Source organism: Mastigoproctus giganteus, chromosome 3, assembly GCF_048544385.1.
Source record: "Mastigoproctus giganteus isolate SK-2022 chromosome 3, ASM4854438v1, whole genome shotgun sequence".
NCBI lineage: Eukaryota > Metazoa > Arthropoda > Arachnida > Uropygi > Thelyphonidae > Mastigoproctus > Mastigoproctus giganteus.
The window spans coordinates 255795009-255867097 of NC_143577.1; the positions used below are offsets into that span (position 1 = coordinate 255795009).

General features: G+C 38.0%; 1 protein-coding gene across 1 annotated transcript; it reads right to left on the bottom strand.

Moving 5' to 3' along the window:
- Positions 1-7982: 7982 nt before the first annotated feature.
- LOC150089082 (mRNA export factor GLE1-like) lies at positions 7983-22182 on the bottom strand. Its single transcript, XM_090370401.1, has 6 exons — positions 22152-22182; positions 17140-17226; positions 14372-14475; positions 11787-11999; positions 10238-10428; positions 7983-8430 (listed from the first exon to the last, which is right to left on the bottom strand). The coding sequence occupies exons 1-6, from the start codon at positions 22180-22182 to the stop codon at positions 7983-7985; spliced, it is 1074 nt and encodes a 357-aa protein (XP_090226527.1).
- Between the last annotated feature and the right edge of the window lie 49907 nt (positions 22183-72089).

Genomic DNA, 72089 nt, shown 5'->3' on the forward strand with positions numbered 1-72089 from the left:
TCCAGTGCTGCGGTCTCCTGCCCCGATTAAGACCATAATGAATTCGGATCGACCGAATGAGTCTTTGGATACTTTTCCTACGTTGTCTTCTTCCTCTCAAGTTGATGAGGATAGAGACTCTATTAATAGAATAAGTGCTATAAGTAAAGAAACCAGGATACAAATTTCTAGGCTTGATCCGTCATCTAAGGAGAAGATTCCTCCACTTCCTCCTGTGGATCAGGACGCTGTTTCTATGGAGGCTTTGTCTGAAGTTACAGACCAATCTTTGACAAATCCTGTTATTAGTGTCCACATGCATCAAGTTTTTACTCTCAGGTCTGCTCTATCTGGCATTATATCCGATGGTGGTAGACTCACCAAGCAAGTAACCATAGAAATCCAAAACGTCTGGTCTGCCATGGAACAGATTCTATCTAATGTAATTATGGAGAATGAACGCCTCAAGGCAAAACTGGAAGAAAAAGATTCTCAAATGGACAAACTTTTACAAAATTCTGGTAAATCAGAAGACGTTCAACCCATGCCAGCTGTGCCTACATTATCTTATGCTCAGGCTACTCAGCTATATACTACGGCGCATAAAATGAATACCAAAGGTATTTCAGGTAAATCTATACCACAACCAACTCAAAAGAACCCCAACGAGGAAAGACCACAGGATCAACCTTTGGACCCCACCCTACCAGAAGGTACGCTACAGGCAAAAACGGTGTACCTCAAAACGGCACTAGAAACTATATTTAAAGACTACCCCAATAGAGTATCGAGTGGAGTTCGGTCCCATATCGTTACCATATTTAATAAATTAGAAGCGTTACTGACAGAAACCTATCTCAACAGCGACGGCTAAACTGCAAGCCTACATGGAGTGTGGGGCAAACAAAATGCTACAGCGTGCGCCCACATACGCGGAAACAACCAAATACAACGGAAAATCCACAAATAAAATGCCAATCAGCCTCAAGGAAAACCCTGCTACCTACCCCCAACATTGTTGTCCTGAGACCGCTTACCACAGATGATGATACCTCCAGCGAAAGTATCAAGACACAATTCATTCAGGAACTAGCTAATGATTTAAAGACAACAAGAATTAAAACAATAAGGAAAACCAGGAACCCGGGCATAGTCGTGGAGACCGAAACCAAAGAGGAAGCTACCGAAATAATAACCAATCCCAAGATAACTAACATAGGGTTAAAAGCGGAGGAACCAAAAAGGAAAGGACCCTCCATAAAAATCTATGGCCTGGATGCCAGTATGACACAAGAAAACCTAGCCTCAGAAATATACGCCAGGAACCTACAGAGATCCCTACCGGAAACCGACATCAAAGAGCAAATAATGCCTAGATTCGCCATAAAACCCAAGGAACTGGGTTGTCGAGCTCAGTCCCGTAGCATGGCAGATCCTAGCAAAACAAACGCGGATCTTCATCAGCTGGAGCAGCCACAGATTCCACGAACATATAGTAGTTCCAAAATGTTACAGATGCTGCAAGTTTGGCCACACTACCCACACTTGCAGCCAAAACATCCCAACCTGTGGTTACTGCGCCGACAAAGGCCATGACTACAAGGACTGCCCAAAGAAAGATGAGGAACCAACATGTGCCAACTGTAAGAGTCAGAAGTTGGATGCTTCACACTCAGTTCGTGACAACAAATGTCCTATTTACGTCAAAAACAAGAGTTTAAACCAAGCCAGAATCAATTATGGCAGCACACCATAACCACTATAATACCCAAAAATAAAATTCATCCAACTGAATGCACAACGGGCAAGGGCCGTAGCCGACCAAGTCAGGCTCAAGGCCGATGAAATTAATGCAGATGTAATCATATTACAAGAACCGTATACCCACTCTAAACTAGTCAGAGGGTGTCCCCTCAACTACAAACTAATACAAGCAGATGATACTACCCCTTGGGCTGCAATCCTAATTAGAAATCCCGACATCCTGCAACCAAAGTCTCCCACCTGTGCACGGACTGGGCGGCCTGCACCCAAATTATCACCGCGCTAGGTGCCCTATACATAATCTCGCTATATTGCAGACCTGGTGAAGACATAACCACAGCCACTAGATACCTCCAACATGCTACCAACTTACTAAGAGGGGAAAGAATTATCATCGGAATGGATGCAAATTGTAGATCACCAGCCTGGCACAGCCATACCACCGACAGGCAAGGTACTAGGAATGGCCAGAGACTGGAGGAATTTATTACGAATTCATCTATCGTAGTCCTCAATAAACCAAACCAGCTGCCAACTTTTTGCAACCTCCATTGGGAGGCTACAGTAGATGTCTCTCTTGCCACTCGAAACATAGCAGGAAACATCACAGACTGGATGGTCCAGGATGCCTGGCCACTTCAGATCATAGGGCCCTGACATTCCAACTCAACAGGAACCTAAATCGACAACCGCCAACAGAAAGAATGCCCCAACGCTATGCATTGCAAACTGCAAACTGGGACCTGTTCCAGAAAACCCTCACAGACAACAAAAACAGAAAGATGCAAGAAATCAACACAGCTGAGAACTCCAGAAGACCATCACCGAAATTATAACAGTGGCTGCAAACACCTCAATCAAACGGAGACGGCCCAAACCTGTTGCTGTACCTTGGTGGAACCAAGAATTTCAACAGCTTCGCAAGGACGTCCAGACCAAAAGGACAAACTTCCAAAAGGCAAGAAGAACTTGACCTGAGCAGGAGGTGGATGCGCTCAGAAATCTGTATAGAGAAGCACGAAATGCTTATACCGCCCTCATAAGAAAAAATAAAAAGGAAACCTGGGAGAGACTAGTAGCAAACTCACGGAACACTGACCCCTGGGGTGTTGTGTACAAGGTTGTCACAAAAAAGCTCCCCAGAGGTGAAGTGCTTACAACCACTGTCATGCCCCAAGGAGAAGAAACCTGTTCCTGGGAGGCATCAATAAACAATATATTAGATGTCACCTTTCATCCCCACAAACGGAGGAGCAGATCCAAACCTGTAGGGAAAATGATAAGTACAGAACAGATAATGCAGAACCGCGATTCACTACGGATGAGCTCATCCTGGCGGCTTCACGTATAGCCCAGGTCCAGACCTCCTGGAGCCGGAAATAATCAAAAAAGTCGTAGAAATAGAACCGGAACTCTTGCTCCAGCTCTTTAACCTATGCCTCACAGTGGGAGCATACCCGCAAGATTGGAAAATGTCCAATGTTAAACTAATAATTAAGAATCCAAACAAACCACCAGAACAGCCATCTTCCTACAGACCGATCACACTACTCACAGTACTAAGTAAACTTTTTGAAAGGCTACTGTTATCCAGAATAAATCACCACTACCAACAGGCAAACCTATCTTCACCAAACCAGTACGGATTAAAACCAGGTCGATCCACAGAAGGATCCATTAGCCCAACAAGCCTAATTGCCCAAGCACAAGAATCTGAGAAAAAATACGTGCTAGCTATCTCAATTGATTTTGCCGGGGCGTTCGACACCCTATGGTGGCCGAGCGTTCTGGGTCGGCTCCGGGAAGCAGGGGTTCCTGGCAACCTCTTCAATGTGCTTAAAAGCTATCTCACCGACAGAGCAATCAAGATAAAAGCTCCCTACAAAGAAATAGAAAGAAAAATATATAGAGGGTGCCCACAGGGGTCAGTACTTGGACCAACAATGTGGAACCTCCTGATGGACCAGTTTCTAAACAAGGATCTGGAAGGGGTCCGCTCACAAGCCTTCGCGGACGACCTCATCTTAACAATAGAAGCTAATTCCAGGGCACAACTGGAAATACTGGCAAACCGCGCTGTGCAAATTCTCCAAGACTGGGCCACACACCATTTACTACAAATCTCACCGAAGAAGACCAACTCCATACTCTTAAAGGGAACACTGAACATCCAAAGACCACCCCAAATTAAAATTGGCACTAGAACAACAAGGCTCAGCACAGAGCTCAAATACTTGGGCGTCATCTTGGATACCCGCTTACCCTTCAAACCGCACCTAAACTACGTAAGAAGAAAAATAAGAAATTGCACTGCCTTAATAAACAGAATTGCCCGAAGAGACTGGGGATTGAAACAGAGAACGATGATATTTTATTATAAAGCAGCCTTCTTACCAATCGCAACATATGCAGCTGGTGCCTGGTACAAAAAGGCCAGCACAGCTGCAAACCTAAGAATACTTGATTCCATACATAGAATCATGCTACTCGTGCCTGCAGCACAGTGAGCACACACGCTCTGCAAGTCACCGCAGGGACCCTCCCCTTAGACCCAGAGGTGGTGAGAAGAGGCATCCTCCATGAGCTCGCTAAAGGCAATGCTTGTACACACCTTGACTTCAACGGAGATCCAGGAAATAACTGCATTGCGGAAAAAAGAAGACTCCAGACCCACTTGCTGCAGGCCACGATGGGATGTCTCCATTAAAGGTCGGATAACAAATAAATTCTTTCCAAATATACATAGATTCCAACCTGGTACGCACCTGGTCTGTTTGTGACGTACCTACTCACAGGACATGGTGCCTTAAACGCCAAACTAACAACTCTGGGAATAATTGAAAATCCAAATTGCACTTGTGGCATTCCAGAAATTGGTCGCATCTAATGTATGACTGCCACCAATACGACGACATCCGCTGCCAGCTGGTGACAAGACTACAACATTCACCCAAGGATCAGGAGCAATTCATTCTGGACGATAAAGGACCATACACGGCATTCACCGAATTTGCACAGAAACTGTTTAACAGACGCCGAGCCACACTAGCCCAACAAGCAAATAACAACACAACTGGAAACTAAATGGGACAAGCTACTATTCCCACAACAAATTCCATACCTCCAATGAGAATAAAAGGACATGGCCTACAACTCCGCGACTGACTGAACCCTGAATCTGCGAAAGGGCCACATGGACCTGAACCATGCAGCTTCACTGCCATCAAGACTCGTTGGGGACCAGAATCGAGCACCTGACTCGATTCCTTTCCAACCCTACCACGGCGGGGCAGAGACTCCTTGTCTCCCCTCGCCGAACCCCCTTCCCCCTTTCCTCTCTGGTGAAGCATGGGCATGCCTCACTGACCATCTTCTTCTTCTTCTCTATCGCTCCCATATTTCTATCTTTATCCCCCAGTCTTCTGTTTCCCCTCCTACTCTATCTATATACAATGCGAACGCCCCACACACTAAATTTAACAACACTCAAAATAATCTTCGCCCAGTCTCGGCCTATCCATCTATGTAATATCAAACCCCCCAGCGGTGTGTATAGGCATACAACATATGGTGTATGCAGACAAGTGAAATGAGTATATACATGTGCATATACATACATATTATGATATTTTTTTTAAGGTCCTAGCCGCCGAAATCTCAGGAAACTAAGCGGCAGGACCTGCCAGAGTAACTAAGTCTACTTGGTTCTTGGTCTGCCTCCACGGGGCGAAGGTGGGGCAACGTTGGGCTCCAACAGGGGCCCAGCGGCTAAATGACCAGATGAACAACGGTACACGACATTACACATGTACAATACCCACACACTTTTAAATCTCTGGCATTCCCAGCAAACTGGTACACCCACAATGAAAGCAACGCGGAGATGGGGGAAACCCCTGGTGCCGCATGACAACAATACCTTACACCATACGACTTGATAAACGTCTGTTTATATCCATCCTAGTTATTATTTGAATTTGATTTCGTTTTTTTTTTTTTTTTTTTTTTAATTTGGAGTCTTGGACTTTATCAGATAATCTGATTCCGGTTTGAATTTCATATAATGTGCGGCTTTCTGCGCTAAAATATTATTAGTCTAAGACGCTCACTTTTTTAGCAACTCTCATACAGTGCAAATAAGTCACAATGGCTTGTCATTCCTTTTACTCTGGGTATCTACCTGCTCACTGATGAGAAGGCAGCGATGTCTGCTTGGAGACACTCAATTGAAAATAAATTAAAGTAGTCTGCAAAATAAGCAACAGTAATCACTACAGATCTGTAATGGAGACGTTTTACTTATTTTAAGTATAAGTAGAGCAACTTGTGAAAGATTTCACCATATGAGACCTAACAATAATGATGCCAATCTACAAACTCTGGTTTGTCTAAAAAAATCCATCTAATACGTAAAGATGAAAATATACTGACCAATATCATAGTTTGAATTTTAAATTGTCTGCCCTAAAATGTTATGAACAAAACACATGCATGTTATAAGGGGGTAGTCCAAAATTAGTGAGCGTTTTTAGTATAGCATTTTTGTATTTGCCAACTTGCTAAATATTAATTGCAATATAAGTAACACCAGCCGAGTATCTTCTACTTTATTAGGTCTGTCATAGTCAGCTGCTTACCAGTGTTATTCTTAACAAAACTACCAAATCCCGACTAATTTTATGCTGCAAAATACGAAAATCATTAAATTTTGTCGATTAGCTTTTGTTTTCGAATTACAGTTGGGGTCTCATATTAGCAAGTTATTCTAAATTATCAACTATGGCTCTCAGCCCGCACTGTTCTGCATCATGTGGTAATTTGTCGCCTAAAATACGTCTTCAACTCTGTAGCAGATGCATTCATATTCTCGAATATGTCAAGGTCGAGTCGATTTTTTATCAGTTTACGGATCTTAAGTTCCTACTTTTGCCCAGTATGTTTCCTGAATTATGGCCCATAATTGTGTGAATAGTTCGGATGGCTTCTCTTACATATTTGGAAAAGTAATGTTATCTTCAAGAAAACATCACTTAACTGAAGCCTTATAAAAGGCATACTTGTACTTTGAGTGTAAAGTAGGCGACCAGACAACAGCTGGGCTCCACACATATGCTGCAGTACCTGTTCATCAAAACTCAATGAGTGGGTGAATCGAAAGGGATGTTTTATGCTTTTCACAGTACCCATGATATGGAGGAAGCTAAGAAATGACATCACAGACCGTTGCTTCTGTTAAAGGTTACCCCCCCCCCCAAAAAAAAAAAGAAACATACACAAACACGGAGAACATCCTCTTAGATTTACCATATCAGTGGCAGATATGTCGTTATTGCCATTTCATTATTACTACAAAAGGGTTACAATAAGTTTTGTTGCTTTCTCTGCAAGTGGGGTAGTCGTGCCAAGGATATGCACTATGAGAGAACACCACAATGAAGAACGTAAAATATGTACCTCTGGTTGATGCCAATAAAGGTTTGTTTCCACTACTCCATATCAAACTGGGTCCTTGAAAAATTCCACGAAGCATTGGAAAATGAATGTTCCTGCATGTTAATATTTGACTATTAACATACAGGAACATTCCATGCAAGAGAAATTCCAAAAAGACTTATTACAGAGTAGATTAAAGCAGACATTTTTATTGGTCCACAAATACGGACACTGTTTCAATGTGACCTTAATAATAGCTATAAACCAGCCTAGAAAGTCTTTCCAAAGTTTTGACTGGTTTTCTAGGAAATGCTAAAACATTTTATAAGAAATATTTATGAAAAACTGTGAGTGAAACGTGTCATTGAAGATGCATTTTTTTCCGCTCACACCTGGATTTTTTATCATAAAATTGTGGTGCCGTTAGCAACGAAGATGGCAAGCACTTCCATGAAGTCATTGCAGCTATGGAACAAAAATACAAAAGCAAATGGTGTGTTGTCATGTTAGTCGATTAAGAGGAATATTCTGCAGAATAGTCCTCTTTTTATTGTGAAGGTAAGAGTTAAAACTACATGATTAAAAAGTGCTGAATATCAATAAGAAAAACTTCTAAAGAAGCTGTTCCTCAAATGAAATTCTGTATCATTGATAAAAGTTATGCAGTGATAAAAGCTACAATATATTAAGAAGATTTCAGCACATACAGTATTTATTTACACATTTTACATATTTCTCAAAGGGAAGTCGCAGCTCTCCCTTTGAAAGAACACAAACAAATTTTTCAATTTGACTTTTTAAAAATGTCATACAAATGCGTGCCAAAATTGTGGCCCTAAAACTCCATGGGGTTCTGAAATTCTTCCATTTTGCAAAGTCTCTTGCAGGAAATTTTTCAGCCTGAATATCGGTCCACCAGTAGTAGTAGTTTGTATTATTTTCGGCAAAAATTCTTTACGTAATGCATGTAGGAGTTTTACAAATTGATTTCTATACGTTTTATGCATTTTATATCCGGCTACATAAAGGAAATCATATAATAATGTAGCCGTGATATCAGGTCTTGGCTCCAGGTTTAAAATTCTTGCTAGCCATCTCCAGCCATACGACAATCCATGCGGATGGGGAAATTTAAATCCTGGTGGGAGATCACTTTGAATCACTGCAGCATATAGCCTCATGATACCACTCATTCTCCTAAGGAATTTGTCCTGGTTTTCAATTACACCATCAGAATACTGATATCCTAGAGATCTGGAAAAAAGAAAAAAAAAAAGAAAAATTGTTTTAATGTAAAAGTAATGTGAGACTAAAATTAAATGGTTGAATTAATATTGCAACAAATTATTAATATTCATTTTTAAGCGCCCAGTAATGCACAAAGTCTATAGAAACTTTGATCTGAAATTAAAGTTTTATAAATAAGTCTTTATCCATGGAAACGTACTTTAATAAGACTCCATGGGTAACATTGGTGTATCCAGATATCATCATAGGGGAGGCATGGCAACAGAGCTTTTGAGTTTTTAGAATGCCTCTTTCAATCATTTTCTTCAACTTTGTGGTCAAGTAGCTAGTATTACTACCTTGCTCGCCACGCCTGATGGGCAGGAATACAAAAAAAAAGCAATGACTAGTAATATTTCTTTATAGTCATTTGCTATTCTAGGATGAGGTTTTAACTGTGTTAATCAAATGAAAAATAGTATGGTCACTTGCTATATCAGTTTCCATCTGATTGGCAAAGTTAAGGCAGAATTAGGTCTGATTAGTACTTGGGAGAAGTTACGACATGGGAATACCAATTTTAGTTGTTTTTTTTTGCTGATGCCATATACGCTTTGCTTCCATGCATATTTTGCAAAGACTAATACTGTATTAAGATACTAAGCCACACTAAGAATATTATTTCTTTCCTTAAAAAGAATATCTACTCCTAGAGTGAAATGAATTTTGCCACTTTCCCAGTATTCTATGGGTCAAACACAGTGAGACTGCATTTTAAAAAAATAAACTGCTTTTCTAAGTTGTTGATCCTTATATTCAAACACTGTAAGATTACAGAGAAGTAGCCAAAAAAAAAAAAAATCCTCATTTCACCGTGATCCAAATCCACAGCAAAATTGGAAGTTGTTCCAACGGTCAGTGACCTGTTGCTTGAAGAAAAACTTCCATAAATCTATTTTGCAATCATTCTTCTTCATTTTTGAATTTACTTCCCCACATGTTCATAGTCTTTAAACGACGAAGCCTCCAGATTTGTAAGCAGAACTTGATTTGTGGCCACTGCCATACACAAAGATTCTGCTAATAAAATCTTTGTATATCACTGATAAAACCCCATCAGCTATCGTGGCAGTCTGCATGTTCATCTGGGATTATCACTATCCATATGAAATTTAACAGAGGGGCTTACAATTTGTCAGTTCGTATGCTTAATTTTTCTAGCTTTCTTTGCAGCAGCATATATCATTAATAAATATAGAACAAAAACGTAGGCCCAGCACTGAACCAAGAGGAATTCTACTAATAATATTAGTCCTAGAAGAGCAAAAGCAGTGCCACTGATAGCCATTCTCTGCCTTCTTCCACTCAAACATCTTTCTCCACAGCAGTAAGCTTCCTCCGAATGCCACATTGCACCGTTTTCTTTATCATTTTTTTATGTGCAAGATTATCAAAAGCTTTTCAGAAATCTAAGTAAAGGATGTCAAATTAATTTTTTGCGTTCCATTCCTTTGTCACTGCATCACAGTATCAAATCAAATTGGTTAGACAAAAACCCCAATCAACGAACCCACGGACTGATTGCAATAAGGTAACAAGTTTGCAATTGCTCATGTCGCCATTTCCTCTCTCTTTGTGAATTGGGGATACATTCACAGAGCTGCAGTCCACAGGGGTTGTTGATGTGCAAATTAAGTTTTTTTTTTTTAAGAAACAGCTGCATTAACCCTTACAAATAATGTTTAAATGCTTACTATTTTAATTTGTTGCAAAATTATTTTAACAGAAAACTACACATTTAACTGAATTTTTAGATAATAATAGTTTCACTCACTTGTAATAATCCTCTTGTGACTGATTAGGCAGTTTCGGAGGGTACAATGATAATAAATATGGGCATTTTGCATAAAAATTTCCTAGGATCAAGATCCCGATATCTGGAAATCTTGCCCACATTCCAACGATCAGTGCAGCTATGGGAAAAGCAGTTTCAAATTTTGGAGAAACCTGCTTGTCACCTTGTGCCTATAATAAAATAAAAAGGTCAGCATTAAACAGCGTAATGATTTTTATTACAAATATTTAATATATTTTAAATTGACAAAAAAATAACTACTTTTTGGTTTGTTATACAGGTTGCGTGCTGTGTATATTCCTTTAGTTTTTGAGTGTTAGAAACATTGTAGGTAAAATTATTTGGATTAATCTATCAGTATTTGCTCTATTTTACAGATTGTAAGTAGAATGGATTGTTGACTTTAGAGAGTCAACAGTTAGAAATGTTGATTATCTAAAAAGTTTATCTAACAACACTTAATTAAAATTATTCATTTCAAATGTTTTCTCAGATTTTTATTTTCTGCAATTTGACTTCTACTTTTTGCTTTCTCTTGAACTGCTTTTGCTATTTCTTTTTCCTATAAATTTCATATAATATAATATTATACAATCATCCCCATCCCCATCTTCTTGAAGTCGAGTTCTTACATCCCAAAATTAAGACCTGCATAACTGAGTGCAGTAGCCAACCCACACTGGACGGCGTCACTGATGATGGTCCATTTCGCTCAAAATCAATCATTGATTGATTTTGAGGCTTCCATCCTGCAGTGGATTGATAACTGATAATTACTTAAGTTTTTTTAAGGGCTTGAAAGATTTTTTTCCCTATGTTATGTGACTACGTATAAAAAAAAAAAGGATTCTTTATACTTAGTCATGTGACATATGCAAGGGACCATGAATTCGAATTCAGTGGGAATAACTATAAAGTGGACACCTGAACATTTTCCTTTAATAAGAGTAAGTGACCAACCTTTTGGTATAAATTATCACTTCTTGCGGAAGATGGCAGTTTACCTAATTTTCCACTTTCAGTGAAGTTTACGGGGAGCTTGGATAAATATTTATTCACTTCTGCCTCCAACTTGATTCCTAACCCTTACATCCTTTTGCTGATACTGATGATTAAAAATTTTTCTGAATCAGAATTGAATAATATTAACATACACAATTTTGGGTTCATGAACTTGAAGCCATCTGCAACACATTTAATTTCTCTTGAAACACACGATTTGTGTCTTTTTATATGTATGCAAGTCGAACATTTGACTTTAGAATTTTATAGCAATATATTGGAAAGTGCTTGCCTTGCCCATTGCACATCACAAATCTTTGGCTAATATCCTCCTAAAGTAAATATATTTTTTATTACTGTTTGCGGTGAACATATTGAAGACATCTTGAAAATTTGTTTCTAATAATACATTTTTCTGAATCTCCGGATGAACAAACATAGCTTTTAAATAAACATAATTATTTATTATTTATAAAATAATAAAATTAAAAAAAAAAAAACTTTGCAAATTTATATAAATACATACCACAAGTTTTTCAGCCAAAAGATGCTTGCAGAACTTTACTGCAAGAGGATGGTTTTTGGTGCTTATCATCTTGCCTGAAACTTCAATTTCTTCCCCAGCGAGCAGTGCTTCCAGTTGTTGAAACTTCTCTTTGAAGTGAGTTCCAGATAATGACGATAGTGCATTAATTGGAGTGTTGACTGCTTTGTAGAGGTGAAATTTGTATTGTTTCAGCTAAAAATGAAACAATTAAAAATAAATAAATATTTATCTATATGATATGCATAAAAAACAAAAAATACTTAGAAAATTATTAATCACTGTATAAGTTTACAAAGAAAACACTGCAAATTTTAAATCAGTTGCAATTATAAAATAACTTTTTGGTTACTCAGGATTTACACAATTGTATAGTTTTCTTGTTTCTCCGTGTACAGGATGACATGAATAAACAAACAAACTAATATCGGCAAGGAATAAATTAATCAATACAATAACTCCTTCTGTGCTGGTGAGGCATTTGTAGTGTGTTGCTCTGCTATTAGAATACTGATTCATGTATAGCGTTTGTATCGCGAAAGTGTTGAAGGGGGTTCATGCTAAAAATTCTGTAATGGTGTCTGTTTAAATTTATAGAGATTTTTGTAAACTAGAAAATAGTGTAATATTAATCCATATAACTTGGTTCAAAATTTGTATTTAGTTATGGTTTGGATCATGTATCCTTACATACGAGCATGCACGACAATATTAATTGTTTTTTTTTCTTTTCATTTCGGTATGTACAGGTATTTAATAGTAATTTTATATTATTACAAAAATTCGGGACTATTATACGATTGCTGACAAAATAGAGTTAGTGTTGACAATAAAAATAATGTCGAAAGAGGTTTGAAAATCAAAATTGGGAACTGCTAGTCTACAGTGTCGTGCAATGTGACAGATTGTGTGTAAAGGAAAATGTTTACCATTAGAGAAACTGTTGCTAAAGCCTTCAGCATTAGAATTTGAACAGGTACTGCCAGCACATGTTCTGTTTCTTGTTAATTAAAGATGACTGTATCTATGGTATAGAAGACACTTCATAAAATAACTCATCTTTTCGCATCAGATCTTCCAAATTCAATCCTCACATGTACAGCTCGATTTTGCATTATATGTTTTTCCAAGCAGGATGACAAATGGCTCAACAACATCCTAGAGATGAAATAAGTCTCACTCTCTCAATTGGTATAAACACTGAAAAGTGCCCTTTGATCAGAATCAAACTCACCTTCACATTTTCTGTTCAATGCTCATTCTTGTTCCACTCTTTTCAGAAAGTAATGGAGCAAGGTTGAAAAATGTGAACAATCATGACTTCCAGATTGACTGGACTTATCAGAAGCAAATTGAAGTTTGACATATACATGCATGAATTTACTGTTCTCTTCTGACTCAATGATTGCTTACAGAAGGATTATGGGTTTTCTTAGATGTAATAGGTATGTACTATAGTCGTTATAGAATAGAAGTGATTTTACTACCAGTGAAAACTTGATTTTTAAAAGCTCTAACAATTTGAATTTTATTATATATATTTTAACACTTTTTAATCAGTATATTTTTTCAGTAACTTATTTTGTATATTTTAATTTGTTTTTATGTGATTTTTATTTGTTTGTTGGACATAAAGAAAAAGTAGAATGGATCATGTATCTTCTGGGGTTGAAAACTCCCTCCAGAATATTGAGTTTATCAACAAGATGTTTGAACTGGCGTTTTGTAAGCACTGCCAAACTATTCTGTGAAATAGTCGATAAAATATTAGCGCTTATCTACAGTTTGATATTTTCAAGCAATGTTGAATAAATATTAAGCACAAATAACTTATTTATGTATCTGTAAAATTTAGCATTAGCATGTGCTGTAACAAAAGGTGATATTGTACATTTTCAGCTGACGTCATTAAGAATGGGAGAGTGGCGGAGCTACCATGTAGGCTGGCAAGTCAAGGCAATCTTCTCTTTTTGCAATTTTCATTAATTAAGCAGGAGCGCGAAAAAGGGTAGCTAGGCGACTGGAGTGAGAGGCCAGCAAAATTACTTAACAAGTTCAGGTGAATGTTGGAAAAAATTCGCAAGTTTAGGTTTAATTTGAAAGTGTCTGCAATTCTGCTCAGACATGATAGGAGGGAATATATGATGTGCAAAACTCATGGAGTAGAATTTTTCACAGCATGGTCTCTGCTTGTTAACAGGCAGAGATCTGAAAACTGCTATCTTGGGAGAGGGGATAATTAAGTGTAAGTGTAAGAAGAACTGCATGTATACTAGTATGTAATCCAATACTAGAGTTATAGTAAATAATTTTTGAAATGCTGGTCAAGACATCAAAGACCTGGTGTCACACAGAGATATATGGAATGTTGAATTGGAATTTGGAGAGTACAATGTGTACAGAAAGGATACTAAGGAAGGAGGGGGGGGGGGGTTATGCTGTTAGTTAAGAAACACAAAATCTAAGGAAGTGCATCCGTAAAATTTAACAATCGTATAATTAAATGAAAAATTAACGATTACTTCAATGAATAAATTGCTTATTATAAAAATTAATATGAATCCTACCTTTGGATCTGAAACAAAAGGCTGGCACGATTCTGTCCACTCCTTCATATACTCCATAACATGACGATATTCCTGTAGTGATTTTGATATTTGGGAAATGTACTCTACAAAGGTAAACAATAAAATACATTAATAATCAGATCAAAATAATAATTACATTTTACTAGTGAAAACTATATAATAATATCATTTTAATCATTTATATTTTCTTTAATGTTTTATGTATTGCTATTATATTATTTCCATTTTCAGATAAAGGATAAATATAGAATAAAACTGACGAAATATGAGCAGTTCAAATGACTTGTATATAAAAGTGATTAATTACTTATCTGCAATAGATGATTACAGTGGCATAATAAGGCACGGGCTAGCTGGGCCTTTGCCTGGGGTGCCAAAGTTACAAATCATGAAAGTAATATATATATCCTTAATAAAAGGGGAGCCCAAAAACCTTTCTGCCTGGGCCGCAAATATACCTTGGTCCAGCACTGGATAAATAGTAATATTTCGTAACATGACCATATCCAAGACATCGAAAACATATGGAAACTATGATAAGAGACTATGATAAGAAACTATGCCTATGAAAAATTACATCCAAATATAGTTGATCCAGTGCGGTTATTAATTTATAAAAATCTTGGAGAAACTTTGATTTTAATCATAAACCTAAAGCTTATTTTATTATTATTAGCCATATGGTGAAAGAAAGCCTGAGGCTTATGCTGCACTAGCCAAAAATAATTTCCGAGTTACCTGAGAGAGAAAGGAATCACCAAGAAAGAGAAGAATGATGATATCCAGCTCAGGATCCTGGGTGTGCCAATCACATACTCTCCAGATGTGATACCCTAACTTCCACTAATGAGAGACCATATTATTACAACACAACTCTGAAATGATATGTTCCTGGCTCATTATGAACATCGTGTATTATCACAGATGGGTTAATATTTTTAGAAACCACTTTGATATTCTAACAGACTCCAGGGAATCGAATCCGAGCAGCAATATTCACCAAATTCGTTTTTGTAACTGTTTTTAATAACACTCATTTATTTCGCACCAACCGATATTTTCATTCACTTAAATTGATTTTTGTTATGCATTGCAACAACAGTTTACACCTCAGAACTAGATTTAAGCCCACATATCTGAAGTGATATCAACTGAACAAACAGTAGAAATATCGTACAGTGTTTGTGAAATGGGGGAACCCAAATTTTTTTAGGGTTTGTTTTCCCCCTATTCGCGAATGTTATCCTTCCAAAAACATTCTCTCCTTTTGGTTAGTGAAAAAGGTTTTCTCTAGCCAAAAGTGAAAGACGAAGGACATTCATACTAACTTGCAACCAGACCAATCTTCAGTCACAGCGTTTTTCCCCACACATTCCAACCCATACAAAACCAATTTTAAGCCGACAACAATCAATCAAATTAAAACTGATCTATTACTATTGCAGTATCACGCTAAACGCCAATATTTAAAAAAAAAAAAAAGAGTATAAAAAGCGAACAAGAAACATAAAATTCTACGTACAGGCATTTGGTTGTTTTGGATTTTTCGGAGCATTATCTCCGGGATATGCGGTGGTCATTTCTTGACCTTTCCGTATCCTCCGTATTTGGTTGTGACGGGCTCGAATCCGGGTCTAATCAAGAAGCGTGTGCTACGTACACGCTGCTCTTTCCCACCTGGCTACGGAGGCGCCACAGGCATATGATGCAAGACACACGCAATCCCATTTCACCCAAACAATTGTTAAGTTCACCCACAGGGCTGAACTTAAATCTCCTTTATTAAATATACATACACACACACACATATATATATATATATATATATATTACACACACACACGTGTTATATATAAATATAACATAGACGATTACTTTTATATTTTTAATAATAATTCTATTAATAATAAACCATTCTTAAACTTAACAAGTTAAGTTAAGAATGGTTGATTACTCGTTTCTTTGGTTTATTATTATACTGATGTTCAAATCTTAAGGACCAACACTATATCCAAAGGTTACAACCACAAAATCTTTACTTAAATACTCCTTACTGATGAGAGTAGATTCAGTCTCAGCAGCGATTCTGTACGTCAGCTAATCTTGCTCCCCCCCCCCCCCGAAACTTGGGTTTTTCTTCCAGCAAAACAGACAAAATTCATCTGCACGGCAGATGAATTTTATTATTCGGGTGTCCTAAAAATAACAGTTTGGTTTTTGGACCAACTAGCCAGTGCCTTCATACTGTACTGCTGGCTAAAGGCAAATTTCTACACATCTATTCTTGTCTTCCCTCAATTTGAATTCATTCCCTCTCAGATTCGTAGTCTGAGGAAGAATCCCATAAGCATTTTAGTCTGCTCAAACCATTCAAATTCAATCAGATCACATCGCAAAAGTCTAGTCTCCAGACGCTGTAATTTGCAGAATTTAAGCATTTCTAAGTAAATGCACACTTCGGCTCCCTCACCAATCTTTGTACTCGTTCTATCCAATCATTCATAAGGATCGTAGTAAATAGGAGAGTTCCATTATTACTTTGAGTATGCATGACCAAATCGGAGGGTAGCTAACTTGTTGATAAATATGCTTTTGGTAAAAATTTTTTACAGTTTAATCTAAATTAAATCTTTATAATCATAAGACCCAAAATCCTTTATTACTAAATTAAAAATATGAATCAAAATTAAAATTTATCCTGTGAATTTACCGGGTTATGTTCACTACTTATTAATAGTTTTAATTACCTTCAGTTTCCTGATCAAGATCCATGACTTCTGAAGTTTTGTTTTCTGAAGTGAATATATCTTTCAATTTCTTCCGGTAGCTCTTTTCTATTAAAAAAATAGATTAAATGTTAATTGAAATATAATATATAATTATATATTTTTGTTGAAATTTTAATTGCACATCCACATAATATTTGCTCAGAATTAAATTTTAGCTTTTGTCGAACTAGGAAGTGTACTATATATACGTACACTACGCTACGATTAATATCCGGACACCCTTCCATGGATGGGGAAACAGTTCCTATGCCCGCAACACAGCTTCTAATCGGCATGAAAAGGGCGCATGCAAGATGACACGTTCAACAGAATTAACAGACTTCCAACGTGGAATAATAGTAGGATGCCACAAAAGCAAGCTTTCTGTTTGTTATTTGGTTTTTAGGGGGATCAGCAACTAAGGCCATATTGCTCCGGGATATGCGATGGTCATTCTCTGACCTTTCTGCATCCTCCGTATTTGGTGGAGAGGTTTTCTATACGAGACACCAGTCACTCTGCGGATCTCTAGGTCAATTGGTGACGTCATATGCAAATAAGGGAGAATTGGGACAGATTCAGCAAAAGAAAAACCCGCCTGGTAAATCCCAAACACTAGTAGAATGGGACAAGAGAAGGCTGCGAAGAACTGTGCGCCAAATCGCAATTTGCCATTGTCTCAATTCACACAAACCCTCTGAGAGTATTGAGAAATATTAGCACATACTTGTATCAGCAAGACAGAGTGGTTTGGGCATAAAGTTGTGGAACAGTTCGATTTTCCGGTCCAAAGACCTGACCTGAATCCTATGGAGCATCTTTGGGATGTATGGTATTGTCGAGTACGTGCACGTGAAGATTAACCGAAAAAATATGGCGAAACTGCTGGCTGCGTTAAAGGCCGAGGGGAAGAACATATCACTTGACATTTATGAAAAGCTGAGAGTAAACCAAGAAGATTGAATGCAGTCATAAAAGCAAACGTTCTGAGCACAAAATATTAAATGACCCGATGAAAGCTCTCTCTTTTTAGTCTAAAGGAATGTGTCCTGTTATGAATGGTAGGGCAGTGCATAGAAAATATAGCATTAGAGTTAAAGGCAAATTTTCAATTAATTACAAAGAGGTCACTCACGTTTGTCTTGAAGACTATGTCAGTAAAACGAACACTGACACCATATGCAAAATGTGTCACTCAATCAAAGGCACCAAATCGCCACCTCTGTCCCAAGCTCCACTAAGAAATTAAAAATTCGAGTAGATTAATCAAGGAAAAATTAACATTCAGCTGACAAACACATCCAGTTGTGCGACTCTGTGCTGAAGGAGAGTTTGTTAAGGGTACATCCTTAACAACAATCAAAGCAGAATATCACCATTTACAACGAACTAAAATAGTCACAGGGCTTCAAGGGACAGTGCTTTTTTTTTTCATGTAGCCGAAGCAGAAATCCTGATTAAGTGTTGAAAACCACGCTAATTATAAAGTAAACTTGTAATATTGAGCATAATAAGTTTTACTATAAGATCTTTATAGACCAAAATACATTCAACTGAAAAATATTGTTGGTATGAACTTGATGTGCAGTTTCCCTCCACGTCTACCTAAAAGCATTTTGTTAAATATTTTTTTAGGGAATAATGGTCAACAGTATATGTTTCCCATGTGCATTTGTATGCAACCTATACCATCATTCTTCTGAATAAAAAAACTCAAAGAAGAATAAATATTTATTAATCCGGATGAAAACCTGAAAGTAAATCAGTTCTTCCATTTAGCTCTTACCAAAATAAAAATACCATGAAGTTCTACAATTGAAGATCATGCAATCATTATCGCCGCATGCAAAACTGGATATATTAACGTTATTACTATATTTAATAACACTGATATACCACATGAAATTAATAATATAGATGATTAAAAAATCACCTAGAACCACTGTACATTAATGTGACGTTTTGAGCATATTGCAGAACAAGACAAACATGAGTGACCCATCACACCACACTGATTGAGATTGAACATTAGAAAAAAAGACAATAGAGTTACAAATTAGACGATATTACAATAAAAAACTTATTAATTAATTGTGAATTTTAATTCTAAGCTTTTGTATTGCAACAGTTGCTGTTACAATACGAAATATATTAATTTTATAAACGCAAATATATAAAGATTGAAATCCTTACCTGTTGACAGACTGCTACTTGCTATGAATTAACTGCTGCTATAATTTCGTTTAATTTATACATATGGGATTAAGACCATTATCCAATAGAATGCTGAGAAGTTGCATATCCGGGAACCGGTGGTTCTTGTATTGTGGCAACCTGGGTTGACCTTTGCTCCCATACTCTGGACATCAGTGTGCAGGCTAATTGGGGTTTTGGAGGGGGGGGGGATTTGCTGTGGGGCAGTTAGGGCCGCTCTTCCGGGTGTCTGTATTATTTTTCTTTTCCTAGTTTTTCATTTTCTCTTTTATTTTGCGGGTTCAATTCGTTTCCCCGTTTTAGGTTGATTGCTCTGGTTTCGAAATATTTTTTATGAACTAGGCTTCTTTAAATTTAATTCTTCTATTTTATTGGTTAGCTATAGAAAGGATTCTGGATTTGAAATCCCATGTGTCTTCACATTGAAATGCATATAGGGCTGTGTCCGACTTGGACTCATCCATATTGTTCATCATTTTTTTGTTCTTTGATTCTACAGTTTAAGAAAATTTATTAATGAAATATTTCTTTGAAAAATTTACAAATTTCCTTTGTCACGTCATTTTTTTACAAAAATAAGACCAAAAAATATTTGGTAGATTTCTTTGGTTTATTTTCTATTTTTCCAGATATTATTTAAAAATACCGATAAAAAGATAACTAATACCAGAGGCTATGCTACTGCTCGGCTCGTACCAGAGTGGTTTGAACATAAAGGTGTGGAATAGTTCGATTTGCTGGCTCTGAGACCTGATTTGAATCCTATCGAGCATGTTTGGGATTGTCGGGTACGTGCACGTGAAGACCACCAGAAAAACATGGCGGAACTGCTGGCTGTGTTAAAGACAGAGGGGAGGAACCTATCACTTCACATTTATGAAAAGCTGGTTGAGATTAAGCCAAGAAGATCGAAGGCAGTCATAAAAGCAATAGGTCTGAGCACAAAATATTAAATGACACAATGAAAGCTGTCTTTTTTTTGTCTAAAGGAATGTGTCCTAATATGAATGGTAGGGCAATGCATATAAAATTTAGCATTAGGGTTAAAGGCAAATTTTAAATTAATTACAAAGGGGTCACTCATGTTTGTCTTGAAGACTATGTCAGTAAAACGAATACTGACAACATATGCAAAATAGTGTCTCTAAATCAAAGGCACAAAATCGTTACCTCTGTCCCACCCTCCACTAAGAAATTAAAAATTCGAGCAGATTAATCAAGGAAAAATTAACATTCAGCTGACATCCACATCCAGTTGTGCGACTCTGTGCTGAAGGATAGAGATACATCCTTAACAACAATCAAAGAAGAATATCACCATTTGCAACGAACTAAAATAAAGTCACAAGGGCTTCAAGGGACAGGGCTTTCTTTTTCATATGTCCAGGCGATCTTGTCGTTTTAATAAACAGATTATTTTCCCACGTCTTTTAAAAAATCTTTAAAAATCGCTTCAACGTCCATATAAAGTATGAATATAATAACCTGTAATTATCACATTTGAACATTTTTCTTTTATGAATTGGAGAAAATTGAGACAATAAGGAAAAACTGCACATTTAACGTGGACCTTCAAAAAGAATTCAAATTTATTTAACTAGAATATTGGTAGTGATAAAAAAAGTGGTTTGTCAGCATTGTAATATTAAATTTTCCTGTTGCTCATCTATGTAGCCAGAAACATAAGGATGCTGAGAAAACTTTGAATTCTTTTCAAAGCATCAGCTCGTTCAACGTATGACGTGATGATGGAGAAAGGCTGAAACTATTTCCGATCTTTGGGTGGTACTTTTTGCCTAAGTAAAGTGTTAAAATTATAGAATTTGCTTTTTTACCGGGTGAAACATCCGAACTACAAAGTACTCTGATGAAGAAAATAACAGATGAATTCTCTTTACAAAAAAAATTCATTGCTCTATGTGCTGAAAACACCAACCCAAATTTTGGAGGTTGTAAAAGGGTCTGTAATAATAATGTACGGAGAAAAATTGAAAATGAATTGAAGCGAGAGATTATTGGTAACCATAATATTCACAATTGTATCTAGTGTGCTGTTGACTGTCTAGCAGTTAAAATATACAAATACTTTTTCTGTCCATCAATTGACAGAATTCATTCATATTTTCTTTCTCAAGAGAAAATTATTTCAAGGTCCCTGTTTGAAATTATGGTTGTCATTCCCAAGATATCAGATTTCAGCATTCCAAACAAGTATTCGAAAAAGATATTTCTGCTACATTTTAATTATGTTATGAATATTTAAAAATCTTACGAAGATATTAGAAGCCATATTTTGTTAGAATGATGTTAAAAATAAACTAAAAAGATGTTAATAGATGGTGGTGATATTAGTGTGGTCCAAGTTTTTTGAAGTAGTTAACTTTTATGAAACCAGCTTAGACCATGTAAACTAGTGGAAATGCAGAAAATTTTAAATAGGTATTACTTGGGAATGGTTCCTGATTGGAAAGAAATACAGGACAGTTTCAACGATGAGCTTGTTATATGAAAAGGAGCAGAGAAAACTGGATATATTAACGTTATTACTGTATTTAATGCCAATGATATACCACGTGAAATTAATAATATAGATGATTAAAAAGTAGTCTAAACCACTGTCTGTACTCGAAAATCTTTGGGTATATTAACTAAATCACTATATTTAAGCCAACTTTATTACTATATTTAATACTATGGGAAATTAATTATATAGTGTACTAAGAAATCGCCTAACTGCACTAAATATTAATGTGATGTTTTAGGCATAGTGCCGATACCTATCACATCACACTGAGGGGGATTAAACATTATTACAAGTTATTGATTAAGTGTGAATTTTAATTCTAAGCTTTTAAATTTGAGTTGTTTTTACAATACAAAAGATGTAAATTTAAGAAATGCAAATATATAAAGATTGAAATCCTTACCTGTTGACAGACTGCTGCTTGTTATCAATTAACTGCTGTTATAATTCAATTTAATTTATACATATGGGATTAAGTCCAATAGCCAATAGAATGCTGCTTAGTTAACTATCCCGGATCCGGTGGTTCTTGTATGGTGGCAACTCAGGGTGACCTTTGCTCCCATACTCTGGGCATCAGTGTGCAGGCTAGTTCTGGGGTTTTGGAGGGGAGGGTTGCATATAGGGCCGCTCTTTTCTTATTTTTCTTTTCTTAGTTTTTCGTTTCTTAGTTTGATTATTTTTCTTTTCTTAGTTTTTCATTTTCTCTTTTATTATCTTATCGAAAAGGTGTAAAATACTGCGGGTTGAATTCGTTTCCCCATTTTACGTTGATTGCTCAGGTTCCGACATATTTTTTATGAAGTAGGCTTCTTTAATTTCCTTCTTCTATTTTATTGCTTAGCTGTCGAAAGGATTCTGGATTTTAAATCCCGTGTGTCTCACAATGTATATATGGCTGAGTCGAAGTTTTGGACTCTTCCATATTGTACATCATTTTTAATGTTCCTTGATTCTGCAGTTAAGAAGCTTTATTAAAGAAATATTTCTTTAAAAAAATTACAAATTTCCTCTGGCACGTCAGCATTTTTCACAAAATAAGACCAAAACAATCCCGGAAATTATTTGGTAGAATGCTTTGGTTTATTTTGTATTTTTCCAGATATTATATGAAAATACCGATAAAAAGATGAGTAATACCAGAGGCTATGTCCTTTTGCCAAGCAAATATGGCTGCAAACTGAATTTCTTATATAAGAGACTTGGTTAATCTTGCACATTTTGAGTTCTCAGGCAACAATATTCCGTATTTTTTTTTAGCACCCAGGAAGTATTCAACGTTCATGTTAACATTTCATTTTCCTTGGTACGTTTTTTCTTCTTTTGTATCCTGATTGGTTTCAGTCAGGTAATAAAGTATTCTCGTTATTATATAAAAGAACCTTCCTATTGTAGATGTTCCTTGGTAATTCCCTCCCCTTCCTTTTATATCCTGGTTAATTTTTCTCCTCCACTTCACTTCAACTACCTAAATTAGTAATTAGTAATGGCTATATGACACAAGGAAGCCTAAGGCTAATCTGTACCAGCCAAACAAAAAAAATAATAAGAATTCAAAAGAGGAAAATTATAATAATAAAAAATTTAAATAAAATAAATAATTGTTTCGCCTTTCTTTTATTTCCTGATAAATTTACCTTCAACCCTTCATTTCGATTACCTAAATTAAAACTTTATTATTAATAACGGCCATGTGGTACAAGAAGCTTTAGGCTAATGCCGCATTAGCCAAAAGAAAAAAAAATAATAAAAAGAGATTAAGGTAATAAGTTTTAAAAAAAAATTAAACAATAAAAGAAAAGGAAATAGATAATATATTCCCATCCTCTCGTAGGTAACTTCCCAGTTGACCTTCGAATTACTTACTGTTTGCAAAAAGCTGTACGTGATTGGTAAAAATGGTTTGGAATAAAGACTAATAATGCACCAAGAAAAGCCAGGAATATCGAAAACAAAACTCTATGCAGACCACTTTAATCGAATGCGCATGAAACGTCAGACAACACTGGGCTTAACCAGTCAAAGGTCCACCCTATATAACATGTTATGTCGTCACTGTCTGAAGATGGAACCATACAAGTTACAGCTCCCCAACATTACCACAAAGAAGATTGGGCACACCTGAACACTGTTTCCTGGGAAGCGGATTAGAAGAGAAGAACCGATTTTTAGTCCCAAATGAACTGATCAGACTTCAGATTTTACTCTCTAGGGAAGTGGTTATAAACCGGGGTGACTCGGCACATCAGGGTGCAACAACAACATTTTAGGGGTTCCATGGAATTTGGGTTTAAGTTACTTAAACTTATTATTTTTTAATTTACATATTATTTATATATTTATTTCTTTATAAAAAGGTGTACGCCATCTTTTTAATTTTATGGTAATCTATAATTGATGCTTTTTAGTAGCTCTATACGGGGTGTCCCAAAAGTACACGGCATAACTTCAGGAATGAGTTCCTTATATGTAGACAATAAAAATATTTCATATCAACATAATTCCGGAAATGCTTTGTTTTCGAGTTAATAACCGGAATGTCTTATATCCTGTAGTGATTTCCTTCATCACAAGGTACTTACAGAATCTGGTGGTTTTCTATTGCGACCAGGTACTCAAATGAGGAGCAAGCGGATATGCACTTTAAGTAGGGTTTGGCGGACGGCAGTGCTCTGCAGCCTCGTCATTTATACCACGAAATTTTTTTATTTATTTTTTATTTTTGTGGTTTTGTATGGGCGGCTCCTAGAACAGAAGTTCATCTCCGCCTCGTTGCTCTGTTCAGTTTTTATAGACTCTATTTATTTAAACACCGGCCTTACCTTTATTTAAAGGTAGTGCCGGTGTGTGTCTTATAAAAATAAATAATATTTTTTTTTATTATTTTTTTTTTCCCAAACCAAATCCACACAGGAATATCCCAGATTGGATGAAGATAGATGAAAAGGAAGGAGAGAGAAAAAAAAAAAAAGAAAATAAAAAGCTTTTCATCCCGCACGGGAGAAAGTGATAGGAAAGAAAAACTGTGTTTGTGATCTTATGTGTGTGTTCTGTGGCGTGATGTTGTGTTTTGGCCTGTTGGCTACCTGGAAGGAGTGATCACCTGGACGATTCCTCCAGGTACTCGTCCCTAGCAGAAGAAGGGCAAGGCCTCCCCTACTATCTGCACGCCCTCCTCCCTGGGGAAGAGTTCCCAGGGAAGAAAGAAAAACTTGTATAAGATGAAGAGAGGGAAGGAGTAAAGAGGAGAAGGACTGTTCCGGCCCAGGAAAGTCCCAATCCAGGATGGATAGCTAGAACACCAACGCAAACAAATAAATAAATAAATAATAATAAAAAAAAAAAAAAATTGTGTGAGAGAGGAGCTTTCCTGGTCTGGGGAGCCCCAGCCCAGGTCAGAACGCGAAAAAAAAAAAAAAAGATTTAAATCCCACAACCTGGTCAAGGAAAGGAATAGAGCCAGGATGTCAGCAAGCAGAATGATGTTAAAGGGAAAAAATAACAAATAAAGAAAGAAAAGAAAGAGGGAATTTTTTTTTTTTTTTAAATAATTATCCCACACGGGGTGGATAGGAAAAGGCTATCAGGAGAGTGTTAGGGCTACTAGCGCTAGCAGATTATGAGAAGAAGAGAGAGAGTAAAAAATAATAAAAATAAATAACTAGTTATTGAATTGCAGAAGCTTCTAGGATGATCCTCCTTCTACGCTTGAATACGTCTGCCGCAAAGTGCTGTAGTGCACCTAAGTTCCTTTTGGAATGGACAAGGAGTTCTACTTGGTCAGGAGAAAATCCCAAAATTGCTGCCTGGAGTTGTTGTCTATGGTCCTCGTAGATAGTACATTCAAAGAGTAGATGTTCCCAACTCTCGACAGACCCACAGAAACAGAGGTCAGTATTTAGTAGACCTAGTTGGTGAAGTTTCTGGTGGAGAGATCCATGTCCAGTGACCAGAAAGGATGTTTCCATGCTGATTGAGAACCACTTGTTGACCGCTTTGCTGGTTGCGAATGTGACATCCGGTATAAATGTTTTCGTAACAACGCATTTTGTGGTCGTGTCCCATCTTGTCTACCAGAAATTGATTAGCTCGTTATAGCAACGAGCTCTTTCCTGTTTGGTATCACTGTCCAGGTTGAGTTCAATATCCAGTATTTCACTTGGGATTCTTTTCTTCAGACGGTAGGCAAGTCCTCTATAGATAAGGAATAGATCCAGGGGGATGTTTCCAGATATTACTTGCAATGCTGCAGTTGACACAGTTCTACAAGCACGATGGGTAGCAAGAATAATGCTTCTCTGGATGGAGTTAAGCTTCTGTTTGGTATTGGTATTGGTATGGTTATTTCTGGCGCAAGGGCTACTTAGGCCATGTTGCGCCTGCTTCTGTTTGATTTTGCAATTGGTCGCTCTGTGAAACCATGCTCCTGCAGCATACGTGGCGATAGGTAAGAAAACAGCTTTATAGTATGACTGTAAGGTACGCTTAGAGAGACCCCAGTCGCTTCGGGAGATTCTGATAATTGAGGCAGAGAATTTTCTGATTTTGGCATATAAATGTTGCAAGTGTGGTAAAGGATAGCCGGTGATCAATAACGACCCCAAGGACCCTGGCCTGTGTCACCAGGGGGAGCCGTATTCCATCTATCTTGACCTGAGGGGGCCGCCGAAGATCCAGTTTAGTTTTAAAAATCATCATATTTGTCTTGTGAGGATTGATATGCAGTTTGTTAATCTTAGCCCAGTTGGTAAGGTTAGTTAGTACTAGATTAGCAGTACCTTCCAGAGCAAGTCTTGTGTGTCCGGAGACAACAATGGTAAGGTCATCAGCAAATGCAATGACCTTGGTGCGTTCAAATGATCTGCTTAGCCAATATTGTAAAACTACATTCCAGATCAGGGGGCAGATCCTTGGGGGTAGCCCCTAAAGACTGGTCTAGTGACGTGCTGATGTTTTGTTTTCACCATAACTGACCTTTCAGAAAAGTAGTTTCTAGTTAGCCAGTAGAGTTGTGAGGAGCAGTTGGCTAACCGGAGACGCTCCAGTGCACTCTCCCACCAAACTTTGTCAAATGCACCCTCAAAGTGACGAAATGTTCCCAGAACGATGTCGAACACGAAAACGTTTCAAGGTATCCATCGCTGTCTTTGTGTACATGGGACCTTTACATCTCGTGCCGCCTACAGAAGACGACTAAGATCTACGACTCCGGAAGTAGAGGAGGAGATGTCGGATGTTGTGCGTGCCACTCCTGGAATTAACACACGCAGAATAGCAATGCAACTGGCTGTTCAACGGTTGAATATTTGGAGAGTTTTCTGAGAACACCAACTGTATCCTTACCATCTGGAACGGGCCTTGTCACCAGCAGATTACCTTGCGCGAGTAATGTTCTGCCAATGGTTCTTGCAGCAGAGTGGCACGACTGCTCACTTTCCTGCATTAGTGATATTCACAGATGAAGCACAGTTCACACGAGACGGAATCCGAAACTTTCATAATCAGCGGAGGAATTGTGGCAGGTTTTGAGACAATACGAAACATGCCAGGAATTTGGCATAGTCTTCGCGAGTCCATGAGACGTCGATGTGAGGCCTGTATTCAGGCAGCAGGTGGACATTTTAAACACTTACTATAAGGTGATGTGAACAGTTGAGTGTCATAGACAGACCTTCAAAACTCGGAAACCAAACATTTCCGGAACTATGTTGATATAAAATATTTTTATTGTCTACATATGAGGAACTCGTTCCTGAAGTTATGCCGTGTAATTTTGAGACACCCTGTATAAAGAATAAAATTATTATACACCTAGTGATCACCTAATATTTCATAGGTCTTCCTTTTGACCTCAGTAGAGCAACTATATGACGTGGCATTAATTCTACAAGATGTCGGAAGCGTTCGGGAAGTATGGCCAACCAAGCTCTGTGTAAGGCACTTAGGTATGAAGGTGAAAGGTGTATCCTGATATGCGTTTCCATAGTGTCGTCCAAGTGCGCTATGGGAATGATATCGGTGGAAAATCGATATGTATGTATGTATATATATATATAAAATTATATTTAAATAATGTTGGAAAAAGAAGAATTTTTAATAAAAATAAAAAGGAGGGTACAGCACACATCAGGGGCAGCAAAAAGCATATTCCTCTACATGATGCTTGAAAGGGCCGACAGGGCTAGCTGGGTGGGTAAAGTGCCTGCCTGGCAACCCAAAGGTCGCGGGTTCGATTCCCGCCTCGGGCTTGGATCAAAGTACTGCAAAAACCTTGGGAGGTGCATTATGGCCCCAGAAGCCTATGCGCCAACAACTACAAAAAAAAAAAAAAAAAAAATACTTGAAATATAATTATATAAATTAGAAGGTTTAAAATAAAATAATGCCAGCAGTACGACAAGACAAGAGCGAAAAAAAAAAAACAAAATTAAACCTAAATTCAAATCAAACAGGGAAGGGGAAGAAAGGTAACAAGAGTAAAAATAATGAAGCAGAAACTCTAAATTAATTTAGAAAATCTAAATATACTAATTCTTTGAAATTTAAAAGCCAGTTAAATGAAATTTAGCGGTGCCCCCTCTGATGGGCACCAGTTCCAAATTTATGTGAAATATCACCAAGCAGAGATTTAAACCACTGCAATAAAACAAAACAAAAATAGACTGACCATTATACCCCATCTCAACAGAGGCCCACAAGGCCAATAATGGTCAGGGAATCGCTGAATTTCGAACGCTAAACAAATCGCCGCAAAGGAGAAACGATCGTAAGATCAGTCCGCCACACCGATCCCCAGATCGAACCGCCAATGCAGGGAATTGAACAGCGGTGGTCCTGATGCAGCGAAAATCAAAAATTGAATAGACATGAGCACTCCAGTGCAAAAGTAAACTTAACCCGTTTATATAAACGAATAATAAACCTGATGCCACTGTTTGTATGTATATATATATATACATGCAAACAGTGGCATCAGGACTAAATATCATGTAGAGAAAAAAAAATCCTCTTAATCACATCGACCTAAGTGTAAATGTAAATTTACCAGTCCTCTCTGCCATCAAGTGGCAGCCACCAGCATAGGCAAATACCACTCGATGCTCGTCCTAGCACAAGGAGCCGAACCTGGGTCTACTCCAATGTCAGTGCTAATACAGCATCTGGAAATCCCGCTCCCAGGTCGACCACACACGAGAGCTAAAAAGAAAAATTCCTGCATTTGAGAAAAGAAAACAAAAACTGGATGCCAGCAATCCCGCTCATCAATTCAAATGTGTACATATCAGCCAGCTTGCAATTGAGAGCCAGCAAAAAAAAGTAATATTAATAATAAATAAATAAATAAATATATATATATATATATATATATATATATATAAGATTAAAAAATCATATACCCTGGAATGTAAATAAAAACTGGAGTATAAATAAATCCAATCTATTATCCTGAAACTACAGGCCAGCAAAATATAAAAATAATAAATAAGAATAAATTGTTTTCCTTCTCTTTTTACTGCTCAGCAAGACCAGAAGTTGACATTAAAAGGAAAGACATCTGTCTCCGCTAATTAAACATCAATACTGCAAACTCTTGCAAGGCATTAAAATATCTTCTATTTGCGAGGTATCATTTTTCATTTCTTAAATTTTGTCTGTACTGCACACGTACAGTAGCAAAACTGGTCGGGTTTTAACCCAAAATAATGCAGTTTGATTCAAAGATCAGTATCCTGTCATAAAATAAAATACGAAGTACGTATCCATTCCTGGAAACAAACAGCTGCTCTTTTTTTTTTCCTTATCACAAAGTTAACATCTGGAGTTTAAATATGCACACTGGGCTTCGAACAGAGAACTGCAAATGTCAGCATGCAAGATGACACGTTGTGGTATTGAATAGAAATTTAAATGTAACAGTTATAACTAGTCTAGGTAATAAGTGGGGGTGCATGTATTTCTGTGTCAACCCCACAGATTTCCTTTTATTTAGTGTCATTATACTGTCCTCCCTCTTTGGAGATGGAGATATCAATCGAATTTAGGGAAAATGTAATGAGCTTTGTACAAGGAAAGAGTGTGATTTTTACTATGGATGCAAATGCCAAATCAGATCTGTGGTTTAGCGGTACAATTGATAGAAGGGGTTTGTTATTAGAAGAGTTTGTGAATAGTTATGGTCTACAGTTATTGAATGAGGGGAGGAATCCAAGTACATTTGATAATGTAAATGGTTCCTCTAATATAGATGTGATGATGACCTCAGTTAATTTAAGCAGGAAAATTGTTGATTGGGATGTTAAAATGTATTTGACAAACAGTGATCATACAGTCATTGAATTTAAGTTATTGTACACCTGTGATGGAAATACTTCCTTCTCTTTTAATGATTGTAAAAGGTATAATTATAAAAAGATAAACTGGGAGAAGGTTAGATGGTCGTTGTCTGTTAGCTTTGATTATACCACGGAGGAATTAAATAATATATCAGCGAAATGGTTGGTATTTTGTGTGCAGTGTTGGTTAGTTAATGCTCTTAGTTTCACTCTCAGGAAGAAAAGGGAGAGGGGTAAAACTGTTCCATTAAAGTCAGCTGAATTGACCTTGAACAGAAGGGAGGTTTTTAATTTACGGAAAGTATATCAAAGATCTAGAGCTAGGATTGGAGGAGGAGAAGAGAGGAATATGGATCTTTATAAGATCAAAAGGAAGTATTATCATCAGCAGATATTAAAATGTAAGGTTAAAGTGTGGCAAGATCTTGTGTATGATGTGGGGAATAGCGATCGTTGGGGCCTCATTTTCAAGCTTAGTAGGAATAAGTTCTATATAAGTAACTTTGTTTATACTGTGCTGATAAACAGAGCGGAATCCTCTGATTGGGGGAAAACTGTAGAGGCAATTGTACAGAAGCTGCTTTGGAGGGATTGTTCACCGGATGAAAATGAATGGCTTTCCTCACCGCCTTATTGAAGAATAGAAATGTCCACCTCACTTTGAAGAAGACCCACTTTACAAGAAAAATCAATGCAGGTGTCCCACAAGGTGGTGTCCTGTCTGGCCTTCTCTTCTCAGCTATTCTGATTCCTTTCATGAGTACTCGTGATGAAGCTATAATATATGCCGACGATATAAAGTTCCTTACCTTAATCCCACCGTCTGCAAACCCAATGACAATTACGTCTTCCATCACACAGAACTTGAACGCCCTTTCAACTTACTTGAAGATGTTTGGATTAAACCTTAACCCTTCAAAATCTGCAATAATGATTTACTCATTGAAACACCAACCAACAACAATTCAACCTTCAGTTTCAGGTACTCCCATCCCAGTAGTTACCTGCCATAAGGATCTCGGTGTCTATTTTGATCCGAAGCTGAATTTTAATGTCCACACAGAATACCTCCGGAACAACACTTACTTCATTCCAACGATGCCTCAACCACTACCAGATATCTTCAAGCCACTCTTTATCCGGCTATTTTATACGCTGCTGAGATTTGGGCATCTGCGTCACCCTCACTTCAAAAACCGGTGTTCTCGTGTGAACACTGGACCCTGAAATGGGCCACAAATAAGCATCGCCGACCCCCTCAATTGAGAACAACTGACATGGCTGAGCAGCTAAATGTACCCAGGCTTCCGAGGTTAATTGACAACAGGCGTTTAATGACCTCAGTAAAAATGTACACAGGAGTGATAAACGCCCCAAACATCTGGGATTTCTGTCAGTGGCACAATCCTCCGCCATCCTTGAGGTCAGAGCCCACACTAACCCTGAAATACAACCGGCTGAAACTGTGTAGTCGGTTCCTACCTGCCCAGGCACTCCCCAAAATTCAGGCACTGATCCGTCTTGGAGTCGACCTACAAAAAATGGCTACCGACTACAAATACCGTCACATGCTCCTCGAGTGGATTACATCTGTGGAACTGGGATAATTTCCTCCATATGACATTCAAGCCCTCATATTTTCAATATTATAATTTCATTATTACATGTTTAATTTTGTGTAACTAATAATTTCCATGTAACGGTACAATTTTTGGCCAATTAATCTCATTTATAATGTAAAACTCCTGGCATGTCGCCGTGATGAGTATTATTGTTTCTGTACTTATCAGCAATAATAAAGAATTTATTTATTTATTTATTTAAAAAGATATTAGAAAGCTGAATGAAGAGTATGTTGGGATGGGGAGGAAATTATGTTGTTTAATACTGAAGGACTTGTGCAAGTCTGTTTAAAATTAAATTTTTATAAGAGTCCGGAATGGACTTGATTGAAAACAATTGTATTGTGAAAGCTATAGAGAATTTTCCTTAACTATTTTTGAACATGTGTAACAAATGCCTTTGGGAAGGTAAGTTTCCAGAATCTCGGAAAATAGCTTTACTGAAATTGTTGCATAAGCCTGGGAAAAATAACTGTGACCCAAGAGCATTTCGCCCAACCTCTTTATTAGCGAATTTGGGAAAGGTATTTGAGCATCTCTTAATAATTAGACTGCTATCGTTATTTGAAAACAACAATTTATTGTTTCCTTACCAATACGGTTTTAAGAAGAAATATTCAACTGAGGATGCAATACATGATCTGCTGGATTATAACAGACTGGCAGTTAAAAAAAAAAATGTTTAGCTGTGTTTATTGACTTTGAGGGCGCTTTTGATACGGTTCGGTATGAGAGCGTCCTCGAGGCTTTAAGGAGACTGGCATGTCCTAATAGGTTATATAAGACAATTCAAAATTATTTAAGCAGAAGGCAGATCTCAATATTTAAGATATCAAGACAGCTTGAGTAGTGGTTGTTCCCAGGGATCGGTATTAGGCCCAATATTTTGGAATTTAGTAATTAATTCTTGGTTGTCAATGAATCACAAGGATTGCCACAAAGTAGCTTTTGCGGATGATGTGGTCTTGGCATTGCAGGGAAATTCCAAAAATGATTTGGAACTAAAAATTAAGGATTGAATTGATAGCCTGATGTATTGGTCTACAAATAACAAATTGGTGGTTTCCTCCAGCAAGACTGTTGTTGGGTTTTACTGGCGCATTAGCAACTAAGAGCCAGACTGTAATGATGTGGCTTAAAGGGAAACTTGATTAAAGACGACCCCCAAGGCTGCTTATTAATGGAAAGCAGGTACCATCGGTATCTCAAAATAGATATTTAGGAGTTCTGTTAGATGACAAATTCTCCTGTACGTGGTGAAGGGTCCTCGCAGTGCTGCTGCTGGTTTTTTCCAGATTAGCATCATAGGCATCTAATGCCCATACCGTGGTTCCAGGGTTACATCTTTGGAATCCGTCGTGTGCAGCCCTGCGCTGCGACCCGTGGAAACTCAGAAAGGGGGGGAACGTGGTGGCTGAGGGGCCCTGCCTTGATACACCACTTTGGCACCTGCTTCGACAAGACGGTTGGTTCTTACTGCTTGGGTCAACTGCGATCCAATAAGTCTCCCTCCCTTTGGTCCTCGGACGGGATCAAGGCTTATTGGATACGTGGTTATGGTGCGCCTAAGCGAACTTGACGTCCCATCCATGTACGCAGTACCTCCTAGTTCACGAGTGGGTGTCCTCTCGTAGGGCTCCGTGGTGGGTGAGGTTCTTAGGGCATCTGAAATTTTTATATTACTCATATGAGTAATTTAAATTCTATTTCTTCTGGGGCCCCAACAAGGCCCATACCTAACCGATCGGAAGATACCGATAACTGCAGCTCAAAAAGGCCCAGAACTGAGGAGACACCACCATCTGTGACTCCGCTTTTCCTCATTCTCCATTCCACCGGAGAGCAGGCATTCGGGAAAATGTCACCATTTTAAAACCAGAAAGGAATAGAAGGGTTGACAGGATCTCCAAAACCTGTCAAAAGGCGGCTACGTTCTGGAGACATTTTAGTTGAAACTGCAAACTAAAAACATGCACAGGAACTAGTGAAAGCCACATCATTAGGGGGATTACCCATTATAGTTACTCCCCATAAAACCTTGAATTTCTCACGCGGTGTCATATCAGAGTGGGATCTTCTTCATGTTCTGAAGAGATCTGCTCTGAACTTAAAGACCAAGGAATGACGGCTGTTAAAAGAATATCGATGCGGAAGGATGGAAACACCCCACGGCCTCCAAGTTCCATAAAAGCGGGCTATTTAAACTGACAGTGGAAGATAAAGAAGGAAACAAAAGAGATTTTTGGTAAACTCTTGAAAATATGGAAGCATAGATGGGATGTAAGTGTAACAGGGGCGGTTACCAGATTATTTATTCCAAGAGTTCATTTTGCATACCAAAATAAGCAGTGTTTTTTCCTGAAATGTTGACGTCTTATATATTAACGGGACATGGATCCCTAAGGAGCAAGTTATATGCTTTTTGTCTGGAAACCCAGCCAAATTGTACTTGTGATTATAATAATGAAAGTTGGGATCAGGTATTGTACGACTGTTTATTGTATGAGGAATATCGCCAATTTTTAGGAATGAATTTTTATATTTTGGAAGAGGATTCGAGCCTCATTACAAAGTCTAAGCCAAATTTTAACAAGTTTAGTAATTTTTGTGAGTTGGTGTTTTGGAAGAGAAGGTTACAAGTGTTGGTAGATGTTTTTTAGGCATTCTGTACAGTGATTGATATTGCTGATTTTTGCCACTTCATGTAGTCTGATGCTTTTAAGTTTTTGTTTTATCTTTAATAGTGTTAATATTGCAGTTGATATTGTTTTTTTTAGGACCTACTGGGTTAGACCCCTTGGAGGCGGGGAAGATGATGCCCATTGGAATTGCACTACTATTCAATGGGTGTGGAAATGGTACTTAATACCGACAGAGATGATCCAGGCTTGGCTACAGGTACTTAGGGATGAGCACCACGGGCACTCACGCTTGAGTGTATTCATCCTGGTCGCGATGAGGTTTTTTTTTTTTTTTTATTCTAGTAGTAGTTCTCTTTTGGATATATGATATTGATTGGAGATGGGTGCTACCATATATATATTAATATAGGATGATGATGATCTCCTATACAGCTTTTTGCTGTTCTCATCAGAGACTTCTCCAAGAGGAGTGTTTCCATTTACAATGGGTTTCCTTGGCCAAAAAGTTATTTTTTGGCCAAGGAAATTATATGGGTCTGCATATATTAATAGAGTTAACATTTAATCTCATTTCTAAAGTTTCGGCAATTATTACCTCGGTTTATTAAGAACCATCGATTCATTAAAAGGGAACACATGTCCATCAGTGATTGCATGAAATGCAAGCTGAGAGGCACTCGCCCTACCTGATGCCAAATGCTGCTGTATCGTTACCGAAAGTAAATTTTGGGTCGAGGCAATATAAATAAAATTGCACCCACCACAAGAAATATTGTAAACTGTATTGTGAGCTTCCATGGTAGGAACTAGATAATATCCTATATTTCAAGATGGCTTGGAGGTTACTCACGGGTTGTGGAACAATCTTAAATTCAGGGTTCTTAATTGTCTATATCAATACTCTATATACGAAACTTTAATAAAATGTTTGTGATTGGCCCTGTCATTTGTTGTACCAGTCTCCAATTTATATTTCGCCTGTTGAAAAATCTGCGTAAAGGTACTTAATGAATAACCCCTATTTAAAAATCGTTTTGTCAGTTCCATGAGTTCATCCAATAAGGATTCTTAAGTAGAGCTGTATTCATACGCATTTTGAACTGATTAAAATCAATGCTCCTTTTATATGTAAAAGGATGGTAGCTCGAACACTGCAAAAAATTTTCTTTGACTTCCTATAAAATTTTGTGATGCGGAATTTCCATTTCTAGAGACAACTTAAGTCGACTATGAATGTTATTAAATGTATCCAGGGCATTCCGTACTATATATTTATTAGTAATTATTAAGATATCTTCAAGATATCTACCGTATAACGTTATATCAGGGAGACGTAGCGTTAAGTAGACCTGCTCGATCTTATTTAGATAAATTTCAGCAACCAATCCATTCAAGCTAAGCCCCATCGGTAACCCGAATATCTGCTTGTATATTTTATCTTGGAAATTAATATAATTGGTTTGTACAAGAAATTTAATCAAATAAAGTATTTCATTTCCGGCTAAATTTGACATGTTTAAACAAATTGTCTGATCATTGATCAGGTCCCATATTATGCCCTATCAAGGGCATATTCTAGGTGTACAAGGAAACAATAATTCATCATCTCCATTTAGCGTTTTTTCTTTTAGTTGGTTGAATAACATCTCCGAGTCCTTTGAACTAAACGCAAAGGTTTAATAATGTTGTAAAGGCACGCGCCGAGCGATGCAAAAGCTGTTTCTCTAAGAAACAATAGGTCTAATAGCATATCCTATTTTATGATGTTTGACCAGTCCGAAAAGAGTTGGTACTGCATTAGTACGAGCTTAAAGGGACTTTAAAATGGCCATCGAAATAGTCTTTTTTCTGTACTCAGCTAAATTGCTATAAAGATGTTTATGTTGTCAAACACCGCTTTCTCTACAACCTGGTGTGTAGAACTATCGGATATAATATTACTAAATTTGCATATATAATCAATTTTATTTAAGACCGTAACTGTATCACCCTTGTTCGCTTTCTGTACAATAATATTGTTGTTCCGTTGTAATGTTTGGAGACCAATCTCTCTTCTTCTGATCTCCTAAGTATATACTGTTCCCTATTCTGACTGATAATTCCATTGATCTGCTGCTGTATCAACCCTTCCCTATTTATAGCGTTCCTTAAGCCAAATTCAATAACTGTTCGCTTTTTTGGAAAGACGTCCAGGAGGTAAATTGTAATTGATCCCCTTACGTAAAAGATTAATTTAGCATTAGCATAGGCATTTGATGCAAGAAAGCAAGCTTATGCAGCATCAGCCAAAAAAAAAAAAAAAAAAAAAAAAAACCACTTCAAATTTTCACCCCTCTGTTCGTTCAAAATATCTGTCCAGCTGAGCCTTAAACTTATTTAGGCTATCAACCTCCACCACAAGGGATGGAAGTCTGTTCCACCAACCAACCACCCGCTGGCTAAAGGCAAACTTCCGCACGTCTATCCTACATCTGTCTTTCCTCAATTTGAATTTATGCCCTCTCAGGTGATTATTCTGAGCGAGAGGAAGAATCCCATCAAATAGAAAAATCCCATCAAACCATTAAAGGCTTTATACACCTCTATCAGATCACTTCGCTGGTGCCCAGTCTCCAGACACTGTAATTTGCAAAACTTAAGCCTTTCTTCATAAGAGCACCCCTTTGTTCCATTCACTAATCTTGTTGCCCTTCTCTGTACTCGTTCCAGCAGCTCTACATCCTTCTTGAAATGAGGCCTCCAGACCTGTAAACAGTACTCTAGGTGTGGCCTAACCATTGCCGTATACAAGGGAATAATCACCTCCTTATCCCTGATAGAAAAATTCCTATATATCATTGACAATACACCATGAGCTACTCTTGCAGCCCGTCTGCACTGCTCAGAGAATTTCATATCTGCCTGCACAACCACCCCCACCTCCCTTTCATTCTCTACCACTGTCAGTGTAGTACCACAGAGTTGATACATTGCTCTGGGGTTGCTGTTTCCCATGTGTAGTACTTTACATTTGTCAATGTTAAAATTCATTTGCCACCTCTCAGCCCATTTGCTCAACCTTTCCAGATCCTGTTGCAGCAGCATAGTGTCAGTAGTGTCCTTGACAACCCTGCCTACCTTTGTATCGTCTGCAAACTTCGATATTAAGCTTGATATACCCTCATCAATATCATTTATGAATATAGAAAACAATAATGGACCCAACACTGATCCCTGAGGGACTCCATTAATAACATTAGTCCACGACGAGCAGTGTCCATTGATTACCACTCTCTGTCTTCTACCCCTCAGCCACCCCTTTATCCACAGCAGCAATTTGCCTCCAATGCCACACTGCTCCAATTTGTGCAGCAGTCTTCCCTGCGCAACAGTATCAAAGGCCTTTCTAAGATCCAAATATATAATATCAAAGTTATTCCCTGCATCCAGTTCTTTTGTGACTGCATCATAGTATCCAATCAAATTGGTCAGGCAAGACTTCCCCTTTACAAAACCATGCTGTGTCCGAGCTATAGCTAAAGTCTTGTCTAAATGATCCTGCAGTGCTTCTTTAACCAGTGCGTCCATTAATTTTCCTGGAACAGAAGTTAAGCTCACAGGTCTATAATTACTTGTGTCAGCCTTTGTGAATTGGGGTCACATTTGCACATTTCCAGTCTATGGGTACCTCCCCTGAGTCCAAGGAAGCTCTCATAATTATGGCTTAGGGTTTGCTTACTTCCTTTGCTGCCTCCTTTAATATAACTGGATAGATCCCATCCACCCCGGGTGCCTTTCTTTTGTTTATCTTCAACAGTTTCTCCTCCACTTTACTCCCAGTTATTTCAGGATTCTGTAGCTTACTGCTAGAGTTGAATACACCTCTGGCATTCCCCTCGCTGAATAACTCCTGTGTGAATGTCGATGCAAAATATTCATTTAGTTTGTTAGCTACCTGAGCAGGATCATCAACAGTTGACCCATCAATATCAAGTGGACCAATCTGATTCATCCCCTTCCTTCTAGAGTTTACATAAGTAAAGAACTCTTTGCTGTTTTTCTTTGCATCCCTTGCCAAGGATTTCTCGTAATCTGCCTTCGCCTGCCTAACCTCCTTTGTAACTTGGTTGCATATCAACTTGTATCTATCATAGGCTTCTGTGTCATGTGTTAATTTGTAAGTATCCCATGCATTTTTCTTCTCTGCCATATGCCTCATTAGTTCACCTGACATCCATTTTGGCCTAAACCTTGAACAATATTTCTTAGTTGGTATGTAAAGCCTAGTAGCTTCCAAGATAAGTTCTTTGAATGCTTCGCATTTTGAATTTGCTGTGGTAACATCATCAGTTGGTCCCACTGTATAGAATTTAAATACTGTCTCAGTCCATCGTAGTCGCCTTTACGGAAGCAATAACCCTTCCCTTTACCCCTAATGGTAGTTACCTCTTTGAGTAAATCCCACTTCAGCACACTGTGATCACTGCCACCTAGTGGTTCATTTATCTGCAGATTCTTAATGCATGAAGAATCACTGCTGATAATCAAATGAAGAGTATTCCTCCCTCTAGTTGCCTCCCGAACATGCTGATGTAGAAAACAATCATCCAATAAATCCACAAGCCCTGCTAGTGTGTGAGTGACCAGCCCACAAATTCAAGTCAATATCTGGGAAATTAAAATCCCCCATTATAAGACTCTCTGATTTACTGGCCCACTCTATTTCTCCGAACAGTTTCTTATTATACTCATCAGAGTCATTAGGCCTATAGCACACTCCTACTCTCAATTTTGATCTTCCAATGCTTATGTCACACCAAACTGACTCAACACTGCACTGTGCAGCGATGTCGACTGGCTTCACTTCCTTGGTTTTTATGTGTTTCTTAACTAATAGCATAACCCCTTCCCCCTTCCTATCCTGTCTGTAGACGTTGTACTCCCCAAATTCCAGTTGTGCATCCCTTATATCTGTGTGACACCACGTCTCTGATATCCCAACAATATCTGCCTTTGATGTTTTGAGCAATACCTCAAATTCATTTACTAAACTCCTAGCATTGATGTACACGCAAGTATACCTGCACCTGTTTCTATTCTTAGCTACCCTAACACAACCCATGTGTTCACTTGTACCGCAATGGCTCCCAGCAGTCTCTGAAATACCATGCATCTTGTTTTTCAGGCTTCTGCTCATTCTAATAGAAGCAGTGCAAGACTCTTTCACCTCTGCCAGTGGCTACTGTCAATCTATTCGTCTTTGTCTCCCCCCAATCTAGCAGTTTTCGACCCACCTAACACTGCCTCGAGAGCATCAGCAAATATTCTTGCGCCCTTTCTATTTAAGTGTATCCCATCCCTGTAGAAGAAATCTCTCCTGTTAACAAGTACAGTCCAGGCTGAAAAAAAATTCTACCCCTTGAGCCTTGCACAATCTTTCCAGGGCCGAATTTATCGACAAGGCTCTCATCATATACTTCGTCCTATCGTGTCTGGGCAGAATTGCAGACACTTTCAAATTCAACCCTAATTCTCGGTTTTTATTCAACACTGACCTGTACTTTAAGTAATTCTGCCTGTCTCCTACTCTTAATATTATTAGTGCCAACGTGTACAACTATATCACCTTTTGTGCCCTTAAAAGATGATATTCGCTCTACAACGTCATCAACCTTTGTCCCTGGCAGACATACCCTGGTCCACCTATCCTTTTTACAAAGCATGTTCCCCTGACAATAGTCACCAACAACTACTAGTTCCTTCGGGACCAGCGCATTCTGCCTTGGGGGTTGCCTCTGTGTCACAAGACCCAAGTGCAAGCTCTGCGTTGATGTGGGCAGCTTTCTGCCCTAAAATGTTATTAGTTTAACAAGCACATGTTCTGGCATCTCTCATATTGTGTGAATAAATAATAACTGGGTTGTCACTGCTTATACCACTTGGGTATCCACCTGATCACTGATGAGAAGCCAAACAGCTTAGAGACAGTGAAGTCTGAGTAGTACCATTCAATTGAAAATAAGTAAAAGTAGTCTACAAAATAAGCATTATAGATCTAGAGGTAATGGGGAAGTGTTACTTATTTAAGGTATAAGTAGGTCAAGTTGTGAAGGATTTCACAATACGAGATGTTACATTGGTTTGTCTATAATATTCAACTAAGCAGAAAGATACCAATGTCATAGTTTGAATTTTAGACTGGGGTTTTTCTTCCCTAAAATATTATTGAAAAAACACATGCACATTAGGAGGCAGTCTACAATTAGTAACGGTTTACCGTATAAAATTTTTGTATTTTTTAACTGGTTAATATTAATTTACATATAGGTTAAACCACCGAAGCATCCTCTAAATAAGATTTTTCATACTACAGCACCATACTTACGTAATTTTGTAGCTCTATATTCTTTGATGCCATTTACTTGTTTATTCCTCTTTTGAATGTTTAATTTGAAGATTAGAGTTAAAACTACATGATTAAAAAGTGCCGAGTGTCATAAGAAAAACCTCAAAAGAAGCTGTTTCTACTGCAAAAATTCTATAGCTATTCCTCAAATGAAGAACTGTATTATGGATAAGTTACGCAATGATGATTACAACGTAATCAGATTTCAGTACATCCAGTATTTATTTACAAATTTCTCAAAGGGATGTCACAGCCCTCACTTTGAAAGAATACAAAGTTTTCAAATTGACATTTCAAAAAAATGATATCCAAATGTAGGCCAAAATTCTGGTCCTAACACTCCATGGGGAGGTGAAATTCTGCCATTTCGCAAAGTCTCTTGCAGGAAATCTTCCAGTCGGGATACAGGTCCACCAGTAGTAGTCTGTACTATTTTGGGGAAAAAAAAAGGCTACACATAATGCATGGAGGAGTTTCACAAACTGATTTCGATAGATTTTATGCATTGCATATCCAGCTACTTAAAGGAAATCATATAATAATGTAGCTGTGATATCAGTTCTTGGCTCTAGATTTAAAATTGTTGCTAGCCATCTCCAGCCATACCACGAGGATGGGGAAATTTAAATCCTGGTTGGAGATCACTCTGAATGACTGCAGCATGTTGCCTCATAGTACCACTCAGTCTCTTAAGGACTTTGTCCTGTTTTTCAATAACACCATCGGAATACTGATATTCCAGAGATCTGGAAAATAACGAAGTAAAGAAAAATAGTTTTAATGCAAAATGTAATGTGAGACTGAAATTCAATTGTTGATTTAATATTAGAATCAAAATATTAATTTTTAAGAGCCTAAAAATGTATGAAGTCTATAGAACCTTCGATCTGAAATTAAAGTTTTATAAATAAGTCTATCTGTGGAACCCTACTTTAATGAGGCTGCATGGGTAGCATTGGTGTTCCAGGTATCATAGGGGAGGCATGGCAACAAAGCTTTTGAGTTTTTAAAAAGCCTCTTGCAATTGTTCTTCAAATTTTTGGTTATGGGGTTGGTATTACTATAATTCTGGTCACCTAGTACAAATTCTTTGCTTGTAGTGTATTCCTGATGGGGAGGAATACAATACAAGCAAATTTTTTACTAGTCATTTACTATACTAGGATGATGTTTTAACTGATAATCAGTTAAAAATTAGTATGGCCACTTTATCAAGTTATCTGATACTGAAGTTGAGGCAGCATTATGGCTGATTAGTACTTGGGAGAAGTTACAATATGGGAATTCCAAGTGCAGTTGTTTCTCTTTTTGCTAATACCATATAAACTTGGCTTCCATGCATATTTTGCAAAGACTAATATTAAGATAATAACCGACCCACACTAAGAATATTAGTTCTTTTATTAAATAAAGACTGCTCCTACAGTGAGATGAATTTACCACTTTCCCAGTATTTTATTGATCAAAATACAGTGAGACTGCATTTAAGAAAAATAAATTGCTTTCCTGAATGGTGGAGGTTGTTGTCCCTTATAGTCAAACATTGTAAGATTACACAGAATTAGCTGATAAACAAAAAATCCTCATTTCACCATTATCCAAATTCACAACAGTGGAAGTTGTTCCAACAATCAGTGATTTGTTAGTTGAACAAAAATCTATTTTGCAATGATTCTTCCTCAATTTACATCCGCTCATGTGCATAGTCTGAGCAAGAATCTTTATCAGTACTGAGTTTACTGAAACCATTCAAAACCTTACAATGCACTTCTCTGTATTAGTTCCAGCAGCTCTTCCTCTTGAAAACGACGACTCCTCCAGATTTGTATGCAGTACTGAATATGTGGCCTGACCACTGCCTTATACAAAGATTCTGCTAATAAAATTCATCCATATCACTGATAAAACCGCATGAACTGTCCTGGCAGTCTGCATGTTTATCTGGGATTATCACTATCCATATCAAATTTAACAGAAGGGCTGACAACTTGTCAGCTTGTCTTTAATTTTTCTAGCTTTTTTGCAGCAGTATATATATCATTAATAAATATAGAACAAAATTAGGCCCAGCACTGAACCAAGGGGAATTCCCCTAATAACATTAGTCCAAGAAGAGCAAGTTCATTACAACTGATATCCACTTTCTGCCTTCTTCCACTCAAACATCACTTTCTCCACAGCAGGAACCTTCCTCTGAATGCCACATTGTACCATTTTGCAAAACATGGTTTTATATGCAATAGTATCAAAAGCTTTTCAGAAATCTAAGTAAATTATGTCAAACTTATTTTTTTCATTCCATTATTTTGTCACTGCATCATAATGTCAAATCAAATTGTTTAGAAAAACAACCATTAATGACAGCACTCTACCAAGTCTCAATTGCTCTGTTACCCTTTCATCCCTCTTTGTGAACACATTCCACAGATATGCAAATTAAGATTTTCTTTTTGAGAAACAGCTGTTTTACCCTTTACAAATACAATGTTTACTATTTTAATTTGTTACAAAAATATTTACACTAAACTGAATTTGTAGACAATAATAGTTTCACTCACTTGTAATAATCCTCTTTTGACTGATTATGTTCTTCAGGAGGGTAAAATGAAACTAAATATGGACACTTTCCATAAAATGTTTCCAAGGATCAAGTTCCCGATATCTGGAAATCTTGCCCACATTCCAATTATCAGGGCAGCTATGGGAAAAGCAGTCTCAAACTTTGAAGAAACCTGACTGTCACCTTGTGCCTATAGTTAAATAAAAAAAAAACAGCATTAAACAGTATAATGCTTGTTATTACGAATATTGAATATTTTAGATTAACAAATAAGACTACATTTTGTTTGTTATACCGGTTGTGTGCTCTGTATATTCCTTTAGTTTGAGCGTTAGAAATAAACATACTTTATGTAAAATTATTTGGAATAATCTATCAGTATTTGCTCTACTTTACAGCTGGTAAGTGTAAGGGATTGATGACTTTAGATAATCAGCAGTTAGTAATGTTGATTATCTAACATTTTTACCATAATTTGTTAAATTATTCATTTAAAATATTTTAAGATTTATTTTCTGCAATTTAACTTCTACTTTTTGCTCTCTTCAACTGCTGTTGCTATTTCTTTTTCCATTAAATTTGATATAATGGAATCTTGTACAATATTCACCCCCATCTTCTAGCCAAATTCGTGGACCCCAAAATCCCTTACTGTTTTTAACAGTAAGGGAAATGGAAATAAGAGATGACATTTCCAAAAAAGAGTAACAGGAGTCACTAACGCAACATTACTGATAAAGTTCATATTCATAAATCCACAATTCTGAACTACAGTGTTTGGAAACCAAATTTCTACGGGTGGGAGCTGATTGAGTTATTTAAGGTCTTTTATAGCTTGTGCCATAAAAGCACAATCCGCACTGGACAGCGTCACTGATTATGGTTCATTTCCTCAACATGAATCATTGAGGAGGCTTCCATCCCACAGTGGATTGATAATTATTGCTGTTTGTTAAAGGTCTTGAAATATTTTTTTCATAGGTCATGTTACTGAGAAAAAAAATAATTCTTTATACTTAGTCATGTGACATATGCAAGGGATCATGAATTCAAATTCAGTGGGGATAACTGTAGACTGAACACTTTCCTTTAATAAGAGGAAGTGATCAACTGTTGGTATAAATTTTCTTGTGGAAGATGGCAGTTTACCTAATTTTCCACTTTAACTGAAGTTAAAGGAGGGAATGGATAAATATTTATCCACTTCTTCCCAAATTTTTCAGGCAGAAACAATTTTTTAATGTTAAGTTTGATTCCTTACATCATTTTGCTGATACTAATGATTAAAAATTCTTTAAACAGAATTGGAAAATATTAATATACATTACTTTGGGTTCAACAAATTCAAGCCATCTGCAACATGTTTAATTTCTCTTGAAACACGATTTTCTTTTTATATGTATGCAAGGTCTAGCATTTAAATTTAACGACAATATATTGGAAAGTGCCTGCCATGCCCATCTCTTTGGCTAATATCCTCCTAAAGTAAATAGCTTTTTTGTTACTATTAATGGCGAACATATGGAAAATTTGATTCTAGTAACCAGTTTTTCTGAATCTCCATATGAAAAACAGCTTTTCAATAAGCATAACTGCTTATTTAAAAAATATTAAAATTAAACAAAAAACTTGGTAAATATATAAATACATACCACAAGTTTTATAGCTAACAAATGTTTTCAGAATTTTACAGGAAGAGATGGTGTTTGGTACTAATCTTTTATCCAACTTCTATTTCCTGTCCATCAAGCAGTGCTTCCATTCGCCGAAATTTGTTTTCGAAGTGACCTCCAGATGAGGTGTATTTACTGCTTTGTGAAGGTCAAGTTTATATTGTTTCAGCTAAAAATGAGAATTAAAAATGACAATAAATATGCTAAGAAAAAGTTAATCACTGTATTAGTTTACAAAGAAAACACCGCAAATTTTAAATTAGCAGCACTTGCAAAATTGCTTTTTGGTTACTGAGATACAACTTTCGATTTTAACAATTGTATAGTTACTACATATTTAACTCTATTCAGTATATTGTTTAGAGTAATTTATTTTTTATATTATGATTTGTTTGGTGGATATCATGAAAAAGTAGAAATTATCATGTACTTTCCGGGTTAATTCTGAGGATAAAAACTCCCTCCCAAATATTGAGTTTATCAGCAAGATTTTTGAACTGAAGTTTTGTAAGCACGACCCAACTATTCTGTGAAATAGTTGGTAAAATATCAGCACTTTTCTACAGTTTGATATTTCCAAGCAATGTTCAATAAATATTAAGCACAAACAAGGGTTTTTTCGGCTGGTGCAGCATAATCTGTAGGCATTCTTGCACCATGCGGCCATTACTAATACTAACAACTGAACTTATTTTTGTATCGGGAAATATTTAGCATGTGTTGCAACTAAAAGTGATGACATCAAGAGTAAGACAGTGGTGTAGCTACCATGTAGGTGGGTAAGGTAATTGTCCCTAGTCCCGGCGTCTTTAGCTATCTTCTCTTTTTGCAATTTTCATTAATTAAATAGGGGCCCAAATGGGTTCTTTGCACCCAAACCTGAAAAAGAGTAACTACGCTACTGGAGTAGGAGACCTGTAGAATAACTTAGCAAGTTCGGATCAATGTTGACAAAAAGTCGCAAGTTTAGGGTTAAATTTGTCTGCAATTCTTCATAGACATGATAGGAGGGAATATTTGCTCGTTAATTGGTCTGGAAAACTGCTGTCTTGGTGGGGGTATGGGGGAATGTACTGCTTCTATTGGAATGAGCAACAGCCTGGAAAGCAAGCCTCTGGGGATCTAAAAAGCTGCCAAAATTTAATTTAAGAGAAGCATCATGAAACAAGAAAAAAAAAGTGGACTGTGTTAGGGTAAGTAAGTGTAAGAATAAGTGCATGTATACTTGAATGTACACCAAAGCTTGGAGTATATTAAATACATTTGTAGACGTGCTGATCAAGAAAACAAATTCTTAGTATCACATAGAAATATGGAATTGGAGTATAATGCGTACAGAAAGGATAGTCCAGTTGACCTAGATGGACAGCGCAATGTTGAACCATTTTCGCATGACATAGGCAATGGGAAGGCAAAAACGAGGGAACAAGTTTGATATAGGCCTAATTATATTCATGAGTACTTAGAGAGAAATAAAAGGACAGTAAATCAGATTGTCCTACGATGGGGGATTAACTTCCCAGATATTGACTGGAATTTGTGGGTTGGTAACTCACATTAAAGATTTTTCTGGAATTTATTGGATGATTGTCTACTTTCAGTCAGAAAAGTGTACAGCTGCATGTTTGAAAGGCAATCAGAGGGAGTAATACTCTTGATCTGATTAATAATAATTGAAATATTCAAAGAAAGTGAGCTTCCTGTTAAAAATATAAATGATTTCCAGAAAAAAAAAAAATTGACAGGCATGAATTTATAAAAATCTGCAAAACTCGCACTAAATTATAGTAAGTCTAATTTAACAATCGTATAATTAAATGAAATATTAACGATTACTTCAATTAATAAATTGAATTATTATAAAAATTAACATGAATCCTACCTTTGGATCTGAAACAAGACACCTTGGAGATTTGATTGAGATGTTTAAGGCTGAGAAGCATCAGTAAAATGAATAGGACAATTTTCAAGATTATAAATGATGCTAGAACTAGGGGACATAAATTCAAGTTACGGGGGGAAACGTTTAGATTGGACTGCAGGAAGTTTTATTTTAGTCAGCGAGTTATAAATTACTGGAATAAGTTGCCTTCATGGGTGGTAGAGGCCGACAGTTTGGGGAAATTCAAAGGTCATCTGGATAGTCCCTTCGGGTAAGGGAAGCGCATAGGATGATAGGTTTAATTTCGTTTTTTTTATTATTTTGCTCGGATTTTTGACTGATGCAGCATAACGATAGGCTTTCTTGCACCATGCGGCCATTACTAATACTAAAAGGCTGACACGATTCTATCCACTCGTTCAAATAATCCATAATATGGTCATTTTTTCATAATGACCTTTCTTTTCAGCCTTTCTCAGTGTTAATGCTCGTAAAATAGCACAGAAAAACGTGCATTTATGTTTTGCAAAATTTCCCCTCAAATGTTTTATTTTTCTTGTTTTCAGCCTTTCTCATTGTTAATGCTCTTAAAGTAGCCTAGAAAAACATGCATTTGTTTTTCTCAAATGTTGATTTGCCATTGATTTTCGTTAGTTCTATTTACCTTAAATTACTTTTCTTTTTCAGCTCCAATTTTGTGGAGGGAAAATTGCGGGGGTTAGGGGGCAGTAACCCCCACCAAAAATTTAAGAGAAGCATTTGTGTTCACTGGCATCAGAAATTATCGTTGTTAATGCTCGCAAAATAGTCTAATTATGTACGGGCGAGAAGAATCAGTGATTGCATTTCGTGTGAATTTTTGTTTCTTGGTTTTTTAAAAATTGCTTTTTCTTCATTTGTTTTCAGCCGCCATATTTGTTGCTGTGCCAAGTGCCGTCCGCGTGTCATTTCAAATTCACCGGGCGAGAGGGGGAATGTAATGAGTGGGCGGAGTCACAACTCTTCAATCATTGATTTCCCCCTCCTCTCCTCGTCGCCATTTTTGGTGGCTGTACCCGATATTGAATCTTTACCAAAAAGAAATTTATACTTTACATTCTTAAACTAAAGTTTAAGAATTGCTTTATTACACGTTTCTTTAGTTAATTATTATACTGATGTGCAAAACTTAAGGACCAACATTATTTCTAGTGTTACAAGCACAATCTTTACTTAAGTAAATTCTCTCAGCAGCGATACTGGACGTCAGCTAATCTGGCGACAGGTTGGCACATGGCTGATTTAGTCCGTTTCAGGCACAGATAGCAATGCCTTCCCCCACCAGAAACTGGGGTTTTTCGTCCGGCAATTAACAGACACAAGACCTGTTACATGGCACGGAAGATGAATTTTATTATTCAGGTGTCCTAAAAACTAGCCCGTGCCTTAATTCTGCACTGCTGACTACAGGCAAATTTCCACACATTTATTCTATAATTGCCATTCCTCAATTGGAATTTATTCCACCTCAGATTCGTAGTTGGAGCAAGAATCCCATCGCCATTTTAGTCTGATCAAACCATTCAGATCACATCGCATGGGTGGGGCTGGTATCCATTTGTCTTGTCCTCAGGCGGGCGTTACTTATTTGAAGTAGTGCAATATCATTGAATTCATTGTGAATGTATTCAAAATATCAGATAACTTAAAACGATGCCGTTTTGCTAACATTCAGATTTGAATGTATTATTGATGCTTTTGTACTATAATTATACGTAGTCTCTACCCTTAAAAAGAGAAATTTCGTTCCTCCCCACAGTGTTTGAGGCCCTTCTGCCATTTCACTTCCAGCGCTTGGTCTAGTAAAGGTGGCCAACTTTTTCATTTGTCTATTTCCTCCAGGAAATCTGTTTTCCTTCACAATTTTTTTATTCCATGCGCTTTAAAATTTTTTGGCTCGCCAGCTGGTTTGGAAGTCTAGGAACGATGGTAAAGTTTCAATTAACTTTCTAACCGTTTTGCTTTTTCATTTTATCTAGTTCTTATGCTAACTAGATCCATTCAATAAATCAATACTAACCATAAACCTTATTTCAAAAGGTCATTACTGACATTACACAGAAAACTATTTCCAAATATATTATTATTATCTTTATTTTCTCCTAAGAGACACCCGCTTACAGCTATTAACCAGGGGGTGCACATTCATATATACAAATATACGTTATACATAATTATCTATTTATAATTTATACAAATCAGTCTTTATAAATTATACAATGTCTAAATTATACATTTTCTAAATCATACATTGTCTAATTAATTATATTTTACACATCATTGGCTTATTTTACATGACAGGCAGATAGAAAGAGAGCACAAGCATAATTTACAATTTTTCAAGGAATTAGAGAATGTTCACATCTACAGCACTATTTACATCGAGTTCACAGAAAGAGAAGACGTCCAATATAAACATAACAGGAGCAAAAACAGTCCCGACCAGTTCGTTCTTCATTTCCTGCATTCTCTTTTGTTTCCCTCAGTCGGCATCACTCAACATTTATAGATGGAGTAATGCCTTTTGAAACACTTCGGTCCTGTACCTCTTCTCTGCGCAAAGCCTTTCTGGGTCTGCTTGTAGATCGTTGAACATCTTAATGGTGTTCAAAGGAAAAAATCGCCGAAGGCTTTCCAGCTGTGTGAGCGCGCTACTGATTGGAAGGGATGTTGTTCTATTCTCCAACCTTTGCGTCATGCGGAGCCGAGTCAGCAGGTGGTCAGTTTTCGGCGAGTCGACTCTCCCGGTCAGTAGTTTTGCAAGAGTGAGGATGTTCTTGGTGACAATAATGTGAGACCAAGGCGTGACATCCAAGTTGGCATATAAAATGGTTCTTGAGATTGTAAATGGCTGCGTAGTGATCCTGTTTAACCATCTCAGCATCCAGTACTCTAAACCGAGGAAAGCCTTGATGGTAGCATCTGGGGCAGAAGACCAAATCTGAGATGCGTAGAGAGGGATGGGAATGACGCATCTTAAAATATATTGTTTAACAAGGTCAGGGTTCCTGATACCTACTAGTTCTTGTCTGGAGGTCCATAGCGCTGCGTAAGTTTTCTTCTTTACATGTCTCAAATGGGGTGTGAAGTTTAGGTTTTCGTCCCATTTCAGACCAAGATCAATATGTGTCCTGACCTTTTTGACCACACTGCCATTTACGCGTATTGATATGTGGTTTTTAAATACCTTGTTGGTGAAAACCATTTGTGCTGTCTTGTGTTCATTTAGTCGGAGCCCCATGCAATTAAGGTATTCTTGCAACTCGGCGATTTTGGAGTTTGCTTCGTTGTTGCATTGTAAAGATGTGTTTTGGTCATTCGAAGTGACGAAATATTTCAAGTCGTCTGCATATACGACAAATTGCTTTTGATTTTGGGTCAGGAAGGGATGCAGTGCTGTTGCGAAGAGAGTAGCAGAGAGGACACCACCTTGTGGGACTCCCCTGTTGACTTGGAAGGTCTCTTTGGAAGTTCCATTTATGGCAGTGATGTGTCTCTCCCTCAAAGAACTCGTTATTATAGCTAATACGTGCCCAGTTATATGGAAATATTCCTCCAAGATGATAGTAATAGCCGAGACGGATATACTGTCGAAAGCGGATGCAACGTCTAAGAAGACAATGTCTAATTGCTGTCTGAAGTTAAGGGAGTGTTGGATTCGGAATAGAGTCTCCATGAGATTGGTGGTAGTAGATCTTTGTGGGATCACTGAATGAAGGTACTCCGGTCTATGCTCGAAGCAGTGATGGTTGATGGTATTTAAAATGGATTTTTCAAATATTTTTTGAAAAGAACATCCAATTGCAATAGGCCTGTAGTCTTTGGCGGACTTAGGATTGTTATTTTTGGGAACAGGTTTAACGAAATATGTATTCCATATCTTCGGAAAGTGGTTTTCACTTAAAATTTTGTGGAAAATGTGAAGGAGCAGATCTATGATGTATACACTGCTGATCTTAATCATGAAGAGCGGGAATTTATCAGGCCCAATTGTGGCTTTATTCCTGAGGCTATTCACAGCGGCTTTAATGTCATCTCTAGTGATACTGATTTGAGACAGTTCAGCATAGACCTCTGTCTTCAGTTTGCTAATTGCTTCGCGGATTTTCTCTGTGTTGACTTCACTTTCAACTTGATTTTCTGCCAGAGGAGTTCCAAAGGTGGCTTGGGTCCATTCTGAGAAGATGTACTCGGGCATTATATCCGTACGCCTTTTCTTGTTATATATTCTGCTTCCTTTCTTTAAATGTGATCGCACCATGTCATAGTGAGCTTGACGTTTCAATCGAATGAACCGCGCTCTAGCTTCTTTATATCGAATATAATCAGGTGGGTGTTCAGTTTTTTTCCATTTTCTGAACAGTTTTTGCTTCTTTTTAAAAGCATATTTTACTTGTGGACTAAACCAGGAATTTGCTCGATGGGAAATTTTAATGCGTTTTGATGCACCCTCAAGCGCAATAAAGTGAAGGGTATCCGAAAGTGCTTCTAAGGCTTCGTCTACGGGGAGTTGGAAGAGATTTTGCCAGTTGAAATTTACGAGCCGTTTCAAAATTACGTCTGGTTTTATATACTTGGTTGAGAAGAAAACATCACCGTTGTTTTCCCTCCTCCAGTTCTCTTTTTGTCTACAAGCTTGACTTCTCAGGTTGACTTGGATTGAGAGAGGGATGTGATCCGAAGCGAAGCGAGTCGTACTGTTAGTTAATGTGATGTCTAGAACATTATAGTACACCAGGTCAAGGCGCTGTGTGCCTCTTGTGAGGGGCGTTTCAAGTTGTTTCATCGAGAGGGTTTCCATAGTATCATCCAACTCGCTCTTTGCATCTTTGTACTTAGGAAGAGGCATGTTCAAATCTCCCATCACGATAGATTCTACATTTGGGTTTAAGTTTGCGACGAGCCAAGTAAGGAGTTCATTTCTGACTTCGCTGTCATGGTTGGGTGGAAGGTATATAATACAAATTTGTACATTCTTTGTACCTTCTCTGAAGGTTGCTGAGACGGCTTCAAAATTTTCCGAGTGTGACTCTTGGTTTTTAATTACAGAGAAATTATTCGTATAGAGTATCATTACTCCTCCTCCTCTTTTGTTTTCTCTTCCTCTTGTAACACATTTAAAGCCAAAATTGTCAGCCAGAGCATCTAGCTGTCTATTATTATGAAGCCAGGTTTCTGTCAAGCAGATGAATTCATATTCAGAGCTTAATAGAAGGTTCTGCAAAGTGTGAAGTTTATTGGTTATGCTGCGCACATTTTGAAGGTAAAGAGAGACTCGCATATTTTCTTTCGAGTCTGATGAGGAATTCCTTAATTGCTACTGCGCTACCCTAGTTGAGGGCCTCGAAGCACGTTCCCTGAAGCGTTTAACCAGGGTGCCAGTGGGCCAAATGGTTTTGTCTAGTAATCGTGCTTCACAATTAATAGGGCATGAGATAGTGAAGGAGGAATATGCTGGATGTCTTGTTCGTACTTGTCGTACTTCCACGTCAATACCCATCCCCTCTACGCACATTTCTTTAATGACGCTCGGTGTGATACTGGGTTCAATCCGCGAGACAAATAGCTTTCCTCTTGTTTGAACTGAGGTGATGCTGTATCTTTCTGCAAGACAAGGGTGATAATCAGATGGCTGGAGTGTTGGAGGATGATCAGTAGGATCGCCATTTGTCCGTATGGCATGTTGTTGCTGATGGGCATTTAGGTGAGGGGGGTCCTTTTTAGTGGAATTTTGAGGGGCCGATTTTGTCGGCAGAGAAACAGCCTGAGCAAAAGTAGGTTTCTGGTTCATGTTTGGCACTGATGGAGGGGTTGATTTCTTTTTATTGCGGTCTTGGTTTGCAGAAGAAGTAGAGCTGGGGATAGCGGTCGCTGGACCGTTTTCAGACCTGTGCATTTCTTTTATTGGAGGATTGGTTTTTTGAATTATCAACAGTTTGAGAAGGTGACTGCTCTTTGCAGGGATCAGCATCTTGCAACTCTGCCCTACCTTTGAGGGTAGTCGTCCGTTGTGATTTAATGTGCGGGTTCTCCATCGGTTTCCCTCTTGCAACTTTTGAAATACCAGCTGGGCAAGCCTGTGGGCTTTCGAGTATCGGGATATTTCGTCCGATTGTTCCGTTAATTGCGCGTAGTTGAGTTAGGACTGTGTCTAATTTATCATCAATTAGTTTCTGTTTAGCTATTAAAGTTCTATTCTGTTCATGCAGTTCATGGTTTTCTTCTTGGATTCCTTGCAGAGTTTTGTGGATCGGAAGGAGGAGTTCCTCGAGTAAATCTTTTAGTATTTGTGACTCATGATTAAAGTAATCCTGACCTTTTTTTCTGTCTTGATCATTCCGAGCCCCACTACAGCCTATTTCTTTAATGTAGTCAAGAGTATCATTTCCATCTTCATATGTTTTCTTGTGCACGCAGTCGTCTGGGCATGCATCACAACCTAAGATATCAATTAATGAGCCACTAAGGTTCCCGTTCAGCTCCGTTACTGCGAGGTTGTCGGAAACATGTGGGGAAGGTTCCTCAGTTTCTGAGTCATCGTTGTCTATGACGTGAGATTCTGCTGCATTTATTACTTCCCGTTGTTCTGCGCTATTATTCTCGTTGTGGGACTTGCATTTTGAGCAAAGGAACTTCTTTCTTCTGCTTTGATTTAAGCGCACGATGTCAACTTGGGAACAGCAGCTCCCAATGACGCTGTCACATCGCGAGCATTTAATGGCGTATTTATTTACAACGTGACAAATGCCGCATACTTGCTCCGTCATATCAGATGGTTTCTTTTCCATATTTCTAACGATTGGGATCGTAGAAGCGTTACTTATATGTTTTACTTAAATCTGGAGCGTTGGACAGATATTTCACTTATTTCTCGATAAAAGGTGCGGTAGTGGGGAGAGCTATACACTCCACACCCCGTTACGGTTAAATTGGAGCCTTTAATGCACGGAGCGACCTTGAGAGGGGATTAGTGGTGGGGAAAGCTGAGTAGTTGAACTTTCCGCAGACAAGAAAACTTATCTATAGCTGTACCACATAAAGCAAAGTTCATGCATGAGACCAAAAAACAATAATCATAATTTACCTGACTGCGCATTTCTTCCTTAGTTGGTATATTTAGATAGAGGCACTTCTGAACTTTCGATTAATACTAAATATAGCTAGTACATGACTCATAATTAAACTGAAAATATCAAAAAATACGGAGCACGATAATCACACTGTTGTCATCTCCGCCACCTAGCGGAACACTAATAATATGCTAATAAAATATACTAATAAAATAACACTAATAAAATATACTAATTGACTTCTTTTTATCGTTGTCTCGCTATTGTTTTCTAGCTATCCTGGCTGGCAAATACACCAAATGTATATCTTCCTTTCTTATAGGCATGCCAATTGTAGGCGTACACTCCTTCCATGTACTATTATAAATAGTTAATTATACATAATCTTCTACAACTACATTAATTTCATCTGGTAAATAAAAGCTTACCTTCGGGCCTCTGACTGCATTAACAATAATTCCCGGCAAATTTTATTTGTTTAGCTAGAAGATTTAACAAGACAATACATATTAAATATTTAGCATGTTTCATTATAGAAACAGACTTTATTACGAATTTTACCACTGGGATAGACAATTAAAACAAATCGTTTCTAAATTGAATTATACAAAAAATTTGTATTAGTTCTTTTACGACATCCAACTTGTTTATCCAGCTACCTCCTAGGCTAGTCAAACTTATCACGTTTATGATTTCAGAATATGATTCTCCCTTTTTGGATTATTTTCTTGACTAGGAATAATAATACGAAACAGTACTTACAGTAAATTTCATTTTTCCGAGATTTTTTGGACCAGCTCCTTGATTTTCCGGCTCTTTCCTTAATAGCTTCCACATCAGTTTCCTTGTTCTTATCCAAGATTGTTCTTGACTAAACTCACTTTAAAGTGGCCTATTCATACTAAACTACTCACTTTAAATCTATCTACTCTCTTGGAACTACTAGTTACATAACTACTACTAACTTACTCGCTGCTTGCACACTCCAAAAAAAAACTCACGTTTGCTTGCCACCGAACCAGTCCTTATATATCTGGACTTTCCCTGAATTTCGACCTGACCTCCCTCAGTAAGTCGAATGTTCACCGTACTTCTGAGAATAATGGTCTCGCCCTTAAATATTTTCCTAATGACTATTCCTAATCCAATTACAACTGTTCGTTGCGTGTATAATTGTTGTTCACTGAAATTTTCTAATTGTACACAATGTGCCCATGTTAATTTGGCCAATATACTTTATTATTATCTTAATTTATTTATATAAATTATTTTTTAAAATAAGCTTAAGCTTACAGTATATCTTTTTTATGTTCTATGATTCTGCAGTTTAAAAAATATTTCTTTAAAAAAAATTTACGAATTTTGAAATTATTTGAAATTTGCTCTGTCACGTCAGTATTTTTTAAGAAAATAACACCGAAAAAAAAAAAAAAAAACGAAAGTATTTGGTAGAGTGCTTTGGTTTATTTTGTATTTTTACAGATATATAAAAATACCGATAAAAAGATGAGTAATACCAGAGGCTACGTCCTTTTGCCAATATGGCTGCAAACTGGATTTCTTATATAAGAGACTTCGTTAAACTTGCACTTTTCGAGTTCTCAGGCAGCGATATTTCGTAGCTTTTGTTTTTTTAGGCGGTATTCAATTTTCATGGTAACATTTCATTTTCCTTTGTGGGTTTTTTCCATTCTTTTGTACTTTCATTAGTTCCAGTCAGGTTATAAAATATTCTCATTATTATTAAAAGAACGTTCCTATTGTAGATCTTCCTTGGTACTTTCCCCCCCCTTCCTTTTATATCCTGGTTAATTTTCCTCCAGCACTTCACTTCAACTACCTAAATTAGTACAGTATTAATAATGGCATTGTGGTACTAGGAAGCTTTAGGCTAAAGCCGCACTGTAAATGTAAGACAATACTGGGCTTAACATGTCAAAGGTTCCCCTGGTATAACATGTTATGTCGCTGTGTGCAGATGAAACCATACAAGTTGCAGCTCCCCAACTTTACCACAAAGAAGATTGGGCACACCCGAACACTGTTTCCTGGGAAGTGGATTAGAGGAGGAGAACCGATTTTGAGTCCCAAATGATCTGATCTGACCCCTTCAGATTTCACTGTCTGGGGCAGTGGTTATAAACCGGGGTGGTGCGGCACCTTAGGGTGCTACAACAACATTATAGGGGTGCCATGTAATTTGGGTTTAAGTTACTTAAAGTTATTATTTTTTAATTTATATATTATTTATATATTTATTTCATTATAAAAAGGTGTACAGCATATTTTAAATTTCATGTAATCTATAATTGATGCTTTTTTAGTACCTCTATACAGGGTGTCTCAAAAATACACGGCATAACTTCAGCAATGAGTTCATCGTATGTAGACAAAATATTTTATATCAACATAGTTCCGTAAATGCTTGGTTTTCGAGTTATTAAGCGAAATGTCTTATCTCCCGCAGTGATTTCCTTCATTAGAAGGTACTGACAGAACTGGTGGTTTTCTATTCCGACCATGTACTCAAATCAGGAGCAAGTAGATATGCACTTTATGTACGGTTTGGCGGACGACAATGCACTGGAGGCTCGTCATTTGTACCACGAAAGGTTCCCAGAACGAAGATATCCCGACAGGAAAACATTTGAAGGTATCCGTCGCCTTTGTGAACATTGGACCCTTACACCTCGTGCTGCCGACACAGGATGTCCAATATCTATGACTCCGGAAATAGAGGAGGAGATTTTGGATGTTGTGCGGACCGCTCCTGCAATCAGTACACGCAGAATAGCAATGCAACTGGCTGTTCAACGTTCAACTATTTGGAGAGTGTTGCGAGAACACCAACTCTATCCTTACCATGTGCAACGGGTACTGGCCTTGTCACCAGCAGATTACTGTGCGTGAGTAATGTTCTGCCAGTGGTTCTTACAGCAGTGTGGTACAACTCCTCACTTTCCTGCCTTAGTGATATTCACAGATGAAGCACAGTTCACACGAGACGGCATCCAAAACTTTCACAATCAGCATGTATGGGCTGAGGAAAACCCACATCCAATTGTGGTAGGTTGTGAGACAATACAAAACATGCTAGGAATGTGGCATCCTCTTCGCGAGTCCATGAGACATGTGAGGCCTGTATTCAGGCAGAAGGTGGACATTTTGAACAATTATTATAAGGTGATGGGAACAGTTGAATGTCATAGAGAGACCTTCAAAACTTGGAAACCAAGCACTTCCGGAACTGTGTTGATATAAATTATTTTTATTTTCTACATATAAGAAACTCATTCCTGTAGTTATGCCGTGTATCTTTGAGACACCCTGTATAACGCATAAAATTATTATACACCGAGTGACCACCTAATACTTCGTAGGTCCTCCTTTTGCCTTCAGTAGAGCAACTTTCTGACGTGGCATTGACTCTACAAGATGTCGGAAGCGTTCGGGTGGTAGGGCCAACCAAGCTGTGTGTAAAGCAGTTAGCAATTTAGGTAAGCAGATGATTGGTGTATCCAGACGCCTGATTTGTCTTTCAATAGTATCCCAAATGTGCTCTATGGGATTGATATCAGGCGAGTTCGGAGTCGAATCGATATGTATACCTGTCTCACAGTGGCACGAGGAACAATTGTTATGTTCCTCGTGCATTGGCCCTACCACCCGAACGCTTCCGACAACTTGTAGAGTCAATGCCACGTCAGAAATTGTTATGTAGAGAAAAAAAAAATTCCACTTCCCCATATCAGCCTAAGTGTGAATGTGTATTTACCAGGCCTCTCTGCCTTCAAGTGGCAGCCATTAGAATGGGCAACTACCACTCGATGCTGAACCTAGCATAAGGAGCCGAACCTGGGTCTACTCCTATGTCAGTGCTAACATAACACCAGAAAATCCCGCTCTCCGGCCGCCCACGCCCGACAGCAAAAAAAAAAAAAGTTCAACCCCCTTTCTCAAATAGTAACAAAAAACTCTTTAAGTAGCATAGAGAAATAGAGGCAAACAACCAGATATAACCTGAGCAGCATTAGTGGAAACAGCTCTACATATTTTAAACAAATATAATATCGTTTTTCTTTGTATAGACAATAATTTCTATCTGAATATCACGGTGAGTAATCTTGAATACCAAACATTAGCTGCATACATGATGATGGGCAGAAATACTGCCTTGTAGTATAATACAAGAGTCTTCTTAGTCTGGTCTCATTCCTTTCTACCTGAATAAGGGTTTTTTTACTCAGGCCCCATTCCTAATCCTAAAAATTAACGAGGAAAAGTTTTTAATTTTTTCACCTAAATACCATAGATGCTGCATAAAAGTCAACCTACTGTCAATTAATGTCCCAAGATGTTAATTGACAAGATGACAATATTCCAAGATGTTGTCTTAAACTTAGGGATTTGTTTCCCTTCAATTAATACCCTCTAAGGCGTATCTATGTTTTGGGAGGCACCTCTGTAGCCAGTGGGAAGGAGCAGAAGTGCGTAGCATACGCTTCTTGATTAGACCGGGGTTCAAGCTCGTCCCCACCAAATACGGAGGATGAGGAAAGGTTAAGGGAATGACCACCACCTATTCCCAGAGCAATATGGCCTTAGTTGCTAATGCTCCTAAAACTAAATAACAAAACAAAATAAAACGTGTGTGTTACGTGACCATAAATTCAATAGAGATTCAAACAGAACCCTGGGGACAACAATCTGGAAATATTCTTTGAATACACCAAATGCTGAGATCTTACCAAAATCTTCCTGCCATGCAAATAATTTGACAGACATTTATACAACAATTGAGGACATTTCAACAAGCGCAAAGAATAAAGTATGCTTTCCTGTCAGACATTATGAAAAGCTCCTTCAAAGTCTATATAAATAATTAATACATATTTATTTATTTAATTTCCAATGCTGATACTATTGGAAATAAATACTGTGTTATTGTTAGTCCATTTTTACAAAGGAGAATGAGAAATTATGACTTTATTTAATTTTATGTGTTTTGATAGTTAAATATATACAGGGTGTTTCAGTTAAACGTTTCAGAACTTCTAAGAGGGGTAGGGTACATCCTGACAACTCGAAATCATATAGCAATGTGGGGTCGGAAATGCTTTCCTGAAGCGGTATTGTACACAGAAGTCGTCGTGCGACGTCGTGCAGCACAGATTAGATTTTCGGTCAATGTATGGGCCGGTATTATGGGAGATCACCTCATCGGACCTTACCTGTTACCGTGTCGTCTAACCGGACCTATCTACTTGATCTTTCTGCATCAAGTATTGCCACAACTTTTGAGAGATTTCTGCATCGACGCAACAGACAATGTGGTTCCAACACGATGGAGCCCCTGCCCATTATAGCGGAGGTTCGTAACTACCTGGATGTCACATTTGGTCAACAGTGGATCGGACGTGGTGGTCCCGTGCGTTGGCCTGCTCGGTCACCCGACCTATCATGTCTTGATTTTTATTTCTGGGGTCATATGAAATCGCTAGTTTATGACACCCCTGTTGACAATGCTGAGGAGCTGGTTGCAAGAATCGCAGTAGCTGCCGAAGAAATTCGAAATTCGCCTGGAGTATTCCAGAATGTTCGGATGTCCATGCGTCGGAGATGTGAGGCGTGCATTGTAGCCCGTGGAAGAAACTTCGAACACTTACTTTAATCCATGTACCTTTTGCTTCTTTTCATGTATTATTAAAATGATTTCTCACTTACGGTCTCTTCTTTTTATGGTGCTTCTGTGTGCAACACCGCTTCAGGAAAGCATTTCCGACCTCACATTGCTATATGATTTCGAGTTGTCAGGATGTACCCTATCCCTCTTAGAAGTTCTGAAACGTTTAACTGAAACAGCCTGTATATATGTACAGGGGGATTCACTACCAGTGCGATAAACTTGCAGGAGGTGTAGGGGGCACAAAGATGAATCGGAATCACATAGCATTGCAGGATCCGAAATTCCTTCGTCATGAGACACAGGACGTTGAAAGGGAGGTCGTGTGAACAGCGATCCCGCTGGAAGTCAGCATTTGCGAACCGTTTCTGTTGAAGATACCAAGTAGCAAAAGTCCTCCGGAGTGTATAATCTTCAGGCTCCAATGATTGGATGCGTTGCAGATAGTATGAACTCATTTCGTTTGTTGACAGTATCCTCCATACAGTGGATTGGGAAATACCCAATGGTTGGCCTATCGCTCGAGTACTCGTACTTGGATTACCTTCTACAACACGGAGGACAATCTCCTCATTGTCTGGTGCCCTCGTCGTTCGTTCTCGATTCATGGTACCTCCCGTAAAACAACCAGTGTCACGTAACCTTCTGTGCACATGTGCGAAAATCGTATGATGAGGAACACGCCTGTGCGGGAAACGTTCCTGGTACAAGCGCAGAGCGGCGCGCCCGTTACAGTCCGCAGCTCCATAGGCGAGGTGCATGTCGGCCAGTTCAACGTTTGAATACTCGTCCATCCTACTGCTTTGGGAACCGGTTTGCAAATGCTGACTTCCAGCGGGATCGGTGTTCATGCGACCTCCCATTCAACGTCCTCTACCTTATACACCTTATACAAAGATTAAATATTGTACAAAAGATAACCTCAACAGATTGAGGTAAACACAGATGATACTTTGAAATGTCAAAGTAAACAATGAAAGTAATCTTATGCATATTAACATAAAAAAAAAAACAAGTTCAAAGAAAATAATTAAGGATAACAGTACCATTCAACCGACAAAACTTTACACAAGCCCAGAAGCAGGCGCAAACCTTATAAACAGTTGAGGTTAAATCCAGTAAGTCCTGCAGTCATTAGTAGCAAAGTCACAGTCAATCACCAATAACAAAGCCACAGTCAGTTAACAGCCATCCGAGCAAAGGAGCACAGGAATTTTCATCGCCAAATTGAGTTTCAGTTGTAGGACACTTGTAGAGTTTCAAAAAAAAAAAAAAAAAAACACAACACACAGAGCACAAGTCCAGAATTGTAGATCTTGTTGAGAAAATGGACGTCATTGCAGTGAAGGTGAAGAGTCTTGAGCTGAATTTGAAACATTCGCATGTGTAGTCATTGCAGAAAGGATTGCGAGCCTTTTATTGAAGGTTGCCTTAGCAAAATCCTGAAGAGCGCGGTAACTCGTGGCATTTGATACAAAATTAGGTTCAAATCCTGATGAAAAGTTGGGAATTGCATTCTGCAGAATTACTCGATATTCATTGTATGAGGGACAAGAGTACAACACGTGCTGCCAATCTTCCACACCGCCACAATGGCAGAGTTCCGTAGGAGACAAGCGAAATTTAAACAATTTCTTATTTAATGATCCGTGTCCTGATATCAAATAGGAGGTAAACAAGTCAAGGCTAAACCAGACTGTAGATTTTTTATCCGTAAGACAGTCAACTTCAGGAAAAAACTTACGCGTTACACTGCCCAGTGTTGTGCCATCCCACCTACTCTGCCACAAGTTGATCAACTCTTGCCAAATTTTTTGTCGTTCAGCTTTAACACCGACTTGAGTGTTAATAGAAATACCAAGGATCTCAGTGGGAATGTGACGTTTCAAGCGATAACATAAGCCTCTGAAAATTACGTAGAGACGAGTGGTAACGTCCCGGCTAAAACCTGTAAAGCAGGTGTTGAAACTGTTCGACAAATCTTCAAAATACAAAGTAATATTGTACGTTGGATTGACATCAATTTTGATTGAAATTTTACAGTCCGCACCCTATGGAACCAAGCGCCTGCAGCATAGGCAACCATAGGGAGAAACACAGAATTCTTAAACATCTTCTAGAAAGACCCCACTCAGTTCTAGAAACTCTGACAAGAGCTCCGGTGAAATTTCTGATCTTAATTCGCAGATTGGATAAATGAGGGAGAAAGTTTAACTTTCTGTCAATAGTTATTCCCAAAAGTTTAATTTCCGTTATTAGAGGTATTTGTCTGTTGTTTATTTTAACTCTTGGTGGTCGACGAACATCCAATTTAGAGCCAAGGATCATAATTTTCGTCTTGGTAGAACTAATTTTTAACTTATTTTCAACTGTCCATTGTTGAAGATCAGATAGAACTTTCTCAGCGGATATTTCAATAGAAGACCTTGAATTGCCACCAACAAGGACTGTCAAATCATCTGCATATGCCATGATCTTCACGTTGTCAAAGGTTCGGGTAATCCAACCTTGCAGAACAAAGTTCCAGAAAAGTGGTCCTGAAATGGAGCCTTGAGGACACCCTCGAAAGACCTGACGCAAAATTTGTCTGTACTTAGATCTGGCGGTGATAAATCTGTTAGAGAAATAGCTTTTAATTAGAAGATAAAGTTGCTGGGAACATTCGGCATGACGTAAACGTTCGAGGGCACTTCCCCACCAAAGGGAATCAAAAGCACCCTCGAAGTCAATAAAGATAGCAAGAGTACACTTGAAACTGGAGTGTTCAACAGAAGAAATGAAGTCTACAAGGACGTCCTCACAGGATCTTCCAGGAGTGAATCCGTATTGATTAGGCGCAATTAGTCCCCGTTCCAATAACAAGTTGTTTAATCGCAGGGCAATTAAACGTTCTAATAGCTTACCAAGGTTGGCCAATAAGACTATAGACCGATAAGACCTCGGTTCCTTGGGGGGGGGGGGTTGTCTGGTTTCCTAATCAGCTTGATAAGGGCTGTCTTTCACAGATCTGGGAAAGTCCCAGCATCTAAACATTTATTGAAAAGTTGTAGAAGTATACTGGGCTTAATCTTGGCGAGCCGTACAATAAAGGCACTCTCCAGCATGTCCATTCCAGGGCATTTCTTAACTTTCACTTGTTTGACCGCTGTGTCCAGCTCGATGGCACTAAAAGGCTCAGTTTTAATTGAAGAAACATACAGAGAATTGGCAGAACGAATATTAGTGTGAAAATCAGAGTCGGAGCTCACATTGTCCTGTAGAAAGAGATTATCTAGAATAATATTTACAGAATCCGTTCAGTTAGTGGTCTCTAGACCATTGTATATGATCGATCCATACACTTCTTGTGTAAATAATTTATTTCTTACAATTTTATAAATGACAGTGCACCATGCACAATATCTTGGTTGCACAAGCCAAAATTCACGAACGTCGATTTGAGCGATTAAACTGTCCTCTACTACAGCTGGGATCAATCGCCATTGACAGTTATTTGTTCAGAAACCTCAAGTTTCATCTTCCTGGAACTCATTTTAAAGGTGATGAAGAGCTAAAAGCAGCCGTGGTAAGCCTGGTTTGACGACCAAGTTGATTTTTGTTTTCGACGGATTAAACTCTTTGTAGATTAAATGCAATAAAGGTATTGAAATTCGGGGTGAATACATTAAAAAAAAACTTAGATTTTTTCTTTCCTATGTGTCTTTTATACTTACTCAAAATTGTTTGACCACTCCTCTTTTACAGTTCCCTTCTCATGATGAATTAAATTACAGTAATTTATTTGAAACAAATACTTTTATAATAAACAAATAAAATATACACTATTTCATTTTCAGGATTTGAATTGTTTTACTGAACACTTCCTCTGTGGATAATAATAAGGATCAAAACCCTTTACCTAACGTCGAAAATAATGTACTTGAAGTATCAAACTCTAACGCAATCTTAAAGTCCACACACAGCTTAATTACTGAATATTATTGTTATGAAGTTAGGCTGAAATGAAATTTGTGAATGTCGAGATACACACCAACTAAAACTAAACTAAATTATTATATTAGGGTCACCTGGAAAGTTACTTTCAACTACCCATGCGTATTGTGTCTGTATTGCGTGTGTTCTCTGGTCGATTTGCCTGCTTTGCTGGACAAAAAAACCCAGGTTTCCGGTGGGGAACCTTGTTATCTACACCTGAGACCGACCAACTAAGCCATAGATGACAAAAAAAAAAAACCATAAAAGGGTAGGCGTCATCGTCCGGATTCGAATCCCGGCCTTTTCCACTCGGAAATTCGCGTGTTTCGTCCAGAAAGTAGAAAATTGACCACAGAACACACGCCATTTGCAGATCGTATGTACCTAGCCAATGGCCTTAGTCGCTGATGCTCCTAAAACCCTACTGCAAGAACAAGAATTAGTTCCATCCGTTCAACGTCACAGGTAAGGAAATCAACGAGAAGCACCACACCCTTGTCCCAAAACACTATTGCTTTGAATTTTTCTGAATGTGAAAAGACGATGGGAATTTCCACGTCTTGGATAGTTTTCTTATAGTTGTTATAGTCAAATTCGTTGTAAGATGCTTTATGTACTTTTTTTTTTTTGGAAAAAGGACGTATTCGCTTTGAATACGCTGCATAAATGTTAATAATAAGGGCAAATGTAGTTGGGACCTATAAATAGTAGGGGAAATTAGATTTTTATTTTAATTTATGTATTTATAATTAAAATCGCAGAGCATATTCATGATGTTCTGTTTGTACTCCACCACGACTACTAGGCCAAAGGAATTTAGAGGTAATCATTTCGATAAAGAATACAATCGTTAACCGTATTTAGCAGTCACGCGAGTTTGAACCACGCTCCAATAAAACGCGTGAGCTTCTGCCCTCTCGCGCTTGACCACTTGGCTACGTTGGAATATAGCGTAATTCGCACACATGAACCATAAATTGTGGTCATATCGTGCATTAAATTTTCGCATTGACGTGTTGAACAATTTATGATGTAGTTAAGTTTGCTCAACACTACGTTAGCGTGTTCCCCGCATCAATAAATGCAATCAATTTTTGCGAGTGTCGCAAGTCTCAGCCACCAGAGGGCGAACTTTGCATTCGGAATTCATATTCGTGGTCTGCCAAGGTTAATTAATTGTACTGTGCAATGTCAGCGTGATCTTTTGTGAAATTCGGAAGGAATGATATTGTGTACGGGACGTTTAGATTTCGGAGGAACAGTGCTGCACTCAGCGAGTCATGAATTTCCGTCCTCTTTCATCAGCCTGTTTCCCCCACTTCCGTCAGCACGTACTCTGCTCCTATGCTCTTTTCTATCATTCCACCTTTTCTGTAAGTTACAAAGAATGTCTTTAATTAAACTTCGTTTGTTTGGACGTCTGCGAACGAATAATTTGAAATTTGGGATGGCCAACACCAAAGACCATGCAGAAATCAAAGAATGAAAGAATTGAACAAAGAACATTGTACTTTGATATACAACAAACTCATTGTGATCAGAACATATCAATTCAGAACAAGTTGGTGTCTGAATTGATTTGTTTATTGATTCTGTGATCATCTTTGGTGTTATCAGGGAACAGATAACGCCAAAGATGATCACAGAATCTTCTCTCTTAAAGAGGTGCTAATTCTGTAAATCCCCATGTAATGCGCATTTATTTATTTTTATGAATAAATTATACAGTACCTCACACCCAATATTTGCTGATCATTCCGCATGTCCACACCCACCTGCAAGCACAGATTTACAGCAAAGCGAGGTAGAGGCATGTTTCTCAATGTGATTCGACTGTTCTGTCACACACCAGTAACCCCTAAATGACGCAACAATCTCATTTCCTTCTGCGTTGTTGGAGCTAGTTCAAAAAATCTCACCTTCCTTTTAATAAGTCGTGTTTCGTGACATTGATCCACACACTCTCCGGGATATCTTCATTGCGCACTTATAGTTCCGAGGTGAGTGTTTCAATCTTTAAATTTGAGTTCATGAATATGTAATACTTCTTGTTCAGACCTCCGACACTTTCTTTAAAGCAGACAAAGCTTGTAGTTACCCATCTCCTGGTGTTCGGGACACACATAGTTGTAGCCAACTTTTCCGTGGTGTAGATGGACGCTGGGCAGTCCTTCCAAGTGGAACTGGGCACCCGCTGATAGCTTTTCACTGAACCCAGCAAAAATGAACATTACGTGTGATTTGCACAGAAGTTTCCACTTCTGATCCACTGCGAAGAAGGCAACAGCGGTGTCTCATTTTCACCATCTTTGATGGAGGTGTTTTTACGTGCGCAAAGGATTATCTGCGTATTAATGCTCACATAATTAGCGACATCGTTGTCGCCTTTGATAAGAAAGTGAATGTTAAGTTATTGACATCTGTAACTCTGGTTTCCCCCTCCCCTGGGTTTCTATCCATCCAACGTATTGCCAAAATGGATCTCACATTCATATAGAATACAGAAGTTTCAATTCTGTTTTACTATTTTCTTAATATTTTAGCTGAAATATAAAATGAAATATATACTAACTGGCCAAAATATTAGAAAAATATTCCGATTGACCTCAAAGATAACTAAATACGGTATGCAAAGGTTTTTTTTTTTTTTTTTTTTTTTTAAGAGCATTAGCAATTAAGGCCATATTGATCCGGGGATATGCGGTGGTCATTCCCTGACCTTTCCGAATCCTCTGTATTTGGTAGTCACGGGCTCGAACCCGGGTCTAATCAAGAAGCGTGTGCTACGCACTGCTGCTCCTGCCCACCTGGGTATGCAAAGGTAAGTTGTCAGTATGATCATAATTCCGTGGTATCAGATAAATACTTTCTTGGGGCTTCTTATTCGATCCGACCATCGGGAATACAGGCATCGTTCCGATTTTTGAAATGTGTTATTTTTGGAGCACGCTTAACAGGAGTCAGAATTCAGGAAATCACTGGTGTGTCGAAGGCAACCATCTCAAAAAGTATACAGTGAGTGCAAGGCGAAAGGAGAATGCCGCTCTAAAAGGAAGGAATGTGGAGAAAGTCGGTATTTCAAGAACGAGACCGAGGAACTTAAAGCGAATTATGCGTCAGAACAGAAGGAACAGTGTGCAACAAATGACTGAAATATTAACTTTACTCAAAGAAAGACCCATTTGCAATCGAACTATGAAACGGATATTGAAGAATCTGTGGTTTGCTAGTCGTGTCTATAAGAAAGCCACTTCTTTCTTTAAAAAATCGAAGGATTCGACCTGGAGTGGTGAGGCCCACGTCAAGATGATTGGACTGTGGAATAGCAGAAAATGATCATGTGGCCTGACGAGTCTCGATTTATAGTTTTTTGAACTAATGGTATGGCGAAAGAGTGGTCTGAACCTCATGAAGCCATGCATCCAAACTGTCTCTTGTCCACTACTCACTTTTTGTCCTATACCTGGGACTGTTCATTTGTTAGAAGGTCAGTTTACCTCTACTTACTTACTTACTATCAGTTTATTAACACAAGGTTCACCCCCTGTACAGCAAGTGGGCTAGGAGGGTGTAGAGAAATTTTAAAATATACATTATACACTTTTGTACAAATTTTCAGATCTTTACAATATAATTATTGTATGATAATAACTATTAAATAGATATATACATTTGCTTAATTGTATTCACTTTGAAATAACATGGATCTTGATAATTGAAGAGTTAAATACACAGGTTGACTTCTTTATCAGCAACGAACATTACAGATTTATTTATATTCATTATTATTGCATTTAATTGTTCATATCATCAAATTTCTAATAAAAACCGCTCAATTTTCACAGCAATCCTGGTGATTTAGTCCAGATTTGGTCTATAATTTGACTTCTCTAGGTTTTATTGACTTCGAACTTTACCGGATCAATGGAGAAAGTGTTGAAGTGTTCAATGGTGTTACATGGGAACATTCCTTTTAGGGAGTCCAAGTTTGATAGCTTCATCCTAAGTGGGTGATGGGTTCTATTTCTTCCTCTTGTTAGTGCGATGATATCTTCTATTGATGGGGCATCAATCGGGCGAATTAGTAGCTTGGTAAGCGTTGACAGATTTTTTTTTTTTGAGGACAATGAGCTTCCAGGAGGTCATGCCTAGGTTGACTAGGAGAATGGATTTCGAGATGGTGAAGGGGTTCCCTCCCAGACGGTTCAGCCACCGCAGAATCTAATATTCCATTGATAGAAATTTATTACATCAAGAGGTAGATGCAGACGACCAGATTTCTGAGGCATATAATGGTATGGGTGTGAGACATCTATTAATGTATTGTTGTCCAATCAGTTTTGTGTTGTGACAGCCTGCGAGTTCCTGGCGGATAGCCCAGAAGTATTCCTTGCAAAAGTCTTCATCCCACGTTAGTCCCAGGTCAGTATGAGATGAAACTTTGGGGACTGACTCACCAATAACCGTAACTCGAATGTCATTCTTGACCTTCCTCTTCGTGATTGTCATGTGGGCTGACTTGGCATTGTTGAGTTGGAGTCCAACTCGCTGTAAAAAAGTCAATTAACTGTTGAATTTTCTTGGAGGTTTCATTATTAATTTTTTGTATCTGTTTGGGGTCTTTTGAATCGATAAAGAATTTTAGATCATCAGCGAAGGAACTAAAATTTGGATTTTTTGCGAGGAATGGTTCAAGTAGGATTGCAAAGAGGGTTGTCGACATCACCCCACCTTGAGGTATACCCCTCGTTGCATAGGTTGTTTTCTGGTGAGTTCCGTTGCCTATAATTAAGTATCTCCGCTGTAGTAAGGACTTCAGAATGCTAACAATTTATTTGGTTAGATACTGTGAAATATTCTATAAAGATGCCTATAAGAGTAGGAACGGAAACAGTATCGAAGGCAGATTTGATATCGAAGAAGATTATGTCCAGTTGGGCTCTGTCATTCAAGGCTTTTTCTGCTCTGAAGAGAGTATCGAGATTAAAGGTCGTGGACCTATGGTGCAGGACTGTGTGGAGGTAGGGTGGTCGGTGAGCAAAACAGTGTTGAATAATCACAGGGTGTATGAGTTTTTCAAATATATTTAATAATGTGCATCCTATGGAGATTGGACGGAAGTCCTTAGGCATCTTGGGATTTCCAATTTTAGGGACTGGTTTGACATAATAAGATTTCCAAGTTTCCGGTATGGTGCCTGTCTTTAAAATCTTCTGGAAGATGTTTAAGAGAAGATCCACAATGTACACAGTGCACACCTTAACTATAAATAGTGGTATACCGTTAGGGCCCTTAGTAGCTTTGTTGGGCTGGCCATTTATCACGTCAATGAGCTACTGCTTAGTGATAATAACATCATCCATGGCAGAAAGAGTGTTCTGGTTTACACTAGGTAGGGTTGAAACTTCAGTGGTCGCATCTTGATGATCGAAAGATATGCGAGTCCACTCCTCAAATAGCTTTTCATCCATGTTGAGATAGTTGTTACGCTTTGGGAAAATTTTCCTGGTTTTTTTAATTTGGGATAATATATACTGTTGATGTGTTCCTCTCTTGAAGCGAAGGAAACGAGCTCTCTCTCTTTTAAAGGTTTCGTGGTCTGTACTGATTCTCAATTTTAACCATTTTCTATATGCCCTCTGCTTACTTCTAAAGGCAATTTTCATATCCGAATGGAACCACCACTGGGTTCTCTCAGTAATAATGACTTGTTTAGACGCTCCGATCGTGGCGATATGTCTCAACTAATGAATATCCTTCTGTCGTATCGGACCAAATTCATCCTGCAGCGCTTTATTTTTACCCGGATTATGACTTTTTCTTTCAAGACGACAACAAAACCCACTGAGCAAAAGTTGTATATGTGTGATTCAGGGTTAATTCTCAAGATTTCCAACATCTACCCTGGTCTCATAATCTTGAGATCTGAATCCAATTGAGAATATCTAGAATATGTTGGATAGTGCAGTTCGGCTTTGCAGTTCACTACTGACCGCAATTCAGCACCCGATTAATATACTTAAGAAGAATGGTTGAATCTGGAACGATGCGTACGACGTATAGCAGCTGTAATTTGGGTAAAAGGTTTCTAATTTTTTGACCATTGAGTGTGTGAATAGAATAGGGACATAAGTATAAGCGTCCGCTAAGTATCGACAATAGGGACATACACAAGGTCATGAAATAATGTATAGGGCGAATATTCATAGCCTCTTTCTATACATATATTTAAGCAAACTGGGTTTGCCATTTCTTGTAGAGATATTATATCGTGGAGGTACTTCTCCAAAGTTGCCTTGTTATTGCAGTAGTCTACATAAAAAGCACTTCTTCAACGGATACTTATACTGCTGTTCAAGAGAGGGTGATACCAGCCAATGTGGAGAGTCCGCTAAGTATCGACTGTGTGTGTGTGTGTGTGGGCACACGATCAGTCACAACGCTGTTTAAGTCTGCATCAAGGATTTCAATCTGAGCGAGCATCTCGGGTAGAAATCTATCGGGCAAATGTAAACGATTATGTTTGGGACAGAGGAAGGAGTTGATCATTGGGCTGCCTGTGGCACTTTCCATCAGCAAATATCCCAGAAAGAAGGTGCAGAAATTATCACTACCATAACTTTATTGTGATGACTAGCTAGTGAACTGAGCCTCTGGATGAATCTAAGTTGCTGGGTGGAGGAAACTAATGTTTGTTGGTAGCCCATTTAAGGAGCTCAATTTAAGCTGAAAATGGTAGTTTTATCGCGGTGGAAGTAGCTGACGCCTATATTTGGGAGGCAAATAACAGTGGAAACTGCATTGAGGGAGAGCGTGCGCGTGTGAAGCAGTCTATCTTTTTGATGTGCTCGTGTTAAGTCCCTCAGTTTTTATGTTTAAGTAGCAGTAACCTAATAACATTTTATACTCTTGGATCGCTAAAAGAGATTCCTATTCAATGGTGCCCGTTTCCCTTCGCTCTATCAGGTAAAGCACCTTTCTACATTTTTAGTTTCGCATATTGCCTCCCTTTGTCTGCCTCGTTGCTTATAGTCCTGGTACAACCACGATTTAAGATAATTCCCGGTCAAGGTCAGGGATAGCCCAGACATCGGAATGAGCTTCTATAAATGAAGCAATAACAACTGTAGCTGTACAACCCACCTCCAACAAAGCTAATTCAGGGACAGTTTTGTTATAATTGCTTAATTTTCTAATGGCTATAATTTTATAACAATGGCTGAAGCTGCTGGGAAAAAAGTAGCACATGTCTAAAAACTGATATTCTTACAATTAAACGTACTATTTGTGGTTAGTTGTTTGAAGGCAGCTGCACCTGCTTAAATATTAAATATTAAAGTTTTTTAAATATTAAAAACTCAGCAGCGTAAAGAAACAGAATTTTATTTGCTTTTCGTGTGCGAAACAACAGAACAGGACGCAAAAATCAAATGTTCTGGTAAGCGCGGGTGAAGACATTCAAACTACAGAACAAACTTTATCTGAAGTAACGGAAACCCCGTCTCTTTCCGCTCGATTGCGGACAAGAACAACTCCCTCAAATTGGAAGACTCGATTCACTGTTACTAAAAATAAGCTTACGGAAATGCTCAGCGAGTCCTAGGAACCTATCCCACAGCAGATAAGTGCCAAAATCTCTGCAAACTTCTGTGATCAACTACTTCCCATCTTTAAATTGATTTACGCCCTGCAAGAAGAAAACAACCTACTTAGAGGGCAAAACTTAATATCCTACACAACATAAACCGACTGGTGGAGAAGACTGATAGCCTGGAAAATTCTCACTTGTAAGATGAATAAGGGCTATAAGCACCCTTCTTCCCCTCAGTCATCCTCTAACCAATCAGGAGTGTAGATTAGCAAAAAAGTGAATCGCTCACTGCATCGTAAGGTCGATTACAATTGACCTTACGATGCACACTACCATCACAAAATACAAAGCCAGTTGTCATACCAGCGATTTGGCAAGTTCAAGAGCCTAGGAACCCTCTCTCTCTCTCTCTCTCTCTTGTTACCCAAGATGAGGCAGTGGACAATTGTCAGAGCTTTTCCACCTCTGAGGCTCCGTGCCTTTCACATCCAGAGATTCTTCAGGTCCCATCATCAAATATATCCCCTTCAACCTGCTTTTACTCTAATCACTGCTGAACAAATCAGCAGCGAAAACTTAAGCGAGAAAAACAAGATAGAAGAAATACCTCACAGACTCCATGATGCCAGTTCCAACTGTACTTCGCTTTCATCTTTGCTGGAAACAAGTGAATAGGGCCCATACCCACCTTGAATAGGGCCCATACCGCTGGTTTGGATATTTGGCACTGTAGAGT

What these genes read in the sequence shown, in the direction of transcription:
- LOC150089082 (XM_090370401.1), bottom strand. Translation starts at nt 22,182, where the DNA reads ATGTTTAATCCCCCTCAGTGTGATGTGATAG. An exon ending in CCCTCAGTGTGATGTGATAG is followed by an intron (nt 17,227 to 22,151) that starts GTATCGGCACTA and finishes TTTTTTTAATAG; the next exon opens with AAAAGAGCTACCGGAAGAAA. An exon ending in TTTTGGCTGAAAAACTTGTG is followed by an intron (nt 10,429 to 11,786) that starts GTATGTATTTAT and finishes ATTTTATTATAG; the next exon opens with GCACAAGGTGACAAGCAGGT.